The sequence below is a fragment of the Scophthalmus maximus genome, chromosome 5 (assembly GCF_022379125.1).
Source record: "Scophthalmus maximus strain ysfricsl-2021 chromosome 5, ASM2237912v1, whole genome shotgun sequence".
Lineage (NCBI taxonomy): Eukaryota > Metazoa > Chordata > Actinopteri > Pleuronectiformes > Scophthalmidae > Scophthalmus > Scophthalmus maximus.
Genome location: NC_061519.1, coordinates 3,116,556 through 3,177,503, shown reverse-complemented (window position 1 = coordinate 3,177,503; position 60,948 = coordinate 3,116,556). Strand labels below are relative to the sequence as shown.

The 60,948-nt window shown below is 46.8% G+C and overlaps 1 protein-coding gene across 3 annotated transcripts; it reads left to right on the top strand.

The window, feature by feature from the left end:
• The first annotated feature begins 1,866 nt into the window (after positions 1-1,866).
• khdrbs1b (KH domain containing, RNA binding, signal transduction associated 1b) lies at positions 1,867-19,046 on the top strand. 3 transcript variants are annotated; one of them, XR_004793965.2, is made up of 11 exons: positions 1,867-2,320; positions 4,366-4,487; positions 5,625-5,741; positions 6,200-6,346; positions 9,714-9,847; positions 11,191-11,431; positions 11,992-12,059; positions 12,392-12,450; positions 13,272-13,449; positions 15,631-15,698; positions 17,592-19,046. XR_004793965.2 is itself a non-coding variant. In XM_035635120.2 (9 exons), the coding sequence occupies exons 1-9, from the start codon at positions 2,227-2,229 to the stop codon at positions 13,376-13,378; spliced, it is 1,089 nt and encodes a 362-aa protein (XP_035491013.1). In that variant the 5' UTR covers positions 1,868-2,226; the 3' UTR covers positions 13,379-14,597. The 3 variants fall into 3 exon arrangements, 1 of the variants encoding a protein (XP_035491013.1); XR_004793966.2 differs by lacking the exon at positions 15,631-15,698; XM_035635120.2 differs by lacking the exons at positions 15,631-15,698; positions 17,592-19,046 and having other exon boundaries at positions 1,868-2,320; positions 13,272-14,597.
• The last annotated feature ends 41,902 nt before the right edge of the window (positions 19,047-60,948 follow it).

The window sequence follows — 60,948 nt, the reverse complement described above, 5'->3', positions numbered from 1 at the left end:
AACTTTTGCACAGACATTGCTGGTCCCCAGAGGATGAATCATTCAGGCTTAAGTGATCTCTTGACTTTGCCTGCGAGCGTCATCAGCAGGGTGAAAACTTTCACACATCCAGTAAAATCGGAACATATCTTTTATCTAGCCCCATCATCAAAAATGATGGCAAAGTCCCACAAAGCTCTAAATGCTATTTTGCAGGCTCCGAAGCCCTTACAAGGATGAAACTCTCGGGGAACACTGACTCCTTGCAATTTGTTAAAAAAATATTTTGGGCATGGAAAATGGTCAGATGCAAAGATCTCAAACTGCGGTGGCTTATAGAAAGCCAACCCCAGTGTTTACCCCCTTCCATCTGCCCCTGTTTACCCCAGACGGTGGCTCTGTATGTTATGGGACAGGGGAAGTCCACACAAGCAGAAGGCAAGAGTGCGCGCTATCGAATTGGAACTCCTCCACCTGCCAAGAGAAGTAACTCTTCCTTTTTATGAGCCAATTGAAATTCAGCTCACAGGCTATCCATTCTGTCAATGACAAGCAGAGTCAGGACAACCTTGCAACCCCCAACACTAATAACACTGTAATGGTCAGAGATAGATCATGCTGAACGCTGATAGTTAGAGCGGGTCTTCGGCCTCCCATAAGTGTTTATTGCAGACAATTTTTGCCTTCATTTGTTTTGAGCAGATGCATGGCCGGGTACACCTGCGGTCGATCGTAATAGTTTTCGCTCCGGCAGCGTACTGACAAACGATCTGCAGTTTTTGCTGTTTGCTCAAAGAGCATTCCTCGTTCAGATAATGCACACAACTGTGTGCGCTTAAAGACCCAACGCACACTGGGAACGGCCTGCTCTCGCTTTTGTATGCATTAGGCCAGCTCCGACCCCTGACCCCTTGTCCTCCGCTCGACGACGCGACAGGTTCATTACCGCCATCTGAATCGCAGAAAAATCAATCCGTGAATGGCATGCGGTCTGGGGCATTTTCTTCCCGGCGCTTCTCGCTTGCACATGAGTGTTTCTGGATCAATAAAAAAAGTGGAGAGAGGAAGACGGGAGAGCTTCTTCCTCACGGACCACCTTGTTTCAGTTTTAGCAGTGGCCCGTCTGTGTCATGATTAGCACTGCCACTAAGTGGCAGTAGAGAGCCTGGAATGAAAATGCCACGACTTCAGGGAATGATGTCAGAACTGAAATAATAACAGATTAAGATAAGATAAGATGTACCTTTATTCGTCCCACAATGGGGAAATTTGGACATTACAGCAGCAAAGTGGACAGAATAATATAGGAAGAAATCAATAGGTATGTACAAAATATAACAAAAAATATTCAAAAAAGATATATAAATACTATATATAGAGCAGAGGCAATAGTTACGCATGGAGAATAAATATAAATATTGCACAGTGTGTTAATTGCACTTTAACTACAGATAAAATACTAAAGTTAATACTGAATTGATACTGACTATCTTATTCACAACATATACAGTATATTCACAGGCCCGATTTGAAATGTTCCTATCTATCTATCTATCTATCTATCTATCTATCACTGTATAATGTCAGGTATAATAGTCTCGTGATTATGGCATGAATAAACTGAATCATATGGTATTGGCGATACAATAAATCTGACATTACCCCCCCCCAACAATCATGAATATTAATGGATAACTTGTAGGCAATTTCCTTAATTCAATAAAACATCCCAGACAACCACAGGCAAGACATGCATGCCTACAGTAGACCAACATGGTGGCACCATATATCCCAGATGTTCCCATATTCCCACTATCGTAAATCTGACTTGGGGGGGCTTATCTCTACTCATCAACTCAGCGCGCGGTGGGCGGAGTCTCAGTCCGGACAGCCGCGTCCCTCTCTGAGCTCACTTCCGTCGGCTCGACGCGGATCGCTCGTCCTCTCCGCCGCCGCTTTTGTTCTCCCACTCGCACCCAGCCACAGCTGTCGAGAGAACGCAGCGAGCCCGGTCGGGAAGCCGCCGCCAAGTAGCGGACCCGTGTTTCTTTTTTTCCAGCACAGAGACGGCCCGGTGGCCACATGCCAAGCGCAGTCTGCGCTGAGGATACGCGGCACTCCGTAGTTACATAACTGGGACTACTTTTTTTTTTTCTTCTATTATTGTTGGGGTTTTTCTTTTTTTTCTCACGCTTTTTTCCCCCCTGACCCCCGCACCACCACGACCACCCGCACTCTGAACTCAAAATGGAGAACGACGATAAATACCTGCCCGAGCTGCTGGCGGAGAAGGACAGCCTCGACTCGTCGTTCACGCACGCCATGAAACTTTTAAACGCAGGTAAAGTAGCGGTTACGTCGCTGTCTTTATTCCCCAAACCCCGTCGCCCTGCAAGGGTCGCGTCTTTTACGTGCGGCCCCTGAACACACCTTCGACCGGGCAACCGGCACACCTCCACGCTTCGAGCGGCGCGCGCGCGCGTGCGCGCGTGTGTTTGTGTGTGTGCGGACGGGACGTGGAGCGCGCCCCGGTAACGGCCACGCTCACAGCCTGTGTTTGTGTGTGTGTGTGTGTGTGTCTGAAATGTGTAAACAGCCTGAAGGCACCACAGGAGGAGACGCACGTTGAGCCCGACCCTCGGCTGCGACGCGCCCGACTCTCGCGTCCACTTTAAACTTAAAACAGAAAAACTCTTCTCGGACAGACGTGCCGTCCGCCCCTCGGCGTCCACTCCCCGTCGGCCCCCCATCGTGTGCCGCAGCGGGTTTAATAGATGTGCGATGCCAGCATCCGCGGCCGGGGGGGGCCACCGCTCCCCCGGAGCCGAGGGGCGGCCTGGCTGCGGCGGTGCTGAGATCCCCAGGTCCCGCTGTGTGTCTGCCCTGCTGCTGAAGTGTCCTTGAGCAAGACAATGTAGACGGTCTTGTGTCCAGAGAGAGAGAGAGAGGCGGGGGGGGGAAGGGGGGGCTCCTTGGTGTTCAGTTGCCTTATTTTTCCTACTCTTATTTTGTAGAGGAACTGCACTGTAAATGTCACACTGTATGACTTTAAAACATCCTATAGCGATACTGTGGGATTATAAACAAGTCCCCGCCGAGGACCACACGTTTCTACAAATACACCAAGCATCAGCAGGACACCACGAGCCCTGGGCCCCAAGTGCAGGGGACAATCTGAAGGACTGCTGGTTCAGTGAATATTTCGTCAAATCCGTGTTGTTGTTGTTGTCGTTGTCCATGTGCCCTCCCTGTGTTTGTTAGGACCCTTCCTGTGAGCCACTTAATCTGATGCACCTTTGCCAAAGATCAAGGTTCCCCCCCTTTGACCCCCAGTAACTGAAGAGCGAGGACGACACAGAGAGTGTGTCAGCGTGTGCTGTGGGTTCCCTCAGTTTAAACATCCAGTCGGAACACCCAACCAACCAACCACCAACCGCTTCCTAAACTCTGCGGCTGGCAGACTTGCGGTGCGGCTGACATGTTTGCACGCTGCGGGCTCGGGGCGGGTGGGGGGGTTGTCATGACCAGGAGAGAGGAGGTGGTTTGAGTGGGTGCTGTGCCAGGTGGAGGAGGTTACGGGGAAGAGCCAGTGGCTCCTGCTCCAAATGTAGCTTATTAAATATTAAATATGAAATATTACGAATTTATTAAATATGAAATATTAAGAATCACGGCTAGGGCTGAAGGTTATTGTGAGTATTATGTTGTTGTTTTGTGAGTGTGTGAATGTTGAAATAGTAATAACAAGAAAACCCGTCCCTCACAAGTTCTCAGAGCCCAAGATGATGCCTTTTTAAATATTCAAAACCCCAAAAGATATCGATTTGACGAAGAAATGAAGCGTGGATGAGCATCAGATTTCCGCAGCGGCAGAGCTGCATCCAGAGAATGTTTGTGGCTTTTGCTGGAAACAAAAGTGGCTGGTGCAATTATTGGATGATGAATATAGTCGTCATTTAATGTCTGTTGAGGTGGTGTGTTGTCAAGATCACAACGAAAAACAGCTAAATGAAACACATGGCACACGCACTCTGCTACCGTCTTTTATATACATCTGCAAGCAGTGCTGTGTGGAAGTCAAGTAAACAGTGATTGTGGTGGTTTAAAGAATTGATTTGATGAAAGATGTGCATGTCAAAATTGACAAATTTGGACTGGGTCTTTTAAGATGTGCAGGATATAACAGGGGTGTTAAAATTGTTAACCTGACAACAACATTTTAATCTCACTGGTTTCCATCGCAGATCACAGTAAATCACTGCTTACTTGGTTAAATGCACGTAAATCCCCATCATGCTGATGATGTCGCTTTGCCGCTCTAGATCCTGTGAGATTACATGAATGCTTTGCCTGAAACAATCCCTCTCCACCCACCCCCCCTTCTAGAAATTGATAGAATCCAGAAAGGCGACACTAAAAAGGAGGCAGAAACATACCTGGACCTTTTCACAACAAAGAACATCAAACTAAAGGAACGAGTGCTCATTCCTGTCAAACAGTACCCGAAGGTGAGCCTGCTTTGCCCCCTTTCTCTTCTCCCCCCTCTTTCCTTCCTCTGTCCTCTCTTTCAGCGTGAACCCCTCCTGATTGAATTTATCCTGCAGCCGGCTTTCAATTATACAAAGCCGCGGGGTTACTCGGCAGTCTCAAATTACTCCTCTCAACCCTGATCTTTAAGCTCCAGAGTATAATTACAGCCGATACTGGCATGTTTTAAAATATCACTGAAGGGATCAAAATGTTAACATCACCCTGGTTAGGATGGATCTATATTTCGGCGTAATTCACACCGCGTTCAGTAGATTCGATCTGCTCCTCTTGTTTGTGATTGGCACGTTTCCATTCAGAGCGGAGTCTCCTCGGCTAAATCCATCCACATTAAATATGCTGCTCACATGCGTCTCCGCATATTTATGATGGACGGTGCGTGTGAGGATATAAATGTGTAAAAGGCAAAGATGCGTGATGCCCAATTTTTTCTCTTTTTTTGCATCAATTTGAGTCACCTACGTTTATATTGGAGCTTTCTGAAACCCGTCGTGAAACTTTAAGGATCCGGTTGACGTTAACAAAAGTAGATTTTGTTTTGTTTTTGTTTTAAGTAAAGAGTAGAGTAAAAAATCTATGGAGACTACCCCCTCCACAAGCATCAGATCAATACGATGCAGGAGTCCGGTCTGTGGTGTCGAGGCAGACCTCTGATCTCCCAGACTTAATTTTAATTTGTGCATCAGTCCCGTTAATGAGCGTATTCCCATGACAAAAGCCACCTTTACAACTCCAGGAGGAATAGCTTTGTTTTTTTGTTTTTTGTTTTGTACTAAATGTGTTGGGCGTTGACAGCTAATTGTAGGACACATCGTATCTACCGTAATTACATTGTTCAAAAATTGAGGAGGGAGCGATTGCAGCTTTTGATCCCACGCTGGTTCTGGCTCAGCGCTTGGATGATTGGAGCAAATAGTAACTGATGTATTACAGCCCTCAAGGGCTCCCATCAACCTTCTCTGGTAAATCTACTTCTTAAGGCTGCAATATGCACAACAAGACCCCTGCCAGTGGTCGCTCCTTCACTCTCTTGGCAATAAACGTGCCTCTGCTTTGATTGTCACGCTGATTCCCCCCCTGCTTTGTTTTGTCATCAGTTCAATTTTGTGGGGAAGATTTTGGGACCTCAGGGCAATACAATCAAACGGCTACAGGAAGAGACTGGGGCCAAGATCTCTGTGCTGGGCAAAGGATCCATGAGAGACAAAACCAAGGTATGAAAAACACACACACACACACACACACACACACACACACACACACACACACACACACACACACACACACACACACACACACACACACACACACACACACACACACACGAGAAGGTACTTAAAGCCATAAGACATCTGGCCTGTACTTGAGAGGGATGGCAGGCAGTGAGCCCAGATGGCATCAACTCGCAGGAAAGCCCGGGTGAACTTGAATGTAAAGCCAAAAGGCAGCTTTGCACTGCGCATCTGTTCCAGGGAATCTTCGGGGTAACCCAGGAAACCTGTTTTCCACCAGTTTGCGATTATTAAACCACATAAAGAAAGGGAGTCACACACATATGCCCGATGCCCTCCGAGGCAGATAAAAAGCAATTACTTCCTGCATAATTCATTTAATCTGTGTGTTCGCCGTGTGCTCCCTCTGACTTGCTGACACTCCCTTGCCTCGTTTCCAGGAGGAGGGGCTGAGGAAAGGCGGCGAGCCAAAGTACGCACACTTGTCCATGGAGCTGCATGTATTCATCGAGGTGTTTGCCCCCGTGCCCGAGGCCTACCTGCGCATGGCCCACGCCATGGAGGAGGTCAAGAAGTTCCTGTTTCCTGTGAGTTTCACTTTGCCGTTGGCTTGTCTGTGTCTGTTTGCTTAGAATTACCGTACCGCACCGATATGAGTACCGTCCTTGGATCCATGACGTAGGGGTGGGCGACCTGGCCAAAAGATCATTTGATTTTTTGGGATATAATCACGATTTTTCTCACCGTCTAGGCTATCAAAAAAAGTGTCTTATGTCAGAAAAATAAAAAATAAAATGTACTTAAAAAAAGAACAGTTCCAGTCTTTGACTGGAACCAGCAGAAGTAGAGGATACTTTCACTTTCACTAAATGTTTCGACAGATATCTTGTGTTACCGCCGTTACTTGCAAAACATTTGCTAAATTTGTTGGAACGAGCGTTGTCTCCATCGGTTTTTAAACAGCCAGACTTTCGATTGGTTCACTCTCTTTGTTATCAGAGCGGGTCTTAGCGTCTGTATGTGCAGCTGACAGACGGGCAGTGAGAGCTGGCCACGCCCACCACAGGCACAGATCTCTCCTCAGCACGCTGGTACTCTTTCCATTAAAACATAAATATCTGTTTGTTGTAATGAATGCACAAGCAGTTTTCTGTAAGAAGACTGTCTTGTATAAGAGTCATTACAGTATCCGCATACTCCAGAGCATCGCAGAAACTTCCCCAGCCATCTGTACCATTCCTCTGAAATGCAGATCAAATGCCAAATTTAGATCATCCACGGTAGAGAATCGTCAGATCGGCCACCCCTACCATGACGGCAACAAGTGTAATTGCTCGGGTTATTAGAATATTGGCGATACAGACCCATTAAGGCTGCTGCTAATGATTCTTTTTTTATTGATTAATCTAGCGATTATTTTTGCGATCAGTCGATTAATCTAACGATTGTTTTCTGTTTCATCGATTAATCCTTTGGTTAATTTACCAATAAATAATATATGTATATTTGATATATGGGTCAGAGTAAATGAAGATTGAACACAACATAAATAAAAGTTTTCATTTACGCCTTAAAAAAGAAAACATTAAGAGTGAATATTCTACTTCCATACACAATCCATGGAACAACATCTGATGAACATTATCTCCAAATTTCATGCTGATAAAGTGAAGCAGAGCAGAGTTACAGGCTTCATATGTACATGGTCAGCTGTTCCATTTTAGGTTTCTCACCTAAAACTCATTTGATTTCACTCTGTTTTTTTAAGTATTTATTCCATCAAAATGCAGCTGTTTTATAACAAAGATGGACTGTCTACCAACACTCTTTGTAGTGTTGTGTAATGACGTCAGAGCTGCCGGTAGGGTAGTGACAGGTAGCCTCTGTGCTAAGGGGAGCAGATCAAAACACAACTTATTGTGACATAACATTAAAGGTAAGAAGTAGTATGACACTGTTTCATGCACATTTTCGCATCGCTTAACTGGCGCCAGTATCTGAATTTGCAGCGTTTTCCTCCAGGGCTGATGTGTTGTCTCGATCCGACCGGGACATGCCCCGTTTACTTCCTCAACAGCGGTAAACAACATGGAGAAACTTCTCATTTGTCTTTAGACGCTGCGGCGTTCATGAACAGACAGTAACGTGCACCGCACATTCACTGCTGCAACCAACTCCGTTTCACCAGACCTCGCCTTGATCGCTGGGGACGAACGCAAACACTGTACTGTCAACGGATTTACGTAATTGACGTAACCGATTACGTCGTTGCAGCCCTACCGATAAAAGTTTGAGAAACCCTGCTGAGAGTGTGTTTGAGTAGCTAACTGTGCAAGGTGAGCAGGCGCAGTGTGTCAGGTACACAAAGCTCTGGGAGGGGTCGCAGAGTTACAGCCAGAGGAGATGGAGGTGGGTGTTTACCTGCAGCAGACAGACACCATGGCACAGTCCGGGCACGTAAAGCAATCGGCTTAAGAGGAGGAATTGTGTTGCTTCCACCGTGTCAGCAGGGTTACCACCATCGCGTGTCTCGCATGCACGCCTGTCCATCACTGTGTCTTTACCCGAGTTCCATTCCATTCAGGGAGTGATGGGGAGTCGGCCTGGAGATGCACAGCTCTCAGACAGACATGTGGGCTGTATTGGCTTTATGCTGAGAGATTCTTGAGCGCGGGCCAAAAAACCCGGTCTGCTGTCAAACCCCCGGCCGAAGCCCATAGAGCTGGAACAATGGCTTTCGCCCTGGGGTTTGTGAGATGCCTTACATTTTTTAATGAGTCTGGAGGGTTCTTCAACAGACAGAATGCGTGAGATAAGAGGATGAATGGGCCGACGAACCAGTGGCCGTGCTAGTTCTGCCCTGTTACACAAAGAGCAGAGCTAATCTGTGGAGCCCTTCGTGGAGAAGCAGGACATATTTTTAATGAAAGCGTGTGGATGTGATTTGTTGGAGAAATGTTTTATGTATTATATGTACTTCTCAGGTATTCCAGTAGGCTTTGACTATTGTTCCTCCTTCCTTCTTGCGTCCTTGTCTGCTAATGCCAAAGCAGAGCCTCGCTCCTGTGTGGATGATTTGCATAAAGCTCGTTATTTGTCGACATTGACACGTTAAAAAAAGAAAAAAATATCTGTAGAATGTAACATCTAAAGAAACCTCATTAATCTAAATACCTCGATGGGTAAATACACGTTGTCTCGCCGGCTCGTTAAATGTGACTGCTGACTCACCGAGGTGAATTTGTAATCAGTCAGATGGCTTGTGTTTTCCTGCCTTTGCTGCATTGAAAAAAAGAAGAAGAAAAAACGAAAGCTGCGGCATGTTCTGCATGTTCTAGTATCCCCCCCTGTCCCCTCACTTCTTTTTCACCATTGTCAGTTCTCTTGTCACTATTCATGTCCAGGGACTGATTTATGAAAAGGGATTGATTGGGTCACAGTGCGGCGCCTGTGATTGGTCTCTGACGAAAATGCGGCGGATTGGGTTTTGCCGGATTTGTGCTGCTCAGACAGGCGGCCACACTAATCCGCCCCAACTTCTTGTTTTTGCAGACAGAATAAGGTAACCGCTGATACAGCCACAGCAGACTTGTCGTGAAGTGCAGGGAGAAGTGATTTACATTTTGTGCATGATTGAGAGGCGCAGGAAGGCAAGGGAGTGTGGATGGATGGTTTCCAACCTCCCACATTCACGACCCCCCCCCCTCTCTCTCTCTTCACACTCTGACTCACTGGCACCAAGACTTTTTCTTTCACTCGCTCTGGTGGCCATTAGGGGGATGCCGTGTTTTGAGCAGCTCTGTAATTGTGTATCACTCTTTTATTTATCACTCCTCTTTCAGCACTTTTCCTCCCCGTCCTTTTCATCCGCGTGGCTTCACTTTTCCCATGTTCTGTGCCCCGATTTCTCACATTCTCACATTATCTCTTCCTCCATGTCTCGTGTGTGTGTAGGATATGATGGATGATATCTGCCAAGAGCAGTTCATGGAGATGGGCTACCTGAACGGAGGCCAGGAGCACGGAGCCCGAGGCCGAGGGGGCATGCCAGTCCGGGGCCGTGGCATCCCTCCTGCCGGAGCACACAGGTAAAGAGATGCAAACACACACATACAGGCTTTCTCTACACTACCTTAAAGAATATGGTACATATTGTTCACTCCCTATAAACCTAATGTGAAAAAAGACATTCAGCAGTAGGCCAAAGGTTCTAAACCACTGGCTGTTTACACGAAAACCCCCAAAAAGTTATTGTTAAAAAACTTTTCATACAGTAATTCTAGTTTCCCTTCAATAAATTCCCTGAAGACCTGAGCTTCCCTCTAAAGAAGCTTTTTTAAAACCCAAGCATTTAACGAAAACAACCTCCTAAAACTTGAGGGTTTTCTGAGAAACCCAACACCGTCCGAAACCTTTTACTTCTCAGCCTCCAAACAGAAACACGAGATAAAACCTCTGGCTTCTATTGTAAATTGCTGCCTTTGCCCTGGAAACTGGACATGACTGGAAACAACAAGCACATTTGTCAACTTATTTACTTTCAGTTCAGTTTTTTTGTTGTTGTTGCTCATTGATTTTTCTTTTCTTTTCCATGTTGATGAACATTCGGGCAAAGGCAATGATTTACAATAAATGTCAAAGGTTTAAGCTCTCAGAGGGTTTTTATTTTCCGTACCGGCTCTCACTGCAGCTTAGCGGACGTTCGTCCAATAACCAGAAGGTTGGCGGTTTGATCCCCGCTTCCCCCAGTCCGCATTGCCGACGTGTCAATGGGCCAAGACACTGCTCTTCCAGCAGTGTATGAATGTGACAGAAAAAGCGCAGTCAATAAGACTGGAGTCCTCTCAACCACTGTCGATATTTTCCCCAAATCGTTCTGCCCTAGTAAATATATCCGATACATTACAGTAAGCATACAAAATAAATGCCTATTTACTTATCTAATAAGCCTTGATCGACATTCCAGCATCATATTTTTATGTAATTTTTTTATTATTTAATTAACAGTTAACTTTTCAATTCTTTTTTGCTTGTTTGAACGGTGCTGACCATAAAAAGTTCTGTGGGAAATAAAACAGCAGTATTCCCTAACTCCGTCATGTTGCTGGCTTCCATTAGGGGAGTTGATTATTAGTCTTACAGTTGAGAATGAGGTCCTGAACAATGCATTATTAATATTTTATTTCCGAGTGGTGAAAAGATTGTATCAGATTAGTATCGGATCGGTATTGGCAGATACTCAAGGTTGCAGGATCTGTATCGGATCGGACACGAAAAGTGGTTTCGTCCCATCCCAAACTTACGAGCTTAGAGGTGCCGGGCTAGCCCTTTCCCAGCTTCCATTCTTTATGCTATGCTATTTATTTTCACTTTGTCAAATAAAATCAACCACTACAGAACACAGTAATAACTCTTAAGTTCTGCTGTCCAGGGGCAGGGGAATGCCTCCCCGCGGTGCCCCCGCCAGGGGGGGCGTGGCTCGAGGTGGCCCAGCCAGAGGCGGCGCAGTGAGGAGCGCCCCGGGGGGCCGAGGGGGACCCCCTGCAGCACCTTCCAGGGGAGCTGCGGCACCGCGTGCCAGGCCCCCAGCTGCAGGACCCCCCCAGAGGATGGCCCCTCCGCCCCCCCACCAGCACACCTCCACCGCTGCCCCAGAGAGTTACGATGAATATGTAAGTACAGTTCCCAGTTTACCCATTTAGTTTGTATGTGGATATTGTCAGCACATATATATACATATATATACATATCTATATATATCTATCTATCTATCTATCTATCTATATCTATATAGATATATATCTATATATCTATATAGATATATATATAGATATAGATATCTATAGATATATCTATATCTATAGATATATATTAGATTAGATTATCATAATGCAAACAAGGAAAAAATCTCTGAAAGCTTCTGATGAGGTTAACATTACAAACAATAAGACCTATATTAACGACTTTGGAATATAGGAAGGTAGCATTTTAAAATGTAGCACCCCCAACACACGTTTCCTCTGAATGAGATTGTGGGATTGAGATTTGTGGGAACCTGTTAGCTTTGACCCGCTCGTACATCATCAGAGGATAAGTGATGTTAGATGCTGCCAATATAAGGGGGGAGGCTGTCTGCTTTAGTACCAGTGCAGTACTTGGGGGACATCTTGACATTCATGATTCATGGACACGTCTCTCTTTGAGTCTCACTCTTGTTTCCTTCCCTCTGCAGGGCTACGACGAGAGCTACACAGACACGGCCTACGAGTCATACGACAGCTATTACAGTCAGCCGCAGGCGTGAGTGAATCAGACGTCTCCTTCGTTTTTCGGCTGCCTCTCACAGAGTGCGCCCATCACCTATCTGCTGTTTGTCACTCGAGATGGGAGTTGAGAGCCGCGGAAATGCCATTTAGCCTTCTCTGAACAAATTCAGCATTGATGGCACTCGATGTCTCATGGTTGGGATGGTTGTGTTATTTGGGAGAACCAGCAGGGACTCAGATGTTCCATGCTTTGATCTTAGTCTTGGAAGCCAATTATCATCCCCCCGGAGATTAAAATCAGCAGCTACTTGATGTTTTTTTTAAGATTTAAAGTTATTTTTCTTCTCCCTGTTTTTTGACCATCAGAGAGCCAGAGTACTATGACTACGGACACGGGGAGACCACAGACTCATACGAGTCGTATGGTAAGTTAAAACGTAATTAACTCTCAACAAAGACGACCTCATTTATTCTGTAAAAAAAACATGCCAGTACAAAAAGACCAAAAAAACTTACAATAGTGGTAGGAATTAATCTATATTTCCCCTGGTGGACCAAAGTGTGTGTTACCTTCTATTTTTGGTGTCAACAGCAAGAGACCAGAGTTAGAGGTAATAACTGAGAACTTTAAAGGACTCAGTGGAGATCTGTCCACTTAAGTTTATACAAGTGGGTCTCCGAGTGTTTTTTAATCAGACAGGCACAAGCGGCAGCCAACCATGAAGCCTCGACTTTGGCATTTTGACCAGAGCCATCTTGGTTTTTGGGGGTGGGGTCTGACTGAGAGCTCGTCCACCGCACGTGCTCCTACACTTTGCAACCACGCATCGATTGGACGGCACTAGCTGTCAATCACGCTGTATCCGCAATCCAATTTAATAATGACAGTGCTTTGTCATGTATTTTAACTATAAATGGACCATGATTTACAAAACGAACATCATGCTGTATTGAAGAAGACTAAAATTAAAGATTGAACGATACAGCGGAGCCTCTACTGGTGACTCCAGAGAATACAGTCTTCAGACACTGCCACATTGGCTTCATTATCCGGACCTGGTGGCTATGTCCATTTTTTCATATAGTCTATGGGCGTGCAGTGTAAAGCGTAGTTCTGCTTGTTTCATGCTATTCTATGAAGACCCCCACAGGGCAGCCTCAAAGTCCACTAGAGTCCTCTGCTCAAGCAGGCAGTTATAAGCCAGTCATGTGTGTTTATCTTTATTTTTGTGCGTGTCCTCTCCAGGCCAGGATGACTGGAACGGGACCCAGCAATTAGGTCCAGGGAAGGCCCCTCCCCCCTCCAGAGGTGCCAAGACGCCTTACCGGGAGCACCCCTACCGACAGTACTGAAGCAGACTCGCCACCCTTAACGTGTCGCCCTGTCTACCATGGCAGCTCTTGCTTTAAGCAGCCCGACAAAAGTAATTGTCCGTTTTGTCTTTGGTTTGGTCTTTTCCTACACCGGACTTTATACGAGAAAGCCAATTGGGATCTGAAAATCGGAACTGGTTTTTGAGATTTGACCATGAACTCCCCCCACCCCCACCCCTACTTTGTCGCACCAACCGACCACCTAACAACCAACCAAGCACCCTCCCATCCATCCGACCAAAGCGGCTTTTAGATGGGTTAGAGAGAAGACGTTGGCGTCCTCTTTTGGTTTCTCTTTTCATTTGAATTTTTGTTTATGTTGCTGTATTTTTTTCTCTGACCTTTTTTACCCCCCTCTGGCTTTTTTTGCATTGTTGACCGTTACCTTTTTAACTGTTTGGGAGTAATCATTTCTAGCAGAATTAGTGGCTCATTACCCGCTTGTCTAAGCAATCCATATTAATTGTTTTTTAAATACAAAGAATCTGTCGAGGGTCAGTTGCAGATTCCCATTTAGGCTACATTTCAAAATTCTGTTAATATAGCCAAATAAAAGACCTTTTAAACTTCCAATTATGTAATATAGAAACAAAAAAAAATCTTAAATTAAGTGAAGTTTAAAGAATCAATGCTAATGGAATCAGTACAATTCATTCTTGATGATGGTTTGTTTTTAAATAGTTCTAAAACGTTGTCCATTTAGACTTAGGCAGCAATATTTGTCATTGTACTTAGAGTTTTGAAATATAGCCCTAATAGACACTGTTGAGATGGACTGTCCTCATATCCTCAATTTGTTTAACATGTTAAAAAAAAATAATTTTAAGATTCTGAAGACAATGTTTGTTTAATAAGAACACAGCCAAGAGATGGCCTCCTGTTATGCTAAAAACAGTTCAGGTCTTCATTCTGTGATCTGATTCTCTATAAACTGCATGCACAAAGTACTCAAAGAAGGATCGGGACAAAAATCTCCACATGGGTCTTCTCTTTCTACAGAGAAGGGATCCTGCAGCTCAATCCGAACTCTTGTACATATTTTAAAACTAACTGTACTTATTCTGACACTAGTATCTGTACCCTCTCCATAAAATGCATTATGCTACATGTGTAAGCTTGCCTAAATAGGTTACTAAATCTGTCCAAAAGATGTTTTTGCAGCAGTTTGTCAATAAAGCTTAGTTTGTTTTTTATGAAACTTAACTTGCCTTATTTGTTTCCTGTCCTAGTAAAATTCTGAAATGACTTTTTTTAAACAACCTTCCGCAGTCAGATGTTAGGTGTTTTCCTTTGTTTTCTCATTCAAAAGCGCATTTTAAATCTAAATGAATGTATTGACGTCTGGAGACTTTAACCCTACTAAATGATGTCTTGATTGATTATCAAAAGGGCACAACTTATTCTTTCTCTCTCTCTCTATACTTTTTAAAAAGGACCCAGAGGTAAGACCTCTAAAATAACCTGGATAGCTTCCTAATGTGTATAGAGTTCTAAAGCATTGAATGCCTGGGTATGTATAAGACTTTTTCAATCCTCTTACCTGTGGTCGTAATCGTTAATGGGAATTGCTGTTATGGCATCTGAAAATTAACCGAGTTCAAACCACCATTCAGGTCTAGGCTTCATTGTCACGAATGACGCTGGCGCGATGGCCTCTTTAGTACAGAGAGTAATGGCAGTGCAATGGAGAGGACGCTTATAACCTAGACAACTCCACTGTAAAGGTAACCTAACCCTAAATGTTTAATTTCGTAGTGTGTTTATCCATTGACATAAACTTGCTGGTAAATGCGTACAGTTTCTTAAAAAAATCATTACAGTTATGGCGACAAAAAAAAAAAAAGTTGACTCAAAAGTAAGAAAAACGTAACTTCCAATATCATAGAGTAGTGGATTCTATGTACCAAAATAACTGTACTGTGTACTAACAAAATACATTAGGATAGTGTTAATGCAACTCTTGCTAAAATGAACAAAGCCAAATCTATGTCAATATCTTCTGTACAGTTGAGCTGCTGTTACTTTTATCATTTGCTGTGTAAAGGTTGCTTACTGTAATATTTAAAAGGGTTCTGCCTGTACAAAGTTATCCAAAAAAAGAAAGAAGAGAGAGAGCTTGAGTTGCATGAGCATATCTTCTCCTGTAGACGTTGCAGTTGCATGATCTCTGTCTCGAGTTTCTCCCGGTGTTTTTAGACAAGATATTGATTTGAGGTTTGTCCTTCCTTCAGGCACAAGTATCGGTCACTGAGTGTCCAGAGACTGACAGTCTGCTGAAGTGAGACCGTGCAAACCTCAGGTTGGTTCACCGCTGCACCCTTGTCCATCTTAAAGGACCATACCGCAGCTTTTTTTTTGCATGTCCTCAGCCCATTTATTACACACTCCATATATTCTTTCATTACCACTGTCCATACATGCCAAGAGTCTGAGATACAGCTTTCTATACCTTCCAGGCAGCCATTAATATCCATTCATGTGTGTAGAATATGAAAATCTGAAATTTGCAAGAAATTTTGTCTACGCTTGATTGCTTTTGTTGCAAGCAGAGTTCTTCGGTTTCTTCTCGTTTGGTGCATTCGTGGATGCTCAGACACCTCAGATCTCAAAGTCTGGTTCCAGGCTGCAGCCCCGTTTGTTACAGGAATAGTAAAACATCTTGGGGAAGTTTATTTTACGTTGTTTCTATTTTTTGGCATTTACAGTAACTATGATGCTACCGCCTAGTTTCGCATAAAGACTGAGATTGGAGACAAAGCTAGCCTGGCTCTGTCATGGGTAACAAAATCTGCCTTCTATCCCAAAAAAACGGCAAGAGTGCTGTCCTAAAGGGCATGCCCCTTGTGAAAGGACCAACTGGTGTATGTGCACTTGGGTTATTTTGTGAGTTATCAAACTTTAAAGGTGCTGGTTGGTGGATTTAGTGAAGTTAACCGGCTGCTGGGTGTAGAGTCATATTTACTGTAAAGACACAAGAATTGTGCAGTATTCTCCCCTGACTCGGCAAGTTTGACATTTCCTCAAAATGTCAAACTATTTATTAAATACCAGATTCATTTTTTTTATATATAGTCTGCGGCATTGATCTTAAACGTTCAAAATCATCAGTGTGGTCCCATACCTTTTCTGTTTTTTCCCACCTGTGTTAACACTATGCATTTCAAAGGTTGGTTGATCCCGATGATTGCCAAGCTACACGTTCAGTCGCCCTCGCTTTTCACAGACGGCGTCTGTGAATCGGTGTGTGGTCACACTGGCCTTCAGCGAAGTCTGAGCGAGGGAGGAAGCGACGCCGGTGTCAGCGCGGTCCCGGGGAAAAAGTGACTAATGAGGATCCATGTTCTCACGGCTCTCTGACAGAAGGAAAAACAGCAGCGAGACTCGGGTCTCTGGAGATTCCCGAAATGGAACCGGCAGGCAGGAAGGGGGAGAGGTGTCAGAGGGGAGGATTTCTCGTGATGTCCTGTCTTGTGCCTCGAAGGCAGGAAGAAGTTAAATGAAGGCTCGGGACGTAACGCTCGGTGGCCAGAATTTTGGGAGAGCATCAGTGGCGTTAAAGTCAAGTGGAGCTTTGTAAAGAAACCAACTAAGGGCGTTTGTTGAGATGTGTTCTGACAGAAAGGTCGCTCACTTGTTAGAGGATTGTGTTCAACACGACTAGCACCAGTTTTTTTTTTTGTGTTCCTCTGAGATGACAAAGCGACAAAACGTCAGTTTGCAAAAGCTGTTTTTTTTTTTTAATTTTCTGAAATCTCTCAGAGCAAAATGCGAGCGATTTAGTAACGAAAGACGTGCGCTGCTTTGTGTCCGCACAAGATGAACCTTGGATTATAAAAGAGAGGGGGGTAACATTTGTTTTCAATTGCTGTTATGCTTTCGAAGCTCCTGCAAAAACACTCGACAACCGAGACCTATGACCACATCAGCTGTTGATTGAAATATTAATGCACCAACCCACAGTCACCTGTCTCGCCGGTAATTATGTCTAACTTAGTCAAATGTTGCTCGGCTGCTGTTGAAGAGCCGTGCAGGAGGAAGTGACCTTTAATTATTAAAAGCCATAGTTTTATAATTTGAGCTTCATGCTAAGCACTTCCTCTTAACTGTCATTAAGTCGCCGTAAAAGCCGAGGAGAATCGAAAAACTCAAGCTCACGCCGACATCTCCCCTGTGCTTTGTCTCTCTCCTGCAGCGAGGCCGTACGCGGGAGCATCTCGGCACGACGGAAGTGGCAGGACGGCGCTCTCGGGGGCGCCCCGTTGAAACAGGAGTGGCGCCGAGCCCATCTCTGTTCCTGGCAGGGGAGGTGGGCCGGGGGTTGTGGTGGCCGGCTGCCCAGTGACCTACGGGGGGCCAGCTGGCTCAGACTCCCACTGAAAAGGACTCAGGCTGCAGCTGGTCAGCGAAGACATTCAGCTCAGTGGGAAAACCCGGAAAAACCAGAGACTGACAAACACGTGGACCGCTTTCTACCGCTTCATGTCAAATATTGAATTACTGTGCATTATCCTGGTGTAATTATTTTCCAACATTGAGTACACCCACTCGAAGCCCTTTGCTGATGGCACGCCGCTGTACAGTTTCCCGCGGACCACCCCCTCTTCCAACAAATGTAATTGTTCCAGCCTAATTTACCATAAAATGAGCACTCCTGTTATAGAGAGCTGTGAAATTGTTTTTAATTTCTATCAACACTCGAAAAATTAAATGTGAAACGAACTCTTGAGCTTCTTGCGAGGCTCTTGCATTCAAAAAGAGTCACGTGACGTCTGCATTATCAAGCATTCGATGTTATCGGTCCCTACCCGTCGTGCTTTTCTGGCGTCGATGCTTTACCGCTGCGTGAAATTACACACGAGCGCTCGAGAGCCAAAGACGCACAGTGTGCGGACCCGTGTCGCGCTGCGGTCAAGTTCACTGCAAAAAGCTTGCACTCGCCGCCACATCTTGACATTGCGCAGCCCCTGCGTGGCCCTGAGGATATCGAATGCTAATGCGGCCGCCCATTTGTATGTACTCGCATGAACCCTCCTTGCAAAATGTGCGACACTTTTCATAACCAATGCGGGCCCCGCTCTCAGCACTTCAGCATCCAAGTATGATAATTGGGCGAGATGGAGCCGCGGGGAGAGCTGCCTGAGAGGAAAGGGACAGAGGGTGAACCCGACATTACTTACCTCCCTTTGTCTATCCATCCGTCCACCATGCCTCTGTTGATTTGATTCCCCCCGATGCCACTTTCTGCCATTATCAGGGATATCGCAGCTGCATGTGGTGCTGAGGTACATTTCTAGGTCAGAGCTCTACTTTCGGGTATTAAAAACACATTTCTCTGTCCTGATCCACTGGTCAGAGGCAGCATTAGCCGAATCCATTGAGTTTATTGGAAAAAAGCTAGCAGCTTAAGAGGATAGAGCGTTGGACAGGAGGTTCCGGGCCACATCTAAAACAAATCATTTCTCAGCCCTTATGTGCCATTGTCGAAAAATAATGATTCCCCTGTCTCCTTTGATTTAATGAAAGATAAGCGATGGTCGTGGAATCCGTCTCCTCCGGTTGAATCGATAAACTTGTCGAGAGCGCGAGGGTGGAAAAAAGAAAGTTAATGTTACTGGGCGATGATCAATAAAAGTTGATTTGAATATGAGCGAAGCCGCGTATCAGTCATCTGTGACGTTTCCCCTCGGCCGCAGCTCAGGCTACTGCTTCTTACCCCCCTCCCTTCCTCCGCGCGGTCGCCGGGCAGGGTGCGTTCACCCGAGGCCACGCGCGGGAGAAGAGATGGAACGAAGCGAGAGACGGGAGTCCAGGCCGGCTCGTCTCTTGGAGGGCGTGGGAGTGCGGGATGTTGGTGGAAGGGGAGGAGGGGGGGGTTACAGAGTGTGGAGGCGGATGCGTTGAGATGATGAGTGTGTGCATTATCCCACGACGGACAGCTGCATCGCGTCGTTCACACCATCAGAGGAACATCGCACGCCGATGCCTGTGAAGACGGTGACAATCAGCCTCCGCCAGATCCGCCGCAGCTGCCGTTTCAATCAGGAGGGGGCAATCATCTACGACATTCATGGTGCGTCGAGTAAAGTTGAGGGGCGACGTGTTCCTCCACTCTCTAGTTTAAATCAATCCCGACCGTCAACCTGCCGTACTTCTGGAAATACTAGAAGAACAAATGTGCGTCGATCCATGTAAATCCATCGATTTTAGCTGATGAAGGTCACATGTCCACATTCGTTCAACACTTCAGAAATTGTCAAACTACATACGCCCGTCAGGACTTTTGATCATCAAGCTGTTGCAGTGGATTTACACGGCAATTTCACTCCATCCCAATTAGTCATGCAGTTAAGTGGCACATACACTGTACGTCTTAATGTTTCGTATAATTACTTTTCATGTGTATGTCCATGAGGAGACTGAAACTCGGCGAGGCCAAGGCTGCGTTTGAAGATGGATGAAACACAAAGGGACGACAAAGAAATGCAAATTAATTGCAGAGATACAGAAGGACTACGGATTCAAAATGATCACAAAGAGATGCAACAAATAAGCACAATCAGATTTTAAACAATGGGTGAGGTCGAAATGTCCTTCCTATCTACTATTCCTTGACCTGAGTGGAAAACATCATGAGGTCAAGGAAAAGTGGAAAGGGGGCTTCATTCACTCTAAGCAGCTGACTCGGGGAATCGGACTCGACCTACACCCAACTACGTCATCACGCGACGGCGGATGTTGTTGACGTGCGTCTGCCGTGGTGAAGCTACACATTTCCTACGATGAGCTACATAAAACGCAGCGGCTCCGTCAGCATGTGTCGGTGGGCTTTACCACCGTGTGACATCAGATGTAAATGATTCATATGAAACAGTAACTGACATGATGACGTGCGTCTCTTCCGGGTCATATTCTTACCCTTCTACTTCTTCTACCTCGGATTTGAATCACTTACGTCCCTGCGTGGCGCGTCACGTTAAATATCGCTGCCGTGGGGGCGTCTATATCGACTGACTCTCACATAGGGAGCTCCAGCGTGCCCTCATTTGTAGTCGTTTTGTGTCTTTTCCAATCTGCGTGTCTCCTACGTAAGTACCGTGGGGGGTCTTCTACGCGCCTGTGCCCAGGGGGCCCGTCCTGAGTTCCGTCCCTGGAACGGCACTTCTTTACAGCTTGTGCCGTTTTTTCTGAAACAAAGGAGTTGCAATGTATTTCCTTATTTAAAAAAAGCCTACTCTAGCCTTTATCTGGGTCTTTTTTAATGCTTTTTCTAGGTGGAACACACAAACTTTCCAGACTACGTTGGTGTTTGCGCAGGGCCCAGTCGTCATCGTGGATATGGCAGTGCTCAGCGGGGGATGGAGCAGACAAACTAGGCCAGCTATATAAAGTGGATGAATCTCACTTTTTGAAATGGTTGCCATGGAAGACTAGATGTTGCAGTGCAATGTGGGAATAAGAAAAGTGCGAGTGTGTGTGTATTTGTGTGTGTGTGTGTGTGCGCGCGCGAGACAGAGTCAGGAGGCACATCTTGTGTTATTAATGGAAGACATAACGAAGGAGGACAGTGAGGACGGATCCAGTGTGTGTGTGTGTGTGTCTATCAGTTTCCGTAGGAAGACAGAGAGGATGACGGAGAGTGAGCGGGAACACGGCGAGTGTGGGAGCATATTGCCAGCAAATGTCATACCTGTCGTGTTCCTGAATAACATTTATCAAAATTGCGAGATCACACTTTTGCGAGACGCAGCCGTCTCTTAGCGTAGTTCACAATCTGGAAGGCTCGTGACAGTCAGACCTTTCGCTAAATCCTACGGATATTCAAAACCAGGCGTCGGTGTACATGAAGGGTGGCAACCGCGTTGAGCTCTCAGAGATCAATACGTCCCTGGCTTCACCGAAGTCAGCATTTTCTTTGATCCGCGTGCGGATCAGGTACAAAGTGAGGGGGAAAACGTCAGACGGCACACCGACCGGCCCCGGCTTGTGATGTCCTCGTGCTTTTTTTTCGTCACGTCCCATTTCCGTCAAAAATAACGGCGTTAGTTCGCCCTTTGGTTTCGCAGTCTTTGCGTTGGTGCTGATTCCGGGGATGCATCGTGGGGGCAAAGCCAAAAGCAATTTGCCAACGGGAGAGGTGAGGTTGACGGAAATTGTTTAGCCCTGTAGAGTTACTGCTCACATCGAGGCTGGCCTTGACGGTAGCCCGCTCTTTTTTCCTCCCTTTGATCCGTCAAGACTATTGGACTTTGGCCTCTTTCAGCTGATCCAGGCTCCACAATAAGTCATCACTCTACAGAGCAGTTTTTCCATGTAATATAAACGTTACCATTTCGGTTCACTCTTACCAATCTCATCGACCTTGTTCCCAACAGCACTAGGCAGTGAGAAAAGCTCTAATGAATCCACTCCTCACTGAAAATGAATAATCAAAGGAGTGGATGCTGATTCAGGAGACGGAAACCATTGATGTCTTAAGCAGAAGTATTTATTATAAGAGCTCAATACATATCAAGGAGATTTCTAGTTCGTTTACACAGATCAACAAGGTGGTCAGTGTATGGCGCCCCAAGACAATCTGCCTGTTGCCGGTCTTTGGGTAATGTCGTCATCTCCCGGCGACTATGACACCTCGAGAGAGAGAGACTTCAGCTGCTCGATGAGGTGTCTTGCCACAGACAGGTTGACCTCGCTTGGTGCCTGAGCCGACTCGTCTTAACAGTTTCTCAGGGGAGGATAGACGAAAATTCCACGACGCTCGCCACCTGCCCAGCACCAAATGGCAGACAGATAAAACCAGCAACCAGCAGGGAAACAGACCGGAGCATTTAGTGGCTATAGACCCAGATATTTCCTCCAGGAATCGGTGGACAGTTAAAACGGAATCTCAGACTTCCATTCGTCCGGCGGCCCACAAATTGGACTCCAAGTCAATGCTGATATCGGAGCGAGCGTGGGGTAACGGCTGGTCCAGCATCCCATCACTGTAGCAATTATCCATTACGGGACCTAATTCAGCTAAAAAAGAAAAGTGGTTGGGGGATTTTGTTTGTTTCAGAGCAATCAGTGTTGACAGTATAGGGTTTCGTGGCGGTGGAGCTGAGCGGACACTATGGCACTGGTGACAAGGCCGAAGTTTTATCAAACCACTTAAATCCGCTCACGTCTCTGACAGTCGTCCAATTGTGTTTTCCTGTATGTTGTGTGAGTGTGTTCTGACCATAGACTGCATATATAGAAATGAACGTTTGGTCGGCGGGTAAGGGAAGTGAAGCCTGAGGCCTGCGTTCTCAGGAATCACCAGCAGAGGGCGACTCACTGGTGGCAAAAACAAATCGGTTTCTTAGAATGATGGTCTCATTTAGAGTGAAATGGACGGTGCCAGCGCTAAAGATAGTTATGACGAACAGTGACCCGACAACTCCGGCCTAATATGACTTTGTAAAATGTTTAATGATTAAAATAATTAGCATAACCTTCCACCTTCAAGCTCAGACCTTCCAAGCTGTCACCATCATTTGGCTGAATTATGTTTGATTTAATGTCAATTTAGCTCAGTCAAAAAGATAACTACCAGCTATTAGGGTTAGATGGCTAAACTCCCCTCATGCTGGGAGGAATAGACTCACTCTCTTTAATTTCTTGCTCTGACTTTCGCTGCTTGTACAAAATAAGTTTTCATTTAAATCTGTATTTTTGCAATATAAAGAGCAGGGACTTGGCAGCTTTCAGGGATCAGGACAGCCTGCCATTAAATTGTCTGTCACTTCATGTCATTTGCTATTGACTTGCCGTAACTGCTACTGGGAAGGATGTTGGACTTTTCTTGTTTAATTATCTGGCTCATTACCCTGTTGATGCCTGTGCATCATTCCAAGTCGGGTCAACCAGAGCTCTTTTCACATTTTGAAAATGTAATTCATGATTTTCATCATTTTAAAGAACTGGTGTCATATAAGGGAGGATCTCTCAATAAGTCACAAATCGTCTCCCTTCCGAACAATCTGACCCTCGCGCTTCTCAAATGATGGCTACGCCTGTTGGAGATTTCGTGGGCCACTCGGTTCAACATCATTCCCTTTCGTTCCGTATTATTTTTTTAGGTATTATTGCGGACCACAGACACAACGTCAGCTCTGTCATGGCTCTACCTCTCCACAACCTCGTACACATTTATAATCTTTACCCTGCATGAGCTTCAACTGAGCAACGTTACTGCACACGACTGCGGCAACTTCCATTTCCGCATGGGCCAAATTTGAACGAGCAGCTCCTCTGCCTGACCGGAATATGTGCTCGCCCGCAGATCGTCGTTCCACACCCACACACACACACAGAGAGAGAGAGAGAGAGAGACTCGCATGCGAACACTCACACTTTTTCTCGCTCATCACTTATCTATTTATTTTTTCTTCTCATCTCAAAAGGTTGGCAGGGAACTCGAGTTGGAAATTATCTAAAAAATTCCACCGCCTCATTTCTCTCCAATTCCACTTCAATTTCATCCCCCACGCCGAAACTCCCTCCCCCTAATTTCGGCCTCCCGCCTTCCCGCCTCGTCGCACTCGCTGCTTTCCTTGTTAGCCCTGCGAGGGTCTCTCACCTCTCATTTGCTCTCCCCCGCCGACTGGAGGCACCTGTCCTCGGGTCCCACTGCGGACACTTCAGCCTCTGTTTAAATCAATTTCCATGTTAAATAGCTGCTGGAGGGAAGTAGGTGGGAGGCAGGGTGGACACCGCGGTCTGGGATGGATGGCGCGTAGGGGGGGGTTGGGTGGTGGGGCAGGATGGAAGAGGTTGAGACATCATAATGAACCGCAACTCTTTCACACCCGCTGACCCTCCAGGCTGATCCACGGCCCCCCGTCTTGTTTTACCCCGCTCGCCTTCTCTCTCCCGGTTCGGCCTTTTATCACTCTGAGTTCTCCCCTTTGGCTTTTCTCTTTCATTTTATTTCCCTCCCTGTCCCTCTTCTTCTTCCTTTTTCTCTCCCTTCTCTCTCTCTGTCTTTGACTTCCATTCTCCCAGCGCGGCCCAGGGCATGTTCTCATTTCAGATGAGAGCTAAAGAAGAGTCGTGACAATGTGGTGCGTGTGTGTGTGTGTGTGTGTGTGTGTGTGTGTGTGTGTGTGTGTGTGTGTGTGTGTGTGTGTGCAGTGTTACATATTAATCTCCATACAAAGCCTTTTTTTTTGTGGTTAAAACAAGCCAACAGCGGCAAATAGGCTTATCTCTTTAAACAAGCATGGCAAATAGGTTGCTGCACATGACCAGAGTCATTTCAATCCTCCCCTGAAGTCACTCGACTGACAGAGACGCAGACTGATCTCGGCCAACAGAAACAGCAGTGACAACCTCAGATAACCTTGTGTGCTCTATCCCTCTCTGACAAAGTTTCGACAAAAATGTCACGTGCATGAACTGAAATGTCACCGTGTCCTCATCTCTTTTCCGAGACGTGCCGCATTGTAGATTTGACTTTTTCATTTAAAAAAGCCGGGGAAATCAGCACAAAAAGGTGACGACCATTAATAACGCGCGTCGCGCTGAGCACCGCAGTTCACTGTGCAACCGCCACGCCGTACCTCTGATATATTAGCATTTCAAACCCGTGACTCTTAAGGTCAGCGGTGGGGTAATTGGGGATAATTCATTAAATACTAAAAAATGAATCAGGACAGCGGATCCCCCCCAGGGTGGACCCCCCTCTGGCTGTATGTCGGTCAGGTCATGGTGACACTGAACGCAACACAACACACATGTCATCACTGACAGAGCATCACGGTGACGGTCAATGCAAGAGAAGAACAGGCAGAAATGCGTGCTGATAATGAAGTCATTATTTTTTGTCGACGTCGAAGGAAAACCGCCTGGTTCGCGGGGACGTGTGCTCACAGTCCAATCCGAGGAGCGACTTCAGCTCAAAACGCGCGGCTAAACCGGAGGACTCATGAGGACAAATGCGCTCTGATGACGTTCAACGCTCCTCTCGGCGGTGTTTGACTGCCCAACAAGCGGCTCTAACAAGACCACAGTCTGACAAGAGACGGCGTTACACGGATTAGGTTTTGCGGTGAGCGGGCTAATGGCCAAGAGGCCCGGAAGCCCCCGACTCAGAAGGAGAATTTGTGAAGGAGCTTTGTTGCTGCGGCAACACCACGCGGCACGATGCAAACACCACATGTTCCCATCCTGCGACAACAGAGTGTGCCGGCGAGTATCGCGACATCTCCCTCAGGCGCTTGATGAGAGGTTCCGAGACGAGAGAAGAGCAGACAAAAGGAACTGAACGTACGCGCCGTACGCTGCTCAATACGGAACCAGCTGATGCCGCCTGACAACCTACAACGCGAAACCACTGTGCTGAGAAATAACGACGGCCCAAAACCCTCCCCTGCTCGAGGGGATGGCTGCCGACACTCGGTATTTAAATGGCTGAATTATTAAAGGCCGCTGTATCGACCGAAACATTGTCGTTTCTGCTCACAGCACGATTGATTTCCCGCTTGTTATTGCAACATAAAAGTTACGTTGCGCATTTCATCGCACCAACTCCTGATTAAAACATTTGTCTGTGATGCATTTCCTGTCGTTCCTGATTTCCCAATCCAAACCAGAAATGATCTGTCAGAGCCGCACGCACGCACGCACGCACCTTGCTACTTTCAGTGTCGACGGTGGAGAGCACCGGGTACGCCACGTACGACGGCATCCAAGGGCCAAACACATCGTCCATCGTCCGATCTCTTATTCAGAAATTCACAGCTTCAGAGCACGGTCGGATTTGGCCTGAGACCAACTGACGCACAGGGAAAAGTATCTACTTATGTATATACTGATAGCAGCAAAAGTCCTGCATTCATTCAAAAAAAAAATTAGTTCATTTATTTCTCTTAAAAGATAACGAAAAGATCTGACCGGAGTACTGTTGAAGCAGTGCGTCGATAAGTGTTGACTTAAAGCACAGAGACTGAATAGACACAAGAGGTCACAGGTAAAACACAAGCGTCACGTCATCACGCAGGCAGACGCGCCGCGTTTTTACCGGAGATTCAACACGCCTGGAATGGCGGCGATGTCATTGTAAAGTCGGGCTGTTGCAGTTACCATGGTGACAGGTGGATCACACTGACAAATACCCCGGGGTCTTGTGTCGGAGAAAATACAAATTTGTGAGTGTCTTTGGGGGCTGCACGGTGGTGTACGCCTCAGAGCAAGAAGGTTCTGGGTTCGAATCCCGGTTCAACCAGGGCCTTTCTGTGTGGAGTTTGCATGTTCTCCCTGTGTATGCGTGGGTTCTCTCCGGGTTCTCCGGCTTCCTCCCACAGTCCAGAGACATGCAGAATGGGGTCAGGTTCATTGAAGACTCTGAATTGACCGTAGGTGTGAATGTGAGAGTGAATGGTTGTCCGTCTCTGTATGTGGCCCTGTGATAGGCTGGCGACCTGTCCAGGGTGAACCCCGCCTCTCGCCCAATGTCAGCTGGGATTGGCTCCAGCCCCCCTGTGACCCTTAAATGGATAAAGCGGTAGACGATGGATGGATGGAGATTCTTTGGTCGCCCTGGACAATTTTTTTTTCCACCGACTTGCCGGTGATTCGCAAAGGCACATCTCACAGCCCTCCGTTTGGACTGTGGGTCAGCTTAAGAGACGAGGGATAACAAAAGTAATTTTACGGGCTCGCGAGGTATCAAAAGAGGTCATGGGGCAGAATCAGGACATTTACGCCCCTTTCACACTGGCCAGAAAAACCCAGTTTAAACCCGACACCACCGGGCATTTTCTGCCGTTTGAAAACGTTTAATCGCCATTCAGTCCCCCGGTCAAATGGCTGAGGCCTCGTCTCCTCCATCGGTAACTTCTGCAAAACTCTTGTTCAGTCAGCCCTCGAACATCGTTCAGTCTGCGCTGAGGACTGTTTACTTCGAAAGAGTGACAAAAAAGCACAAGACGTAAGGTCACGTCGACCACCGTCACACTGGCTGCTTTCTGTTGTTTACTACGCTGTCACTAAGTATGATTATGGCCACGCCCCAGATTAGTGTTCATACAACGCAAATGACTTGTGGATGGCCCAACTATGTGTGCGAGCGTGTTTGCGTGTGTTGGGTTATGGTTGCGTCTACCACGTTAGTTTTCTGTTTGTGCAAACGCCACTGAGCACCCTATCTGATGAGATTAGAGATTAATTACTCCTCTCTAATCCCCCATATAATGGAAATGAGCCTGATTGCAGATAAGTCCTTCACCTAAAGATTTGTGAAAATCTAGTAAACACCAGAAGAGCGTCTCACACACACACACACACACACACACACACACACACACACACACACACACACACACAGACACACACACACACACACACACACACACACACACACACACACACACACACACACACACACACACACACACACACACACACACACACACACACACACACACACACACACACACACACGCACATACGCACATGCAGTGGCGCGTCTGAATATGATTGATCATGACAGCCAATCAGGAAACATCCTCTGGGAGAGCCTCACTATCACTTGATCATTCGGTATTTGCATGTACAGTGGGTTTTATTCGGCTTCGTGCCTCATGGGAAGAATTCATTATGAATCACTCCAGCGCAGATAAACCCTCGCACAGCAGCTGTGGCGCTGCTTAACTCAAGGGGGCGCAAACAGTGACGTCTTTCCTAATTTACTTTCGATCACGGGCCGAGCCGATGTGCGAGAAGTAGGTGAATGTGTCATTATGTTCGAGTGGGAACTGATTGTTTCATCCTGAAGCCGTGTTGTGTGGGCTCCGAGAGGAGACGGAAAGGAAGCAAATGATGGAAACGGAGACAGAGGGGTCGTGTTGACCGTGGATGAAGTGGCGTCGTGGCTTATTTTCAGTTTTATTGTAAACAGCGGCACTTAATCCTCACAGTGCTCCGGCGTGACATCCAGCCAGGAATCTGCCTCATCATTAAAACGCACAGTGGCCTATAAGCTACTGGTCGAATCGTAAAGACTCACAAGCGGGAACGCATCTTTCAAAGTCTAAAGTCAAAAGCAAAAATATACTTAGCTAAAAAATCCTTAATCCGATCATTGTTAGCCTCTGATATTCTCGGGTCTTATTACTGTACTGCGTCAACGTAAAGTGTAGCCAGGCGTAGCAGTGAAACAGCTTTTTCCTGAAAAGGACAGTCCCATGTTTCCTGCAACAAAGCTGCTGCACAGGAGATAATGAAGCAGCTTACTGTGTCTGGATGGGTTGGGGTGGCGGTCGGGCGGGGCATCAGACAGGCGGACAGGAGGAGGCAGTGAACTTAGGGAGGAGGCATTTCTAGTAAGGACATGGAGCCTGGGCCTCCCCGCTCACGGGGGTTCTGTACAAAATGGAGACGTGGCCACAGCCGTGCGAGGCGAAGACAAAGCTGTTGTATGTTTCTGTTGTGTGTATATAGAGTTGATTCAATTTTTTACCCAAAGCACAACCACAACCACTACTTGCCCTACCTCGGCCTTAACCATGACCTTAACCTAACCATGACCTTAACCTAACCATGACCTTAACCTAACCTGTCTCTTAACCGCTGCCCCCAAAACCAGTCTTTTCCCAATTATGGACACAGCTTTTGTCCCCAATTAACAGTTTTTTTTAGTCGGTCATTTGTCCCTAAAGGTAGCGTACTGACACACACACACACACACACACACTTCGCAGGATCTTGTTTTCCTCTCCCCAGACCTGTCAGGCGCAATAAGACTCACATCTGCTCCCCGGATCTCCTTCAAGTCAGGGGTGCGTAGTTGGCAGGGCTACCAGCTGCCGGCCGAAAAAGCGCGCGCAAGCGCGTGCAGCGTGGCGGGCGTGCACGCTCCCGCGTCCGTGTGTGTGTGTGTGTGTGTGTGCCTGCGAGTGTTGATGGCCAGTAGTTAACCAGCGCTTGTCACAAGGGACATCATTAGGCTTTGCTCGGCAGAAACAGGGATCGAGATGGAAGGAGGAGGGGAGAGGGAAATTAGAGCAACATCCGCTGCCGTCTGATTCTAGAAAGAAGCCCCCTGCTCTCGGCTCGTTTAGGTGTGTGTGCTATTCAGTTTTTTTTTTGCCCTTGTTTTGTTCTACTCTCATGCCTACACTTACTACCCCCCCCCCCCCCCCCCCCCAACTCACTACTGCTTCAGCACCAGATTGCAATAAGCTCCCAGCCATGCTCGTCCACTGTGATCGGTCACCCTCCCCACTCCCCCCTCGAGAGGAACGAGTGGCTTGGGCAGTGATTAAGAGCAGCGATGGCCGCACTTACAGTCAACACAGAGATTTCAATGATTTGCATTTGTGTGTGTGTGTGTGTGTGTGTGTAATGAAGTACTAAATATATCTAATAGCTTAACCTAGCCATCTAAAACCTCAAACTCAACTGTGAGACAAATAATAAACTCCCCTAAAGGAAGACACACATAATAATAATAATAATAATAATAAAAAAATAATAGCCTGCAACATGACTGAGTTATGGAATACTGCTGTTTTATTTCTCACAGAACTTTTGGCAGAATGTTTTATGGTCAGCACCGTTCAAACAAGCAAAGAAACACATTGAACTGTAAACTGTTTATCAAATACTAATAAATTAACATAAAAATATGATGCTGGAATGTCATTCAAGGCTTAGTAGATACGTAAATAGGCATTTATTTGGTATGTTTACTGTAATGTATCGAATCACATTTTACTTATATATTTTTTATATTTATTCCGATATCCCATCCTGTCATTTTGGCCAATATTACCCCGATACCGATATGGACTATTGGATCGGGACATCCCTAGTCAGAACTTCAGTCAAAATGAAAAATCCACCGGGCAAATGGGCTACTTGCACAACCATGTCCAGGTACTACTTGTGTCTACAGTGTCTGAGAGGTGACAGAGAAACGACACCAGCCGTCGTCTTCTCAGGCCGGGACCGGTCGGAAAACCCCGTGGAAACTTAGTACGCCGTTAAATTCCGATGACGGCAAACAAAGTGGGACACAGCAGAGCTCCGAGTACTTCTTTATCTGCTTTTGAAAATTGTCCCGCTTGGACATTGTCTTGCGTAACCCTCGTGACAAAACTCCGAAAGAAGTAGTGAGTAAACAGGCCGGAAACAGACGAGCTGCATTATTTTGAAACGGAAGTACGTCACGAAGCCCAGTGCATGTAGTGCATAAAATAAAAAAAACATATTCTATTTGGAAAAGTAAACTGTACATGTCAAAACAGACAGTGAGCATACCTTCACCATTTTTAACCAACAGTTATTTTAATTTCCATTTAATTTTTAAAATTCCCTGTCGTCTTTTCCCCCCCTCCTCGGAGCGAAGAACACAAAAGGTGGACCAAGGCAAGGACGCGGGCGGCGAAAAACAAACGCCTACGGCTGCGCGCAACCTCCAGATACAGACGAGCCATTAAAACCCCACTCTGGGACAGGATGGACAAGAGCGGCTGGAATTTAATGGGAAAAAAGACTCTTTCTACAGTGGAATAAAGCACCTCTGCCACACAACAGTGACGCCTTCACGACGGCGACCTGCCCTGCAGCTCCGCGCCAGAGACAAGAAAAAAGGGAGAGTGCACATGAGCACTGGAAGGAAACTGCTTAAGAAAGAATTCAGTTTGTCCTCCTTGTAGTTTTTAACAAAGCGTGCTGAGCTCTATATAAAGCCCCCCCCCCCCCCCCCCCCCCCCACACACACACACACACACACTGCTTCCACTTTGAGTTGGGAGTATTCAAGGTTCGGGGACCGCAGCCCGGCCTCCATTGCTCGCGCTCCATCCCTCGCACATGAGGAGGAATGAGGCTTTGCATTATGGCGGCCCAGCTCCAGATGAATGTAACTTGACCCCACGCGCACACACACAGACAATGCACGGCCATGAATGAATACCACCCTTTCTCGCCATGCGCCGCGGCATCAAGAAGTGCAGGAGAAAAGGACAGTGAGAAGCGGGGGGCCAAGGCCAAAGACTTGTCAGAGATTCTGTCTCTATCTTCCTCTCTCTCCTCTCTTTTTCTCCCCGTCTCGCTGCATAGTTTTGTTCCTGACCACACTCCCGAGCCCGCCGTTCTCCACCGCTGAGGCCCAACTGCTATTTTTTATGAACTCAGTCAGTGTAAAACAAAAAGGGTTAGTGCAGGTTTATGTGTAAGATGTTATAACACGGTCAGTGTCAATACTGACCTAAGCAACAAACAAAAAAAAGAACGACAACTAGCGCCTGTCCACGTCTTAATACGTCTCGATGCAGCCAAGCACTACAGGTGAGCGGGGAATATTTAAACTCTTCCTACTTAGTTTTCTCATTTTCTGAAATTCATTTCGAATGAGTAAGACACGGCGGCGGATAATGAACCTGCGACCGAGGCGACACGATAAAACCAAATTGCTCTGCCCGCAGGGATAGTTGAGATAAAGTGTTTGGCAGTTTACTTGTACCAATGTACAGTGTTAATGGATTATTTTTCGTCAAACAATGATGAATAATCGACCCTTTTCACTCAGGAAATGGAATGTAAATATCTCATTGACATTTGGAACTCAAAGTACGTTGTTCCTGTCACTCATTGTCTCTTCTCATATTGTCCTTTTGTGCTTGCCCCTTTAAATCACAGCCTCGGAGGATCCCAGGCGTGGATGGATAAAAAAGCTGGCACCACTGCAGTCTACGGACACAATGCTGTGCATACGCACGTCCTATACAACCACGAGCACACAGCACGCTTTGATTGCATACACTTAATTGACCTTTGTGTGCCATGTAAGGTAAACAGAGGGATAGATAAAGGTAACCCGAGGAGTTCGAGACCCCGACACTGAAAAGATGGCCGCTGTAGCACAATGAATTTCGTGCACCGAGCAGACATTGCAACTGAATCAATATGTTGTGCGGGTTTGACTTACAGCACTTACAACCTCTATTGATCAGTGATCCTTTTGGCTTCCACGATTCACGAGCCATTGTCTGCCAGGGCCTTAAGATCTGTGCAGTGAATAAGGTTCAGACGTTTAAGGTAAACAAGTAATGTTTGCTGGTTGACAATTCGACAACTGAGAAAAAAACCATGGCAGGATGTGGTTCTTTAGGTTTCCCATTGGAAAACCCAAACTTTCATATTAGAGAAGGTTTCTCCTGATACTAGCAACATGTGACGGTGACAAATCTACACAGGGTCATACAATGATAACCTGGTATTGTATTTAAGCAATAGCTCATGACAGCAGTTGAGCAGTTAAAAGAAGTCAAACATTTTATAAGGTGTATATGTACAAAAAAAACAGTCTGAGGAGGTTGCCACATCATTCAGAAATCCCTCATATTTCCAGAGATGCTTTGTGACCAATTTTCCATAATCAATAAATTCAAAACATTATCGCCATTATTGAGCTGATAACGCGAAATCCAATTACCTGTGCCCACACAGCGCCGAGAGTAAATTTGTGCGCCCAGCGGCAGCCATTACCGTGCGTCACCGTCACTGCGCTTGTCCAATGCTGTGCTGAGCGCACACCTCGGAACAAAAGGCTTTCGGTTGGTTGTGGCGCGTTGTGATACGGCCGTGTGAGAGTTGTGTGTGCTGTGTTTTCCCTTTGATAGCCCGGGATGTGACCGGCGCCGCCTGACGGGGCCTGTTTAATTCAACTCCTACTGGCATCACGGTCAACAGCACCAGGACGCAGCCTTTCAGCACCATTACACACACTAATGGAACTGCATGTAATATATCCTCCCTACGCAAGCCACCCCCCCCCCCCCCCCACCCCGTCACACTCTCTCACTCACACACACACACACACACACACACACACACACACACACACACACACACACACACACACACACACACACACACACACACACACACACACACACACACACACACACACACACACACACACACACACACACACACACACACACACACACACACACGTCTCTGGAATTCGTCCACACGTCTTCACAGAATTATCGCTCTGCCTTCCCTCCCTCCCTTTCTTTCACCTGCCTCACTGAGTCCGTCATCCTCCCTCCACATGACTCCCTGTCTCCTGGTTGACCCCCCGCCCCCGCCCCCCCTCTCCCCGTCTCTTTGTCGGAGAAAGAAAACGCCCACCTACTGTAGTTCTAATAGAGTGCTGAGTGCGAAGGGAAACACGCTCTCCATCCCAACTTGCTTCTGTTCTTCCCCGCCGTCTTTACCCTGAGCTCATTGTCTCCACGTTCAACATCAGACATTAGAGTGGCGACAGAGTGCCTGAGGTAAAACCTTAAGCGCGCGGTTGGAAGTTTACATAAAGATGAACCGCGGCTCCTTGGTGGCCTCACAAACTTTAAGTACTGCTGTGAAGAAGAAACAGAGTAGCTCCACATTCATACCATGTCAGATAAAAACACAGGTGGCTCTACCGTCATATTGAACAACTTGCAGCTTTAAAGGAGTTAAGACGAGTCTCCTCAGGCACCAAGCGAGGTCAACCTGTCTGTGGCACGCCACAACAATCATCGAGCAGCTGAAGTCTCTCTCTCGAGGTGTCATAGTCGCGGGGAGATGACGACATTACCCTGAACTAAATACACCACAGAGACCGGGAACAGGCAGATTGTCTTGGGGCGCCATACGCTGACCACCTTGTTGATCTGTGTAAACGAATCACAAATGTCCTCGATATGTATTGAGCTCTTATAATAAATACCTCTGCTTAAGACATCCACGGTTTCCGCCTTACTGCGCTGATTCATCATCCGCTCCATCGATTGTATCCATTTCGTCTCCATTGCAACATGGCCGACGTTAGCATTAACAGCTGTTTACTTACCAGTGTGGCAGAAAGGAGCAAGTTCAGCGTCAAATGTCATTGTTTTTCACGTCAAGGGGCTGTCTAGCGCCGACCCATCTTGGGTAACTGTAGCGTTGTCTGTCCCAAAGAAGTAGCGCTGCTCAGATTGCGTTTAGCGGAGAAAACGTACATGTAGCCCCTTTTTAACACAGTGTCATGCCGACCTGGTAAGAGGTTAGGTCATTGTTTTGGTCATTTTCTACAAGGCAGCAATCCTGTAATTCTGCCTATACATTTTATATACAGCGACTTCTGACAGTATTCAGACACCTTCACTTTTTGGGTTCTGTCAAGATATGTGTAAATTGATAAAAATCATCTTTTTTCGACCATCAGTCTTCACTTAACAACCCAGTTAAAACGTAAGGTTGGGTCATTTTTGCATATATATTAGAAAGCTGAAATTTATTCAGACCCGTAATTCAGTACTTTGTAGAGGCCCCCTTTGGCAGCAATTACAACTCTGAGTCTGGCTTTCTATCTGGCAGATCCCTCTCAAGTGCTGTCAGATTGGATGGAATGGAAAAGTGTCTGTGAACAGGCGTCTCAGGTCTCTCCGCAGATGTTCTCTGGTGTAAGTCCGGGCTTTTGGCTGACACACGCAAGGACAGTCACAGACTTATCCCAAAGTCACACCAGCAGTGTCCGGCATTGTATGCTTTTTTTCGGGTCACTGTCGTGCTGAGAGGTGAACCGTGGCCCAATGTGGGTTTTCTTCAAGGATCTCTCTGTACTTCATCCTCCCCTTAGTTGTGACCAGTCTCCCTGTTATATGTATGTATTGGCCACAGTCATAAAAGAACTAAAAATAACCTAATATTTACTACATATAGACCATAAAATACTGAATATGAGTATTATATTACCTTTTTTTTTTTTTTAAGTTTTCTCATTTCCCAGTGTTAATCCCGATTTATCTTAGTTGACATGGAATATAGTTTAGCGGTCATCACTTGACCTTAGCATAGAACGTTGGTGAGTACAGTGGTAAAACCCAAGGCCACAGCCAGAACAATAAATTCCTAAAAACTGGGGCAGGATTTTCAGTATGCACTCCCAGTTCCCGTTATGTAAGGTAGTAAAGTGCCTCCTTGATATGCTGACAGACAATGGTGGTGATCGCCATTGTCTCAGGATTATCTCGTCAAACAACAAATGTACAAAGGAAATAGCACGTTGGTATTTTGATCCTTGAGGCCAGGAGCAGCCTACTGTAGACGACCAAGCCTGGTGTCAAGCCCAGACAGGTTTGCCAGGTTAACGCTATCCACCTCAAAGCTACAGCGGTGCTTTTGACTGTCGTTCCTGCTGCCTGCTACATCTCAGCCAGTTAATAGCGAAACACAGTCTGACACAATCTTGAGCCATTGCAGGCATATCGGCCTTTTTTATCGGCACGTTTCTATCTGTACCTGTCATGTAGTGAGAGACTGATGAAGACAAGCTCTGAATGTCGTGGTAAACGTCAAAGTCAATGAGTCCTCGGAGAGAAATCAAGTGTCCGTCTGTGCTGGAAACTTGAGATTTGAATGCTTTTACATGTGCTGTGATAATCTGGATTTCACAGATTAACGAGGCCCTTACAGCGAACCACATCCGTAATCCTCGGGTCTCCAGTCACCTTTCAAAACTCTGTCTGGCAGATTTGAGTATTTTCTTTTGTTGAACAATTAGAGTACAGGCAACAGTTACGGCCAACTGCTTTTCCACATCAAGCTCCATCTGGCCCAGTGAAGTCGCATTTGTTTTCGGGAGACAGCAGAGTCTTGCATGACCCAAATCTGAATGAGAAACACACGTTCTGTGAAAAGGCTCTGGGTCTCGTCATTTAGATCAGGGAACCAACTGAGGAAGTGAAACCATGTGGATCCTGTTCATTTAAGCTATTGCAGCATCTTTCTTGTTACGTACTAAATAACAAAACTACAGTGCACATACTATTGTTTAAATATATCTCTCACCATACTCTGTAGACGGTAACAAAATGCACAATTTTAATGTTTTCATACACCGTGGCTGTGTGTGTATATGTGGACATGTGCACGGCACATGTGTAAGAGTCGGAGTTTGTCTGCACCCTGGGGACAAGGTGCAATAATGGAGTATTGATGTCACAGGGGGGCGGGTGGGAAGAGAGCGATAATTAGATCCTGTTCTCCCCCTCCTCTCTGCCCCGCTCAGATACCAGGCGTTTTCTAATGAGAGAGCGGCTCTCGCCAATAATTACCTCTGTATTCCCCCCCCCGCCCCAAAAAAAAGCATTCCCAGCACACCGAATGGCAGAACGGCGGCGACCTGCCCTCGGAGAAACCCGGCATTAGGCAGCCACATAATTAGATTTGTCATTAGACGATCAAATGTTTCGGATTGTAAGCGGCTGCTTAACAAAGCCAGCAAACAGTCTGCACCGTCCATTGCGTTCGCAGCTGCCGGTGTACAGGAGGAGCGCGAGGCGGCATCTTCAGGGTGCGAGCGACGGGTCCGGCACTGTTCCTCCCTCCCTGCTCCTCTCACCGGGTGCTAATGAAATTTTCCCTGCTGGTTGGGAGGTCAAGAGACCTCGGCAAACGTGGGTGGGCAAAAGGAAATGTCAACATAAACACACACCGGCACGCATGCGCGTGCTCATCATTGGCCTCATACTGCTGCCACACTGTCAGGCCACAAGTAACATGGGAAGTCAGAGCAGATATAGGCTATACAGTTCATGCCACGCATATTGTATGAAGTCTATCAGCACCTCACAATTGCAAAAAGCCAAGGATTGCGACAAAAAAGTTGTAAATCAATATGTATGTACTACAGTTCAGTAGTACAGAAGAGTTCAACCACATCTCCTAGTGAATGAATGAACACGGATTCCTGCAATATACTGTATCTGCAAATACAAGGTGAGATCTTTGCTATTTCTGTTTCTATCTTGTAGAGACTGATGTGGAGCCTATCCTATATATCAAATCGTTTTAGAGTTACGCTCAAAGGTGCCCTGTGGAGTTTTCTTGAAAACAAAGTTTCTGTTCGCCAAGACGCATTTTTGGTGTTAATAGTTACCAAACCTTCAGGGAGCGCACCCTTAATGACGCAATCTTAAAAGGTTCATCTTTTATAGGGCCTATATTGTCAAAATTGAGAGTTCCTGGCTTTTTAAATAATAAATAAGGTCTACTGGCTTCGTAAGTACCGTAAAAGTGACAAAGCGGTCAATAAAGAGACAAATACACAGCCTGCATTCACCAGCTCCTTTTTTATTTTTACAATGCCCCAGGACTTGCCCAGAAATGTGATGTCATAGCGACGCAGTCACTGCCTTCAGCCCCCAGCGCTCACCCGTCATTCCGTTGCTGAGCGATCATCAACACGAGACAAATCAGGAAGCTACATCATGCGTAGTTGGGGAGCAGGTAGATAGTTTCTCCAGGGCAAAAGCTGCTTCGCACAATTTTCTGACCTGTTTCTTTGCAGAACTCCTTGAAAAGGGCTATGAAACCATATTGAGATGTTTTTTGGGACCAATAAATACAAATTTATCTTCTTAACTTAAGGATATCAAAACTTCAAATAAAACACCGGAAAGGGGTACAATATGGGACCTTTACAATATAGAATTATTAGAGCTTTATTTGTGTTGCATAAAGCAATGAGGTGTCAATCAAATGTTTAAATCCAAGGCAAATAATAGGCCTACAGTGTTTAACCTAATGCAAAAAGACACAAATTGCAGCACAAATTCAGTCATTAGTAAGGAAAAAGTCACCATGAAATATCGGTGAGATGCATAAAGTTGAGATCCCGTTTACATGTATATCGTACAGTAGTATCCACACACACACACACACACACACACACACACACACACACACACACACACACACACACACACACACACACACACACACACACACACACACACACACACACACACACACACACACACACACACACACACACACACACACACACACACACACTACCAGAACCACCAAGCTGGCCTTTTTCTCCATTACCCTCCTTGGAGACCTCATTCACACAAGTTTGAGATGATTTTGATCTCAACCAGGGTGCACTGAACCAGCAACACCACTCTTCACATTTCAGTCCCATGGCGCACGCACGCACGCACACACACACACACACACATATCCAAAATCATCTTATTCCCTCTGCCCGACGCGGCTTACGGGTGGTTGTGGAGATCACCAGGATTTTCTCTCTTTTCCACACCTAGTCGGCTTTCAGGATTGGTTCAACCAGGAGTTCACAGTGAGGCATGTTAATAGTGGAGTATGGACAAACAATGCACATTGGACAAAATGTCTGCAAATATTGCATCAGCGGGCAGCGAGCTAGACTGAGCAACCTGAGAGACCGGCGGGTTGCCAGTTTCCACAGGCAACGCAGCACAGATGGACAGTGTAACCTCCCTGACTATAAGTGTGAGAAAAATAAAAATAGATAAATGGTATGAGAAGTTTTGAAAATTGACTCAGGGATCGTATTCATTATGTCAGTTTCCTGCCATTAAAGGAGGAGGAAAGAAAACAGGAGTTGAAACATTTAAAGTGTCATTTCCGCTTTCCGTCTCGTCGGACCGATGGCGGTGGGAGAGTAATAAAGCACCTTTACACTTCATTACCTCATAAAATCCTAATACATTTTCATAAACTGAACCGCCGCACCTGCCACTCTCTCAGCTAGCCCTGCGCGTTCATCTGGCTGTTTGACTACAGACAGATTCATTTACCAATGCCCCCGAGCCAGTAGCGCAGTGCCACTGGGACCCATTTCAAACGCACAGGAGTCACCGTTACAGGATTACAAGCTTGCGTTCCCACAATTCCATCACCTCAAATCAAATGTTGCTTCAGCTGGCTTGCAGAGGTTCAGTGTGTGTGTGTGTGTGTGTGTGTGTGTGGTAGTAGTTTTGTGTGAGTGGGTGGAAGATGGCATGCCTCTGGGACTGGCTGGTTTGCCACCCTGTTTGATCACTGTAAATATGAGTTCCGCCTCTTTTTGTACCGTGAACTCAAGTGATCATCGATTTTGCACTAGCTGGATGTGAATTCTCGTCTCCTCGGGGGAATATGAGGGATTACAGAATGTGGTATTTTTTCTGTGAGAAACAAGCATTTACGAGGAAAGTTGGTAAATGTCGCATATTGCGTGACTTGACGTGGTTCTTTTACTTTTGCATTATTAAGCAGTGATGGTGGTGGTGGTGGTGGTGGTGGTTGGGGTTAGGGGGGGTGAGCATGTAGAATACTCAGGAAGACACAAAGGATGGAAAGTGATTAAAGACAACAATTCATTTCCCACCCATCTGTAATAGAATTTTGCCCTTGCATGCAAGCCACAATGCACCCCTGGCTTGATCTTTCAAATGGGCTCAAAATTGGGGGGGGGGGGGCAGGCAGCAGAGGCCAAACGGTGTGAATCCATTGCTTTTCTTCTTCTAACACAAAGCCAAATTTTTTCTCTCATCCAGGAGGGGGTTTCGGTGGCCCTGCTTTGTGAGTCCTCGTCGATGAATGATGATGACGTGGCAACGCCGGCACAGGCGTGACACGCTAGATTTGCAGTGGAAATGTGCCGTGGCAAACTCCCAAAGAGACATCGAGGTCTATTTTGCATGGAGGGTCGGGAAGAGAGGGGGACAGAGAGAGGCGGAAGTGGTTTCGGGTTTTTGGGTAAGGAAGGAGTGCGTCGTGGCGAAATCTGTCATCGTGCTTTTTGGAACGCATGATCCTTTGATAGCTTGTACGTGTGAGCAATGGCGCGCACGCACGCACGCACGCGCGCACGCACACACACACACACACACACACACACACATTAACACTGACAGTACCATTACTATTCCCATGACTTGTTTTCTTTTCTGAAATTATTGTCCATGTACGTCACTTTTGGACACACTGTATCTGAGGTCACTGTCCAAACCTCTGGCTAGCAGTGAAACGACTGACTGGCGTTGCAAGGAGAGATACTGCCGTCAACTGTGGCGCACTACCGACTGTTGCCAACATGTGTCACAGCTCCGGGGCTCCGGGTGTCTCCTCCCTCTTTCCTGTCGGGGTGTGTAGGTGTGGTCCCGCTTTGCGCACCTGGAGCAGCAGCTGAAGCACAATCACCAATCCTTACATCGCAGTACAAAGTCTCCAGCGCTCCAGTCGCTCAGCGCAGAGTCATACAAGTAACTCGTGGTGTTTGTCGCGGCGCCTGAGACCAAGCTTGTGTCTACAGTTACGAGCTTGTTTTTGGTACCTCCCTGCGCCCGGGATCCGGACGCCAGCCTGCTTGCTCCACGTCTTCTCCTGTGCCAACAAGCCCCACTCAATCCTGCCGTCGAAACAGCCTTCAAGTGAATAATATTAAAGGCTGTTACATCGATAATCCCCGTCTGTGTCCGCTTTACAACTCTACCACGGATGTCCCAATCAAGTTTTTTGCCCCAAACCCGATACCGAGTCCCGATCCTATACTTGTATTTTCCTAGATAATACAGTTGCACAGTCCTAAATGAATGCCATTGTCACTGCAGTGAGATGTATGGTCTCAGGTATTATGTCAGGTGTGCGACAGTCGAGTGTACGACGGAGTCGGGAGACGTGTGTACCGTGGCTAATTGCAAATGCTAACTGTTAATAAAGAATAAATACGACGTCAAGACCAAACTCAACTGTGTGGTGATTAACGTGACAGTCACGTGTTTCACGTCTAGGTTGAAGCTCCACAGCTGCAGCCAGACCCGCCTGCAGCTGACGTGAAACAAACCATCGGGCCTATGTTCGTGCTCAACAAAGCCGGTCCCGATCAGTTCAAAAAATACCTCGATCGGCCCAGACACCAATCGTTGAGATCGGATCGGGACAACACCGTCGCCCATCTCCTCACATAGGGATTCTGCAGTCAGCCACCAGGGGGAGATTGAGATGTTACGCCTTCGCTTTTGGGGAGCTGTCATATCGTCAGTCTTCAATGTCACGTCTTTACAATCATTGCCTCATGCACTAATGTGGGGGGAATTATCGCGGTAAAAAAAAACACTGTCGAATGAATTTGTTTACTGTATACACTTTAAAATCTTTTTTTTCCTGTGGCTTGTCTCCATACAAATGAAGTTAGCTAGTGGCTGCATGGATTTCATCTCCTCCCGCACCACACCAAATTGAAAAACTGGTTCACAACCGCGCGTCGACAGCCCGCGGCGTGCGCACGTGCTCACTCGTCCCCCGGTGCTATAATTGCGGGCGAAAAAATTGCGCGCGGGATTGCTGTTCGCCTTTTGAGAGTGCACACAATGCGCCCGGCACAACCAGCCACCCACGAGCATCGGCGGGTGCATAACTGGTGGTTCATTTCTTCAGCGTGTGCCGTGCAGTTCCGCTTTCGGGTTCTGATCAAAAGAAGAATCTCACTGGAGGGCAAAAAAAAACATGTTGGCTTTGTGCAACGCCGACACCTATTCGAGGAGTCATTTCTTTTGTAGGTAAAACAAAACACACGAAAACTCCATTCAAGTGGTGCTGATCGACAGCTGGCATTATCGGGAACAAAAGGAATGCTCGGGGAAACCATTCCGGTGGGTTTGGTGGAGATCTGTTTGCAAAGGCAGCCTCGGTGGTCTTGCACTATGAATAGAGGAAACACAGGTATTTACTGGTTTTGAAAATGAATGTGAAAGCAGACGTGCACATGGCCACAATGTCTGTGTCAGCGTTAATAAAGCATCCGCCTCTCTTTAACGCCGCACAGATTTGATCTGGCCCCAGTGATAGAAAGCTGCAAGAAAAAAACGAGTCTTCCTCGATGTTAATACTCGTGTTGCATCCGTCTGCGCGCCGTTCTGTGCCTCCCGTATCCCCGTCTGTCTGTCTGAGTAATTGTGTTTGTTGAAATGCGGTACACCACAGAGGATGTGCAGAGCGCTCAGGCGTAATCTGGTCCTAATCCCTGCCAGAGGCATCCTGCATCTGGATATTAAAGTGGGATTTTATTTCTCATCCAAACCCCCCCCCCCCCCCCCAACCACTGTCTCTTAGTGGTGATGTCACTATCTGCCACAACAGGAGCTGAACACAGGCTGCATCAAATCACAAGACATACCTTGACCTCTCCGCCTACAAGCAAAAAAATCCAATCCAATCTTGGGTTTATTTGAGCTCAGTCGAGTTCGGTGGCGTTGGTGTGTTTGGAGTTCACCAAGCCGTCAATCAAACCTTCTTCCAAGTGCTCATTCAAATAAAACCCGCCGTGAGTCAAACAGCTCCACATCGCAGCGGGGGAAGACAAACATCCCCATGATGTCAGATGTTGCCTTCCTTTGTGTGTGTGTGTGTGTGTGTGTGTGTGTGTGTGTGTGTGTGTGTGTGTGTGTGTGTGTGTGTGTGCACTTGCGCGCCTGCGACTCATCTGACAATTTGTATGACGAGCGAGATAAAAAACCCCAGCGCCATGGGTAATTAATAAATCAGATCGCAATGATGGAACACTGGGAGGGTGTTGTTCCATTAATCGCCATCCCCGCGCGTTTCCAATATCCTCCATCTCCGCGTTGCCGTCCGCGGTGCCCTAATTAAATTGCACTTTCTGTCGATTGTGCTCATTACTCAGGCAAAACCAATCAGCGGTCTGCAGCCGGGTCTGGGCGGTGTAGATATACGCCGTAGCAAATGTTGGCTGAGGAACACAACGCGGGGTTCATCGCTTCGCGGAGACGACACCGCAGTGTTTCCTCCGGGGGCGTGATCCAGCGCAGAGATTCACTGGAGAGGAGTCGGTGCTTTCAGGTTGTTTTTTTTCATTTAATAGTCGGAGAGCGAGGAACTCCACCTGAGAAACGGCCTCCTGATGGTGAAGCAGGGCCTCGGCAACAGGCGAGTCGACATCGCAACTGTCCAGATGCGTCCGATCCGCTTTAGGTCATTCGTTCAGTTCAGTGTCATGAACGAGGGAAACGCCAGCAGCGTCTCTCGCCCCGTTTATTGCTGCATGATTCATAAAAAAGATCCCTCCGGTTGTTTGTTTCCGCTCAGCCGCATCTGCCTCACTGTAGTGGAGCGCTGTACATTTTGGACACACTACAGTACGCCGACTCTGTGTGTGTGTGTGTGTGTGCACGATTTCCAATCCATCTCAGCCTCAGAAGAGAGACGAGAGCCCCTTGCATCGTTTCTCAAAGGCTTGAAAGCCTCAGACGTCCCGGCGACGCTGACGGAGGGCCTAGCTGATAGGACAGACCCCTTCTCCAACACCTCGTCCCGCCCTGAGCAGGCGACCACTCCACTTAGACACATGCCGCTTCCACACCGACATTTCAAAGCGCTCCGGGGGGGGGGCGTTTGAAGGGATGACAGCAGCTAAAGTAGGGATGGCGCCGCCATTAAAGGGAGTTTTTTGAAGTTTAAATGAGGGTCGCAGCAGGCGGCTGTTTTGCTCCGACGCAGTCCTGATACACAGCCAAACGTCTAAACTGTCCAGGGACAAAACTCTGGAGTACCGACATGGATCTGAGCGGCCTTTCTTCCCCCCCCCCCCCAAAGATACTCTGTCTTGAAACTACAGAGCTGTGAGGTTTTTTTTTGTCCTTGCTGTCTGAAGGCTGGAAGATAGACATCGGCATAGCAACAAGAAGGAAACGAAAGTCCAGGAGCTGCTCACCTACAGCTCAGCTTCACTTGGTTTGAGGTTAGTATTAATAACATTGAGGCGTCAATGACACAGTTAATCTTCTTTTCATTCGTAATGCTAATTTGTTATTATTGAAACACCAATGAAACCTCAAATCGATCAGAGTTACTTTAGGTTACACGTACGTTAAATAAGACAAAAAGAAAACAATACACTGCTGTTTTTCAAAAATAATTAGAATCAAAAATAATTACACCATAAACTCATGTCGGTTTGTCTAAAATGAGCCCGGAGCGGTTTTCACTAACCGACATCACACTCCAGCTTTACAATCGAAGGCAGGAGGAGGAAAACTAAAATGCCTACGTGCATTTCTGAAGCTAATGTAGGCGTTAACATGCTAAGGCTGGAGGTGCTGTGCAGAGCTTGGATGGATGGAAAAAAATTCCTTAAAAAAGGCAAGAATTTAGGTTTATACTCCAGGTACAAAGCAGCGATGGAGATGAATATCAATCTTTACACTGTAGGAAATAAGGCAAATACATTTTTTTTTTTTTTAAAGTATGGCCTTAAGACCACTGTTCATTTTCTTAGCTAGAGTCACATTGGTTCTAGGAAACCCGAGAGAGCATGATCCTTTGGAGAGGCACCCCTGTGCCTCGGCTGCTGGTCCCCCCAGCGTCCTCGCTGGGGCAGTTTGGGGTTAAATGTCTGTGAAGACAACACGTGGATGATGGCTGCTGGGGGGGGGCAATATTCAGTCACATCTTAGAGAAGTCTCCCTGGCACGCACGCACGCACGCACACACACACACACACACACACACACACACACACACACACACACACACACACACACACACACACACACACACACACACACACACACACACACACAGAGCACACACACACACAGAGCACATTTAGAAAAGTGTGATTGTCAGCAGAAAGACAAGTGATGCAATGTTTTACCCATCACAGTGCTAGTTGGCTCGTGTGTGTGTGTGTGTGTGTGTGCGTTGCAGCGGTGGGCAGGGTAAGTGGGCGGGTTTGCATGTGACAGGGCGAGATGGTGCGAGAGATAAATAGTCACACTCAGGGAAGCGATAATGGACTTTTCTTGTCGGCATGGACTTTTCTTGTCGCAGACGGCGGGGCCGGAGCGATGACAGACATGCTGATGTGTTTAACTGCTCTCGCAGAGTGGAGAGTGGTCGGGGAGAGAGAGAGAGAGAGAGAGAGAGAGAGAGCGAGAGAAGACAGGAAAAGATGCTGATGCTCTTTAACTCCCTTCCACATTGCCATTGGCAACAAGACCGCCGTCGCGGCTCTGACAGATGCATGGTAATGAATCCCGCTCTAGGTGAAATCCGCCGCCGCCGCCTTTTCCTCGCACGTTCACAATCTGTCTCTCACTCTTTTTGTCTCACTTCCCCTTCCCTCTCTCGTTCTCTCTCTGTCACACACACACAGCTTTCCGTCCATCCTCATTGCCATACGGGAAAAAACAAGTGTGAGAGTGACAGAAAGAACGAGGGAGGGAGAAGACGAGAGAGAGCGCGCGTTCGAGTGGTTTACCCGCTTGCGACTTTAAAGGGACAGTTCAGGGATTTTGAAGTGGGGTTGTGTGAGTTACCTATGCAAAGTTAACATGTTACCTTATGGGGATGGTGGTCAGCGATGTCATTTAACGGAGTTTGTAGGAGAAGTGCAAGTAACGTAAGTCAGAGTCCCACTGTTGCAGTGGGGACCACCGAAAAACTTCTTTTTCGCCACATTTTCAAAACGTTAGCTAAAAGAAATATATATATATCCGTTCAACTGTACGCTAAAGGATGTATTTTTTTCCACTGCTTTAGTTTTCCGCCAGACAGCCATTTAAGTTTCCAATTTAAAGTTATATGGTAAAACATAAACTATGCACAAGTAACTCATACAACCCCACTTCAAAATCACTGAACTATCTCTATAAGAATGAAATGGTTCGCACATCCGACCGAATCTATTTATACAGATGGGTGGTTCTTATCACTATAAAGGTTTTGATTTGTTTGTAAGACGATGACCATTCAGCGTGAACCCAAATTGTGCAGTGCTGACGCCAAGCAGGAATTCAACTTTTAGCGAGGTAGATGATACAAAAGTGATGCTCTAATTTGTATCTTTTGTATTCAACTCAACGTAACAGTTTGGACCTGCAAGAGGCTGAAAGTGCCACTGAACGTCACGGCCGTATAAAAGAGGCTGTGTCCTCTTACTGTCGTACACACCGAAAGGTATCGGAGGGAAGAAAGACGCTTGGCTTTGGGGAAAAAAAGTGAAAACTACTGCATACAGCGACTGTAGATCTTCAGCAGCGTGACTCATAATGTACATTAATACGTGGTTCACCCCAGAATTGATCACCGTTTGTTCAGTGTTCGGGTTTTACATCATTACCCCACAATCCTTACGACACTGTGGCTAAATGTCACCGGCTCGACGGAGGAAATCGAGTCCATGAGTCGAGGGGAGAGTCTGCGTGCGGTTAGTTCAGACATGTCTGTCACAATAACAGCTCACTGGGACACGTCTTCTTCTACTCTGACAAATCAACACGTCTGCGGTGGAAAATATATATATACATCTCAAAACAAAACCGGGTGGCATGGATACCACAAAGTGACCAAAATATGTGTCCTGTAATTTGACTAAACACAGCCCCGAAGGTTTACTTTCACCCGGCGACAGGAGTCGAGGAGAAGGGAGAGTTGTCTGATCTATTGGTCACTTCATCTTCTAACTGGTTGGTCCCTCGCCGCGCAGTTCCTTTGTCGCTGCCAACGCGGGCTCATGTCTCACTTTGCTGAGGAATTGTGTGTGTGTGTGTGTGTGTGTGTGTGCGTGTCACCGAGACAGAGACAAATAGGCCGACTCCCACTGGTTACATGTGTATGCTCGTCATCACAACGCTCTGCCGAGAGGTCCGGACCCGCGTGCCACCGAGGGTAATTCTCTCCCCCAGCGGCCTCCGGGTTGCAATTTCAAACCCCCCCCCCGCCTGCTGTTCCCCTGAAACTGGCGTGCAGGGGCAACGCTGACCCTACATGGAACGAGGTCAGGAAAGCAACAGAAAAGTGCAAAGTTCGCATCTTCGGGACGGAGGAGAGAGACGCTTGGGTGACAAGCACGCACACACGAGTGGAAACTACCTTTTTCTCTCTAACTCACTCTCTGTGTATAACACGACCAGCTCGAACCTAACTGTTCAATTTACCCATCGTCCTCGGCACCTCCGCCGTGAAAGTGTATAACCACGTAACGACCTAACTGCAGTGACAGGCCAATGAACAGGAAGGCCGGGACGTCAGCGGAAAAAAGAATCCTTGTGTAACAAAAAGTGCAAGTAGAACTTTTTTTTGTCCCGTTTGGGGGGTTGACGTTTGCCTGTTGTCGTGTTTTGCTCTTCCTCTGCCGTCCGCAGAGGATTTACGATAAACACGGAGAACGAAGCCGCCGTCCACCTTTGATGGGAGTTGTGTTCTTAGCCCCGAGGCCGGCGCCGGGTTCAACATCTGCTCCCGTCGCACATAGGGACGAGGCGCAGAGCACGGAGGCGCGTCCATGCACACACACATGCACACACGCGCACGCGCACGCACACGCACACGCACACACACACACACACACACACACACACTGTTGTGTCTCCATGACTTCACAGGACATCACATTGACTTGCATTACATTTGTAGTTTAATTTGATTTATGGGGGACTTGCTCTCGTAAGTCCTCGTAATGCAACTGTGTAAAAAAGATTTGGGTCCTGACAACATGCGTAACACCTAGACCACAAACACGCACACACACACGTGGTCTAAGACAAACAGGCTCAGTCCCTTACATTTACCACACATCAGCAAATATCGAACCGGATGTAAAGTTCCAGTCAGCTGCCACGAGGGATGTGAAAAGGCTTTAAGGCTGGGTATCTTCGCGCCTGCACGCTTTGTTTTGCCGTGCTGACGAGTTTTAGGAATTCATTCATCTTGCATGTCTTTGCGTCAGCTCAGACCAAATGGTGGTTTGGTGGCGTTTAGAATCAGGCCGGAGTGCTGGTGTTAGGGAGGACATACAGATACGGTCCTAAATTATTTTTCTTCTCTTTAATACACCTGTGTTTAGCCATACACACACACACACACACACACACACACACACACAGTGAACATATTTACTGGCGTACATGTGGAAGGAAACACTCGCACAGTCAAAGGAGAGACGGGCCTCATTGTGCGGACTGAGTGACTGTTGGCTCACCGTGTGCGCGACGGCTCGTGCTACAGAGGGAAGAAACAAAGCGTCCAATTGTGGTAATAAAACAAAGTTATGCAGAGGATGGAGGTGCGCTACCTGTTTCGGGAAAAAAAATTGTGTTTTTCGCCACAAGCGGGAAAAAAAAAGACAGATGGTCGAATGGACGGTGTCTCGGTAAACAGGAAACGGAGGAGAATTGGCTGCCGGAGTGCAAACAAGCAGGTGGGCAACGGACTTGATCATTTTTCCAGGACTGTCTTTGTGTGTGTGTGTGTGTGTGTGTGTGTGTTTGCACGAGTCAGTGTGTGTTCCCGAATCTGTCAATTAAGTGAGCAAGCCGTTCGAACACTGGAAGGTGAGTGAACGAGGCGAACACGGGTAAAGGTGGTTTCCTTGGCAACCGCTGCACTCGAAGGCCCCCCCCCCCCGGTAACCATTTCACCTTTCGCCTGGGGTGATGGTTTCCGCACTGCAGGGCCCAAAAAGATTTTTTCCCCCGGCTAAGTGATAACAACCAATCTGTCATCCTCTACTTGGCTGAAATAAAATGATGTTGTTCTCTCCGTTTCCAGACCCGGTTGTTGCACCGAGAGTCTGTGGAAGCTCGTGTGGTGAGAATGGGATGCATCCAAGTGCGCACGCGCGTGTGTGTGTGTGTGTGTGTGTGTGTGCAGATGGCGCGCCAGCCAATTAGAGAAGGAAAGTGAAGAGGGAGCCATTAGCGCGCAATTAGCTGTGATTGCTCCAACATTGTTTTGGTGGGCCGCCGCCGCCGCCGCCGCCATCGCCATCGCCGCCCGCCACGCTCTGCGAAATGACGGAACGCCACGTCCCCTTTGGCCTCCCGCTCTGGCCCCCGCGGGGCCGCAGAGAACCAGAGCGAGACTGTGAATATATCCAAAGCTGGATGGACCGTTTCTCTCCTGTTGGCCTCATCCAATATCGCTGTCCCTCTGTTTCGTCTACCTTTTCACTTGAATCTACTTCTGCAGTCTTTCTCACTCACTTGTTTCCTCTCTGACTCTATGACTCTTTTCTTGTGTCTTTACCTCAAATACTCTATGTCTTTCCCTTTTTTCGTATTTTTTTGGGGGGCACAATTGAGGGGCCGTTTTGGTGGTACAGTGGTGAGCACTTACTAGACGACGGCGGGCCGGCCGGGGCCTTTCTGTGTGGAGTTTACATGTTCTTCCTGTTTCGACTCCTCCCACAGTCCACAGACATGAAGTTCAGGTTATTCAGAGACTCGGGTGACAATTTCAACGTGGGCGTGAACGTGAATGGCTGTTCGTCTCAACATGTCCGCCCTTGCGATGCGCTGGCGACCGGTCCAGGATGTGCCTGTACCTGAGATTTGTGCAAGTTAAAGTCGAAGGCCTCGACCGTGTGTCTGTGACACTCTACATGAGAGCACAATTTACTAAATGAACATCATGCTGTTTCAACGCCCCGGGTCACTCAGTGTGGCCCGCGAGTCAATTTCCAAATATCAAAAGAAATAATCATAATGACGAGTCCCCTACAATGTCAATTTTATCATGTTTTTCACCGGTAGTGCAAAGTTTTGGGCAGGTCGGAGCACGTTAAGTGCCTCAAATTAGTGATTCATTTGGCAGAATAATAATAATAATAATAATAATAATAATAATTTACTCAATTACAATAGGTCCTCGCTCTGACTTTGTCAGTGGAGCTCAGGCCCTAATAAATAAAATATCTATATTTTTTTTCCAAATATGAATAAATTGTTGGTTTCACAGGCGCAAGCAGCCCATTTGACAACATTTGAACTGGATCCCCATCGTTAGCGGGTGCTCCCTCGAAATTTGCAAGAGGCCTTTTGCCACGCGACTGCACGCGGTCTTGTCCGGTCCCGACCGTCACGCCAACGACGCGCGACGAAGAGAGACATGAGCGGCCAAAAGAAGAAAAAAACTGGACCGACCATCATACACAGGAGGTCGCGAGTACGAGTCCAACCTGTGACATGTGGACAAGGCGGATTTTTTTCTTAATAGGAGCATTACTAAACGCAATTGAATATGAAAAATGGAGATGTTGGTTCAAATAAACTTTGACTACCGTAATATATTTTGTTGTTTTCATTAATTTAGGAGCTATAATTGGCCAATTATATGACAGGGTAACAGTTTCCTACTGTAGTGGGGATAACATTTTTCCCCATCCCTGGTCTTTGTGCTGTACTGCTGAATCCATGGAACTGTCCATGGTGCTGAAGTTGCAGGTGGTTTTGTAAATGCGCCCTTTTCTCTCAGCTACACCGTCATGAATTCTTCTTCTTCTTGGATCCCCTGAGTGACATACTGTAAATAAAGCGCCGCTTTCAGGACACCACCTTTCGTCACGAAAAGCCATGCGAGGCGTTTGCCGTCTACTTCCCGTCTTGTGTTAAACTCCTCCATTCAAAGAGTGACTGAAGCTGAGCCGACTTGTATCAATGTAGGGCATTGAATTACAGTTTATCATAAAACATTACAAATTGTGGGTAGTGTTATTAAATATATAAAAAAAGTGTCTATCAATATTAAAAAAGGTACATGTGAAAAAAAAAAATATTAAAAGTGTCTATCCCGTGGTGTGAACACCAGATAGTGTAAAGGCCAGGTCTGCACGACTTTTATACCATCATTTGTAAAACGTGGTCATTGGATAAAAGATTGCATTTATCACTGCAGCGCCTCGGATCAATAACACCATTGTGAGGAGAGGGCCCGGGCTGCAAGGACACACTATGATAAATTGGAGAAATATATGAAAGTACAGAAACCATTATTGGACAAAAAAAGAAAGATATATATATACACACCGGGGTGTAATTTCATGCTTTTATATTCAGAGGTATGCTATATATTTTTTTTAAACCTATTAGGAGTCCTCCTAAATATTCATGCTTCATATTCAAATTTCAATCTAATCTTAGTTTAGGAAGCTGCAGCAATATCAAAGATTTGAATGTACCCTGCAGTGCATGAGTGTGTGTGTGTGTGTGTGTGTGTGTGAGGGCTCGGCAGAGGCACACATCCTTTTTGCAAGCAGGAGCAAGAGTTGAAGACGTCAGGGAGCCTTTGCACCGGGGTAAATTTAGGATGCTCAACAAGGAGCTGCCTGCCTCCCTCTCATTCTCGGCCTCTATATTTGTCCCTCTCCCCTTCTTCTTCTTCTTCTTCTTCTTCTTCTTCTTCTCTCTTCCTCTCTTTCACGCTCTCCATAGCTCCATCACACCAGGTCCCCTTCTGTCTCCTTCAGAGTCGGTTGCTTCTTGGCACGGTGGGAGTAAAAGTGTTGATTGGTACCATGCCGGCAAATGGCGGGGGACCGGAGGTAGCTCGCTGTGGCGAGCTCATGTTGACCCCCCCCCCCCTCACTCCCCTTTTCGGCCAGGTCTGGTGGGAACTAAAGAGTTGGGGCGACGCTGGGGTCTGACGAACCGAAATCAAAGCAAGATGCTTCGCCACTGAGTGTTTTCTGCTCCTCTTTATTGATGCTCCAACCACTTTTAGTTTTTTTTCCACTTCCCCTTGTCAGGTCATTTTACAGCCGATTCGTCTGGACCTCAAGCTGTTGCTTTTGTTGGCTTTGATTGATGCATTTGATTGCGATCAAAGTCGCTTGCGTCAGTGCACAAGGAGCTTCTTTTAACACGGAATTCGGCGTCTTTGGTGGCTTTATTATTTAAGTCAATCTCATTTATGCTGTGACATCCTCAGTCCTTAATCCTCAACACGAGTGGGGGAAAAAGGTCCGGAAAAGAACTTTTGACAGGGGGGAAACATCAGGTAGGGCCACACGTGAGGGATCACATCAACACAGTTGTGAGAGAAGAGAATGTCCCCCTAATGGAGAGGTACAAGAATGTTTACATTCATGCAAAAGGCAAATGTCCCACAGAGAGACAGCGGTCATTGATGGCAAACAGTCGAGCTGGACAAGTATCAAGGAAACAACACGCAAACCGAGGCCTCCTGTGCGAACCACTGATATTGCGGCTACAGCAAATCGCTTATTACCATCACGTATCATCCAAGATGTTGCTGGAAATATTAGATTAGATAAACTGTCCAATTGAATCAAGACGAACGCAAATCTGTGTTGGTGAAATTGTGCGAGGTGTCGAGACACCGTCGTGAATAATTCCTTTGAACTGCTCACCCGTCTGTAATAATATATACATATAAAATAATCCGATTGATAAAAGTGTTCCGGGCAGGTGACACTGCAAAACGTCCCCTCTCAGGGAGTCTTCCGTCCAGCTCCTGTGGACCGCCGAGATGAGCCATGTGGAACCGACTAGGTGTGAAAATGGCCTCAAATGCGGCCGCGTTCAGAGATACGCCAAACGCTGGGAGCGACGGGGGGAACGGAGCGCACGCCGCCGCCGCCGCCCCACGTCTAGAACACAGAGCCAGAGGCAGAAGCATGAGGATTTAGAAATGTCAAATGACGACGAGGGCTGTGTGACTTTTTCCTCATTTTTCCACGACCAAGTGAGTAAAGGCTTTGGGTGTTTCTGCAGGAAAAAAAAATAAAACGGAGGATGGTGGGGCGGAAAAAGGAGTTATGGAAGACATGTAAGCTTGTTGAACTCGCCGCCAGTTTTTTCCCCTCTCTTTCTCTCGTTGGGAAAGGTCACAACAGTGTCGTCCTCCCTGGCAGTGTCGGCCATGGTACGGGATTGGCCGGCGCCTCAAAGGGAGGGATTACCACCGAGCCGGAAGCTAAAAGTAACCCAGCGCTGACGGCCCAGTTCACAGCCAAATGACAAATTACAGCTGGTGTGGTTAGGTCTTTTGGGCCAGGGGACAGTGTGTGTGAGTGTGTGTGTGTGTGTGTGTGTGCTGTAGCAGTGAGATGAAGGCTCCTGGAGGCAGGCTGGGATCTTACTCCATTATACAGACGAGTGCCTCTATTCTCTCCCCGTCTCCACTTCGCACACACATTCACTCAGACACACACTTCCAGAGTTGAAGTCCGCCCTCTGCCTCCTCTGACTCCTGGACAAAGACATCAAGACACACACACACACACACACACACACACACACACACACACACACACACACACAACTCTAATCTCTGACTTGCAAGCAAGCGTGCCCTTCAAAGTGAAAGGAACTGGAGCAGATGAGACAAAGACGGACGGAGCGGCGGTGGCGACGATACAAGCAGCTGCAGGAGACACAGAGGTAACTCAACCCGCCGCTCGTTCCCGCTGAGCCACACAGGTCGACCTTGGCTCTGCATATCTACCTCGAAATACAAAGCCGCGAAAGCCAGACAGTATTTTCAATACGAATGTACAGTATAGCGCAGGGGGGGGGAAAAAGCCACCAGTGAGGCAGACCGAGAGAGGAACAACATCGAGGGAGGTTTTGTTTTTTGTGACCTTTCTAGAACACAAAGGCGGGCCGAGGCAACCGCCGCTAATTGTCCCAGCACTAATCGTGTCTACTGGCCTGTTGCCGTACACTCCGGCTCATTGACCGCCGATGTGTCGGTCGAGTAACCGCGACCAGGTTCATGCCCCGGTCAGCGCTCGCTTCAGCTTTCGAGGTCCTCGGGGGTCCCTCCGCCGATGTCTGTCCGGGGGGACGCCTGAGAGAGCAGCCGCTAAGACAAACTGCTGAAAGACCACAATGCCAGATGCACTCACCGAGTCATTCCTGGACTTTGTGATTTCGAAAAAAACAAGCACAGTCGCTTTGTTTTTTTTATAAATCTCCATGTCCGGTAACTATACTTTCTGGGGGTCACTAGGGAGCGAAATAGATTAACGAGGCACAAATATGCTCCTCGTTTGTGCAGCACTTTGCAAGATAAAGTGCTTTTACTCGCAAAAAGGAGGAATGTATTTGAAAGTGCAAAAATTTAGGATAAGTGCCAGACAGAGTAAACTGTACTTTTTTGTTCTACATGAATGCATAGACAAAGAAACAGTCTGACCACAAAAATAAAATTAAAATTTAACTGCACTTGGTTCAAAGGTACTTCTCAAACCCACTGTTCCTAAAATACAAAAATATGCAGCGCACACAACAGTCCACAAAAATACAGTCGCTTTGAAATAAAAATGATTTGAACATTATAATGGCTGTACTGCTTTCTCCAGCTTCCCAGTTGACATTGTTTGAACTATACAAATTATAATTAATAAATATCGGCAGAGAGCTGATACGGAGCTGCTATGTGGGTCTTGGCTCTGGAAATAAGAGGCTCGGCACTGCGGGGACTGCCGAGGAAGATGGGAGAACTGAACGGACTTAATTGTGAATGCAAAAAATTATGAAAGCGGTTGTGTGAAGTGCAAACTGCAATTGCCGCGTGAGGAGGGGCGTGCACGTCAGTTTGACGATTTCGTAAGGTTGCAATTTTTCTCCGGGAGCGGCCCCTTCGATCCTGATGTTGGAGGGCCGATTGTCAACTGTTGGACAAGAAGGCAGTAAAATCAAGCACTACACAAGTAAAGCAGGATTCACACATGCGTGTTGGGGGCTTCAACAGATATGCATTCACTTTGAAAGGGGTGCTATAAGGCGCTGCCTTACATTCGAACTGCATCGTGGTTCCATTGCTCTGCTTGCACTGCACATGAAAGAATTTAACTAGAACTCAACTTTTCCAGCAGCAGTAGAGGCAGCAGCCAATCAAATCGTGCTTAACACACACCCTCCCGTTAGCCTGGGACCCAGACGAATTCTGGGAGCCCATTTTAATTTGCTCTGCCACACTCGATCTGGACCCCCCCCCCCCCCCCCCACCCCCAATTGGAAAGTGATTTCCCTCCAATCACAACCGATTATCTGACAATGGGCGGGGTTTATACCGTGACACGGAGAGAAGCGACTTTGGTGAACAGCCAACATGGCTGCCGCTGATGAACGAGCATTTGACTAAAAGTACCCGATATTTCCAAATTTGTCCCTCAAAAATGGTGACGTCAAATGTTAAAATTAGCCCGGAGAAAGGAAGCGGAGGCAGCCGGCGAACCTGGTCTGTGTTCGACTGGTTGTGGAATTTATTTCCCCATGTACGTCCCCTTTAGCATTGCATGGACAGCTAGCAGTGCACGTTGGCCACGAAAGCCGGACATGTTGTGTTAAAGTCACACGTACACATTATCAAAGACACGTCACGTTTTAAAGTATATAAGATAATCGGCCATGCCTATTATTTCGTTTAACATTGTTTGCAGCCCAAAAATCCTCTGAAATGGGGCTGGAAACCATCCGCTCTCTCTCTCCCTCGTTGAGGAATTCGGAGACTACGAATATTCATTATATGCAAATAACACAGGCCCCGCCCACCACAGCTGCTCGCGCTAGGTTGACCGGTGGAAGAATGTGCGCAACGTTTCCGGTTACATTTTGCCTCACATTCGCATATTCGACAGCGATTGGTTTTTCTGCATTCCTGACGTACCAAATCTAGCTTTGCCCAGGATTCGTTTGAATTTGTGACACCGAAATCTCCTACTCCAGGAGAGGAGTGTGAAAACACCCCAACTGGACAACATTTCCTCGGATACAAGTCCCTGGTGTCAATGTCGGGACATTTTAGAGGACAGAAACTGGAGAAAAACACTTTTTGGAGCGGAGCGGGACTTAATGGGGGTTGAATGTGTTGAATCAAATAACCTCACATACAATGTTCCATCATAAGAAACAAGAAGTGCAGGCCGGTGGACGATCAGTGGGTCCGTGTGCACTTGTTGTCCCAGCAGGCAAAACTGGATATTATTCCCCACGCACGACAGTTTCTGTGGTGCTGCACACATCCTCCTGTCAGACTAGTTTATCTAAAGCTCAACATTTGCCTGGGGAGTGGCGGACACAAGTTTCCCCACACCTTGTGTGTGTGTGTGTGTGTGTGTGTGTGTAATGTCTATAAATGAGGCCACAGGAGGCTGTTGAATGAGACAGGTGGTTTTGTTTCTGCGGCGGCATTACGAGTGGGACGCCACGGGCCACGGGTTTTAGTCTGCCTCGTCATTGCCGGTTGCTCAGCACGGTGACTCGCCGGAGAGCGCCAGAGCCAGCAGACATCACTGACTCATCCTTCACCTCTCTCTCTCCCTCTCTCTCTCTCTCTCTCCCTCCATTTCTCTCACATTCTTCTCCATGTCACTTTGTCCACAGAGGGCAAAGGGCCACAACTCCTCCAGGCACACACTCAGTTTGAACTCGGATACAAAGCGCCGGGCTCACGCGCACAATATGACACACGCATACATTTGCATACGATATGACTGGATACATTTGAGGGTATGTATTCTTTTTACGCACCCCTTTTTTTTCTTTCATCCCCAGTCTTGGTTGGTAAAGTGAGGGGAGGCGGGTAAATATTGATGCACATTCTGTTCCCTTTTCAGCCCTCAGTCCATCTGGATCCCCGGTAGCCTCTGGAGAGCAAACAACCTGGAAGAAACCTCCTCCCCCCTCCCCCTCCCTCCCTCCCTCCCTCCGTCCGTCCGTCCGTCCGTCCATCCGCCGCCAGACCTGCCTGTCCGCTTGCTCCATTCTCTTTGTCTTCGCGTTCTGTCACTCTTGTCCCTGCACCTAGTTAAGTTTTCACCGTCCTCTCCGCTCCCCTCCTGGTCGTCGTCCCCCCCCCCCTTTGCAACCCTCCAAGAGGAGCTTTGCTCGCATTTCATGTGTGTGTTCCCAGGCTCGGCAGATGAATTATAGATGAACATCCATGAAGCAGAATACGAGAGATTCTCTCGCTGCTGTTGCGCACACACGCGCCAAAAATCCACTGCCCTGAGCAGAGGAGATGTTATGATACGGTCATTTAACAAATGCTTTTATCTTAAGTGAACAGTAATACGTGGCGTATTTTTAGCCTACACCCCGGGGGGCTTTTGCCAATTGTTGGGATTCAAGAAGCAAATGCATTTCGCTTCGCAGCCAGCTGCGTTGTCGCACTGTCTGTGCTCAGCCCAAGACCAAATGTAGGGCACAGAAAACAGAGCCAGAGGAAATGATGTCCTATTCCCTGTTATCATCTGTTGGGACATAAATATCTGAGCATGTCCAAAGCGCAAAAAACACCCTCGCTGAAAGTGAATAGTAAAACGCAGTGCCTCCTGTCACAGCTCCCTCATCGCCTAGCCCCCTTTTCCGCGGCAACTTTCTTTCTGAAATCTTCTGCTGCTTCTTCTCCTTCTTCCGTCTCTTTTATTAAACAGAATCAGTTTTTCTTGTCAGAGTCCTCTCCCCCGCTCCATCACTTTTTAATAACCCTCCTCTCTTTAATGAGTTCTGTTATGTACACAGGGGGCAGCGGCGAGGGGCCAATTTGTGAATTCACATCAGATCAGATCAGAGAAAGCAAGGGGAAAACACACACACACACACACACACACACACACACACACACACGAGAGTTCCTGCATATCACCTCCTCTTCTCGGCTGCACTCACTAGAGAGATCCCTGCATCTCATTTAGGCGGCCTGGGGAATAGCGGTTGCTCCCCGAGCCGCCATTTTGGAAGCAGTCTCTGGAACGGCGAGGCCACCGGAGAGAGAGAGCTCCTTAGAGGGTGGAGGGGAGAGCGCAACGGGTGGGGTGATACAGAAGATTGCCGATGTGTACCCACATGTGGTTAGTTAACTTTATACTTTGAGATAGGCCCAATGAAGCCCTCCTGTTCCTTCTCGCTGGAGGAGTTGCAGGAGACGTGAGGGATTTTGGTAATCGGATGCGAGTTGCAAAAGTTTTCAACTTTCACACCTGGATTTTGTTCCTCTCTCCCCCGTCGTCCGTAGAAGCAGACCAGACTGGCGCCCCCCACACAAACAACAAGATGTCATTACCTCGCAGAAATACGTTTGCCCGGGAGCCACTGCACGTGTTGTTCTGTAGGGCTAACGTGGGGGGTGGGGGTTCATCGGACAGGAAAACTTGCACATTTGCAACATGGGCATGGTGGTTCATTACCCTCAGCCTCTTTTATTATCGTCTCATTTTATTTCAAACAAGGACAAGGAGAAAAAAAGACAACAGCGATGCTTTTTTTTTTAACAGAAACTCTTTTTTAAAAAGGTATCAGATTTTCTCGAAAAACACCAATAGTTCCCAAACCACCATTAATATGCCGCTGGAAGAAACTTCCACTCTTCTAGTGTCAGGCTTACAACAAGATTTTGAGAACTGGCCGAAGGGATTTTTCTTGACATTCAGCGACAGGAGCATCAGTTCAGATCAGGTATTAATGTTCGGCGACGATCGTGGCTTCCAGTTTATCCCAGAAGCGATGAGGTCGGGGCTCTGTGCGGGCCCACGGGACAACCTTTTCTCTATGGACCTGGGGAGGATGTGATGCTGAAACAGCAATAGGCCAACATTATTGCCAGAACACCAATATTAGACAATTCTGCAAATCCTCCAATTTAGTCCAATAACATTTATTTTTTTCCCGCCCGATACAAAGGACTCAGGCTGGACTCAAATCAGGGACCCGGTAGTCCATTGTCTGCACCTTAATCCGCTAGGCCACCAGGCCGACCCACAGCCCCAATTGGATGGGATTAACATTACATGGAGGGGTGGGGAACCAAATATTCACTGTACATTTCAACAATTTAACTTATTCAACCGTTGTGAAATTACAGCATGTGGTCCGTCTGTTTTGCAGAACTATAGCCTAAAGGGAATACACGTTGAGCTTTTAAAGTTTTTTGTCTTTAATTTGCTTTCATTTCAAAAAGTAAAACTTTCCACCGAGCTGAGGAGGAACTCCGGGGAACCCCTTTATAATCAGGGACGTCACTCTACACGGGTTTCAATTACGGGAGGACCAGCGAGTCCACTAAAAAAAACAGTAGGATACAGCAGCTGTAACTATTATGCATTCTGCATGCAATGTTAAAATCACACTGACTCCCATAGAGAAATAAATCCAAGAGAAAGTCACACAACATTGACAGCTGTTGTTAACAGGGCTCATATACCTTTTCCAAAATCAAATTCAAGCACTTTTCAAGCCTTTTCAAGGTCAATTTCCAGCACCTTACATCTGTGATAAATTACATATTTCTACGAATACATATGTTTAAAGAGATGGTATTATGCTATAAATAACCCAAATCCTGTTTAGTAATAACAGAAGGATAAGAAATTAAAGGGCACATACGTTATATGGCTTAAAATCCGCATGTGTTTGTTGTGAAAACCAATCAGATACAATTTAAGCAGTTTGAAGCACTTTATCCAGAATTCAAGCACTTTTCAAACCTTGAAAACACAACTTTAAAATGCAAGCATTTTCGAGGATTTCAAGCAGCCGTACGAACCCTGTGTTAAGGTTTTGGAAAAATCAAGGTCACGTCAAACCAACCATGGTTAAAGTAGGGTTCGCGTTTGGCAGTTTAAGGGGCAGTCAGCGATTTTGGATTAATCCTGTATCTCTCTGTCGTGGTTGTGATTTTACCTGCTCTGGCCGGGGCGCGAACCCGAGTAGACCGGAGACCGATACACTAACCACTAGGCCAAAACAGCGGAGTTGCAGCGCCACCCGCTAGCACGTCTCTAAAGGTGTCAACCCGTGAGTTCCGCAACTTTTGTTTTTGTTTTTCAATTTTTCAGAGCCATGGGCTGAGCCGAAAACCCACATTTTTTCGGGGCCGCGCACACAGAACCAACAGCAAGCGACCCCTGAGGAAATATTGGCTAAGTATGAGCAGTCCAGAGAGGAAGTCTGCATATTTCTTTTCATTATTTTTATATGAATCTGCCCAATTCTCACGTTTAGCAGTTAATTGTATGTAACTACAAGGTAACACAGAAGTCTCTGCTGACAGAGGCGGGATGACAGCAGTCCATATTGAGATAGGCTTCCAACGTGCGTTGAGTAGATACCCTGAAAAGGTTATTTCTTGATGCCTCATTAAATAAAGACATATCTACTTCCTGCTGTTGGGAATGCAAAACCATGAGGTGCAGAACTTTCAAGCAGGGACATTATTACTTTGTATACTATATAGGGATGATAGGCTGCACTAAAATATCATTGTCTACTGTAGCAGGATTCCCTTAACTGTACTTGGGGGTCACAGTTCTAACCATAAAAAAGGCTCTAGACTAAAAGCACCAAAAAAATCATGTATATAAAAAAGCATGTCCACATACTTTTGGTCAAGTTGTGCAATGAATTCACTTTTGCATCACTCACACAAGATATGGCATTTCATGAAAGTTTTAAATTTAGAACACAATAGTCAGGATCCTATTGGTCCAATTGATAATCTAAAAGGTATGATGAATGGTCTTTTATCACAGTGGAGCCCGTGTAAACGCAACAAAAGCAGATCCAGAGATACGCCGACATGAGCTAAACAAGCAGAAATTAATGCAGGGTAGACCGGTGCCAGAGATTCTTTCCAAAACGCGGAGCGCTGCAGAAAATACTGTGGACAATCAATGTGGTGTAATAACTACAGGAAAAAGCTGGTTGATTTAAAGTATCTGCAGTACTTTGACATTGGATTTACAGATTTTACTATTATGTTGCACTTTAATATTCATAAATTACTTATATTTTACTGCATTTTAGGATCTTTTTCCAATTTACATTTCTCGCAAGGTCTTCCACTTCCCAGCACCATGGGAGCCGGTGGGGATTCAGCATCTTGTCAAGGACACTCGAACGGGGCGAATGTTTGCAGTCAAACGCGTTTAATCCGGTGGCATGAGTTCAGAGGACGGCCCACGCACCACT

Bases quoted from the DNA above. Each gene is read 5' to 3' on its own strand.
- khdrbs1b (XM_035635120.2), top strand. From the start codon at position 2,227: ATGGAGAACGACGATAAATACCTGCCCGAGCTGCTGGCGGAGAAGGAC. The intron at 5,742-6,199 runs GTATGAAAAACA...CCTCGTTTCCAG, and splicing joins CCATGAGAGACAAAACCAAG to GAGGAGGGGCTGAGGAAAGG. The intron at 6,347-9,713 runs GTGAGTTTCACT...GTGTGTGTGTAG, and splicing joins TCAAGAAGTTCCTGTTTCCT to GATATGATGGATGATATCTG.